The 72089-nt window shown below is 32.9% G+C and overlaps 3 protein-coding genes and 1 long non-coding RNA gene across 14 annotated transcripts in view; 3 read left to right on the top strand and 1 right to left on the bottom strand.

The window, feature by feature from the left end:
- The first annotated feature begins 3364 nt into the window (after nt 1-3364).
- On the top strand, nt 3365-4294 carry LOC103574916 (piggyBac transposable element-derived protein 4-like). The gene has a single exon (XM_008554479.1). The coding sequence runs from the start codon at nt 3365-3367 to the stop codon at nt 4292-4294; it is 930 nt and encodes a 309-aa protein (XP_008552701.1).
- An 18648-nt stretch (nt 4295-22942) lies between these two features.
- On the top strand, nt 22943-23662 carry LOC106693839 (uncharacterized). The gene is made up of 3 exons (XR_001345271.2): nt 22943-23377; nt 23449-23521; nt 23597-23662. It is a non-coding gene; the product is annotated as an uncharacterized LOC106693839 (long non-coding RNA).
- Nucleotides 23663-28821: 5159 nt separating this feature from the next.
- On the top strand, nt 28822-30180 carry LOC128668799 (uncharacterized). Its single transcript, XM_053742488.1, has one exon. It carries the CDS (start codon nt 28822-28824, stop codon nt 30178-30180), a length of 1359 nt encoding a protein of 452 aa, XP_053598463.1.
- A 30780-nt stretch (nt 30181-60960) lies between these two features.
- LOC103577291 (syntaxin-binding protein 5) overlaps nt 60961-72089 on the bottom strand; it is a 245942-nt gene continuing 234813 nt past the window's right edge. For all 11 annotated transcript variants that reach the window (XM_053742555.1, XM_053742554.1, XM_053742559.1 and 8 more), the window contains one exon: nt 60961-61419. In XM_053742555.1, coding sequence (XP_053598530.1) covers nt 61157-61419 — 263 coding nt within the window. In that variant the 3' untranslated portion in view covers nt 60961-61156. The remainder of the gene's footprint in view (nt 61420-72089) is intronic.

Genomic DNA, 72089 nt, shown 5'->3' with positions numbered 1-72089 from the left:
CTAATGCAGACATCACTAAGCTGTATGCTAATTTAAAAATTTTATTAGTTTCATTAACAAGAAGGATTTTTGAACTATCGCATTATATACCATGGTTCAAAATAAGATCGATAGCGCCTGATGATGACCGCGAGATGCTTCACTCTACGGAGATTGCTGCTATAAAGCTAGCTTTATCATAAACTTTTTCTGAGTTCAGTAGCTCGTTATTGCCTACTAAAGCTTGAGATTTTGGATTGTTGTATCAAAAATTGAAAACTCTAATAGTGAAAAATTTTTCAAAGTGTCATGTTTATAAAAGTAATAATGAGGATAACGATCATGCTAATCTTGTAGAATCAATTGATTTACTAGAGTTTGTTGATGAATGAATAATTAAACATAATTTTATGCTAGATGTTCAAGTCTAAAATGAAATATTCAAATGTAATGAAGCATACGAACAAAAAATGAATAATTAAGCATAATTTCATGTTAGATGTCTGTCTGAAACAAAATATTTACATGTGATAAAGCATACGAACTTATAATAAAGCATACCAAGGTATTTGCGATGTTTACACATGAAAATAATGATTAAATGGTTGTGATAGCCTAATAAATGTAGATTTTAAGAAAAAAATTATTCAAGTGTGATGATTAATCATACAATAATTTGTTTTATACTCTGATTAAACAAAACGATTTGTGACGATTAAAACTGTTTTAATCATTTTAAATTGTCATAAATCGTCAATTGATGTTTAAAAGCGATTAAATTTTTCGAATGAAGATTAAAGACGATTCATGACGATTTAAAATTTTAATCGTCGTTAATCGTTTTTAATCATAAAACAATAAATCGTCCTTTAATGATTTGGGACGATTAAATCTAGAAATTCATGACGATTATGACGTTTAACGACGATTAATGATGATTTAATTTTTAATCGTTTTTAATCGTCACAAATCATTTTGTTTAATCAGGGTAGTTGATTCAATGTAAGAAAATACGTTGATGTATTTTATATTTATAAATAATCGTTTATAATAAAACTATCTTTGTTTTTTTAATTATTAGCAATATTTTTGTTATTATATCATCTATAGTTTCATTTTTTATACAGTATAAAAAAACATTTAAAAATCTGATCTTTTTATTATCCTCCGCGATTGGGTTACTTTTGGGCTACTTCAACGCCGCTCACCAGCGGGTTTTAGATAAATTTTTCTGGCAACAATGCCAGCGACTCATTTCCAGCTGTATGTCTTGGCGGACTTTGTTATTTAGTGAAACTTGTGTTGATTATTTGGTTTGTAGTTCTTTGCCAAATTTAAACATAAAGAACTCTTAATTAAAGTTATAATAATAATAAATATTTTTTTAATAAAATAATTTAAATTATATGAACATTACTTTTTGAAAAATTTCATATTTTTGAGAATTTAGTTCTCACTAATCAAGACTTCCCATCCGGCATCAATGTCAAAAAGATGACATAATGTTATCAAAAAAATATTACCTTTAAGAGCTCAGAAAAATGTTATCGTTTTGATAACTTTATTTTGAGGTCATTTAAATGAAATCTGAAAGTTAGCAAAATGATAACTATTTACGGATGTCTCTAGAACATCAAAAAAATAACTTTCTTATGAGACTTTTGTAACCTCAACTTTCGTCAGCTGATGTCATTATAACCTATAAGTACCAATGATTATAAACATTATTTATCGATTCTGCTCTAAAGTAATTACATATAATTAGTTATTATAAATACAATAGCAAAATGTCGAAAAAAAAAAAAAATTAAAAAAATTTATGTAAAGGTAAAAAAAATAAACGAATACGTTGTTTTTTAAATAAATTACATAATTTTGAAAATTCATCTAGTGATGAAAGTGAAACAGTAGAAAATAATTCATGCTTTGTAAGTAATATAGATTTTGTGATGGATTGGATGATGTTCACAATGAACGAAATATTAATACAGACAATAATATTGATGGCGAAAAACTTAATAAAAATGAAATAAATTATTACAGTTCTGACAGTGAAACTAGTGGCAATTCTGATTCACGTATATTATCGATCTGTAATCAAATAAAAAAGAATGCTTTGGTAGCTATCAATGAAACAAAATTATCATCGAAACTAGCTCGGTGGGTGACTGATTTCAATATATCATGTGAAGCAGCGAATAAACTCCTAAAAATATTAAAAACATCGGATCAAGAAGAAATCAGTAATCTACCTCTTGATTCTCAGACCTTACTTGGTACACCAGAAACACCGATAGTAACTCATGAAGTTCCTCCTGGTCAATATTTTCATTACGGGTTAAAAAATGTCTTGACTGATCAATTGAGAATTATTGATAATTATACTCTACCGTACTTGATTGTCATTAATATTAATATTGATGGGCTGCCGATTGCTAAAAGTTCGACGAGTTAACTTTATCCCATTCTTGCGCAAATTCATCCGAAAGTTTCTCAGCCATTTTTAATTGGGATATATCATGGATATGAAAAACCCATAAGTGTTGACATTATGATCTCCGTAAACTGATTTCTTTAAGATCTCTAAAAAATGCTATCTTTCTGACGTCTAACCGATGAGCTCTTAAAGATATCCTCAGGTTGCGCGTAAGAGGCTTTTATGATATCTTTCTGTTATCTTCGGGATATCTATTTCGGATGTCAGGTCAGAAAAATGTTATCTTAAAGAGCTCTGTATGTCATTTTTCTGCCGGACGGGTTTATGGTTATTTCAGTGAGGTATGTATACCTAAAAATATTTGACAATAATAAATTAAAATAATTAATGCAAAAAATTACTATAAGAATAATTAATAAAACATTTTTTTATTTTATAAAGTGTTTGCTTTCATTGTAATTAATTTTTTTATAAATTACATGTTAGGCAAAATGATATCAAAACAAAATCTCAAGAGGTGTGACGAGAATCAACGAGATGAAAAATTATTAAATTTAAATGATCATAACGATAGTAATTATTCAGATACTGAGATACAGTATCAGTGAGAATCAGCAACGACACAGACTTCTTCTGATGACCATTCAAATGTCGTTGGTACGGATATAAATAATAATGGTGATAATCATTACTTACGAAGATCCACTACAAAAAAATTAACGATTCAGCGTCATAAGTCAGATAGAACAAAGATTATCGAACAAATGTCAAAACAAACGTCAACTGAATCTGATGATGATTTGTCATCTGCTGCAAATGCTGATTTTACTTCCACGACTAAGATTAAAAACCACCGATAAAAACAGTTTAACAAAAAATCAGATAAAGCTAGAAGTAATTTGACCAATGATGATAGCGATCACGATAATAATAGTAATGCTAATGATAATGGTGGTAAAAATAATAAAAAATGAAGTACTAAAGCAACTAACTGTTCAAATTAAAAAAAAAATTGTGAAGAAGGAATCAAATGAAGTTCAAATGGAAACAGACGACTACTATCTTGGGAAAAATAAAACAACTAAATGGACTAAACAATCACCTCCTACGTCAAAAGTTTCTAATAAAAATAAAATTACTGATTTTATTGTAGTGAAGGATTACTCAAACAACGCGAGAACACCTTTACAATGCTTCGTAATATTTATTTTAGAAGATACTTTATCTTCTATTGTTATTTTTACAAATGAGAAGCTCATTGAAATTCAGAGAAATCACTTTAGACCTAGAGACTATAGTCCAACAACTATTGATGAAATTCGAGCTCTATTGGAGCTATTATTTTTAGCTGGAACCATGAAAACGTCACATGTAAATTTGAGAAATCTACGTTCGACTGATGGTATGGCGCCTAAGTATTTTCGATCAGTAATGCCTTATTGTCGTTTCGCTTTATTGCTAAGAGTACTCCGATTTGATGACATTGATACCCGGGCTACTCGTTCTAAGGAAGATAAATTTGCCTTAATCCGAGATGTATGGGAAACTTTTAACGAGCAATGTTTAAAAGCTTACTCACCTGGAGAAAACTTAACAGTTGATGACATGATGTCATATTTTGAAGGTCGCTGCAGTTTTAGACAGTACATCCCAAATAACCCAGACAGATATGGTTTCAAAAATTTTGCTCTAGTGGATGCTTCATGCTTTTATACTGTAAAGATGGAGAAGTATCTGGGAAAGCAGCAAAGTAAAAAGTTTCAACTTGACAATAAGCCTTCAAGTGTTTCGAAAAGAATTGCTGAGCCTATTTTGTATACTGGTCGTAACTTAACTACGGACTATTGGTTCTCATCTATTCCCTTGATTACTGAATAAGCGACAGAATATAAAACTACAACTGTTGAAACAATTCGAAAGAATAAGCCTGAAATACCACCTTTATTTGTTGATAACAAAGCTAAAAGGCCCGTTGCAAGTACTTTGTTTAGATTATCGAATGGAAATATTTTATTATCTTACGTACCAAAAAAATCGGTCTATCGGTTGACCCTGCGGGCCAGCCCCAAAACTTCCCGCAGTTTTTGAGCTTCTTGAGCTCGAAAACATTATTGTGGATACATTTTCGAGCTCTTCGAGCTCGAAAATACTGTTGTATGCTATTGTTTTAGGAAAAAACCGTTTTTTAGCATTTTTTTCTCCCACGATGTCTTACGAACGAATTAACCGATTATGATGGTTAAGGTAGCAATCGACACGTTTCATTAAATTCTTGTGCTAATTAGATTTTGGAATTGATCAATCGAGCCATTTCTGAAAAATTTGAAAAAAACTGAAAAAAAAAAATTTTTTTTTATTTTTTTTCCATATCTTAGAGTCTATTTGATCGATCGATTTGAAATTTTCAGAAAAGTTGACGGCCAACAAACTCTTTTGATTGTTACCTCAAACATGTTAATTGGACGGTTCATTAAAAGATATTAAAAGTTTACATTCACACACACACGCACACACACCCATACACACACACATACACGCACACACACATACACGCACACACACATACAAGCACACACACATACAGACACTCGGGCATCCTTTTGAAACTAGTCAGAATAGCTTCCTGGGACCTCAAAACGTCGACATCTGATGAAAACTCGATTTTCGAAAATTGGGGTGAAAACAATAACTTCCCGAATTTTAAAAAATTAATAATTTCTTTAGCGGGAAGTTAAAAATATAAAAAACAAAAGTAAATGATTATTTAACGTTTTCTTTTTTTCAAACAAAATATTTCTCTTACATAAAAAAACGAAACAATACTTGTATTTATTTGCTACTATCCCTTATTAAAAGAAACAATTTGAAACTATTCGAAAAAAAAAATTTTAAATAGTTTTTAATGCTTTTGAATACGTTGAATACTTTTGAATCACCATTCTTATGGAAGTTTAACATTACGAATCGTTTCTTTTAATCAGGGATGCTTATAATAAAATGTTTAGTGTTGTCTACGACGGCGTTTCCGTTTGTTCGATGGATTGTTAACTCCCCCGATGTTTATTTGTATGCTTGTTAGGTTACCCGGAATTCCATTATTAATATTCCACTCAGTAGACCGATGGTACCCGCTGTATGGCGTACGTAGGCTGGTATGTACCATAACCATCATAAGCCTGCGGTCAGTAAAATTCTGTCGACCTAGTTATACTAGCTTCATCTTGGAATTCTATCGCGTCGATTTGATTTAGGTATCCATCGGTAGATAGCGTGTTATTATAGTTTTGCGTAATGATGGGTATAGACTGTTGTTCCACCTCATAATGAGGCCTGTTTTGTTCAGGTGCCGTTGTTTGTTCCGCTTGCATTGCTTGGTCTTCTGGTATGGACCAGCTTTCTCGATCGTCTTCAAATCTTTCGTTATAAGGTATGTTGAGTTCTAATACTGTCCCTGATGTTGTTGGCCTTTTTCTTCAAAGGTTTGTGTGCTGCAATCTTTTGTTGTTGTTCGGGTGGCCTTATCTCTTTGTTGACACTGAGTCTGTGTGTACGCGTCTTTCATCTTCGGTCGAGCAGGTGGGGGTGGCGTTTGATCCTAGCGATCGTGAGTTTTAGGATCTTATAGCTTGAATTCCAATACTTCATACGTTTTTTACTTGTTCTTTCCCGGTTGTTGCCCTGATTCCAGTATCACCTTTTCCTGCAGCTACTTCCACGATGATCGCGTCAACGTGTTGGCTCATCTGTGGGTTCGCTTTAAGATTTTTGTTTTTGTTTATTTTCACCGACTTAGGTATTTGTTTTTTCACAACCTCAGGTTTTTTTCCCACAACTTCGCCCTGATTGAACAAAATGATTTGTGACGATTTAAAATGATTAAAAATTTAATCATAATTAATCGTCATAATCATCATGGTTTTTCACATTTAATCGTTTCTAATCATCAAAAGACGATTTATTATTTTAATCGTCACGAATCGTCTTTAATCTTTATGCGAGACTAGTAATTGTAATATTATTTTACGATTAAAGACGATTCATGACGATCAAAAATTTCAAATCGTCTTTAATCGTAAAATAATATTGCATTTTCTGGTTCCGCATGAAAATTAAAGACGATTAATAATGATTTGAAATTTTTTGTTCTGCATGAAGATCAAAAACGATTAAAAGTTTAATCGTTTTTAATCCTCTTGAATCATCAAGTGACGATTCATGATGATTTAAAACGATTAAAACAGTTTTAATCGTTGCAATTCGTTTTGTGTAATCAGGGCGGGTTTTAGTTTTTTTCTCAACCTACGGTTTCTGTTTCACAACCTCAGGTTTTTGTTTCACATCCTCAGGTTTTTGTTTCTCTACCACCTGCGGTTTCTGCTTCACGTCCTCAGGTTTTAGTTTTATTTTCGGCGTTTTCTTTGGTCTCTCCTTCTTTGTTTTTACAGTTTTAGGTTGATCCTTTATCACAATGATTCGCACTCATCCTATATCTGTTGTTATGTTGGGTCAAACTTTCCACTTTCTTACTGGTCGTGGCGTCGAGTATTTTTCAGGCAATGGATCTGTTGTCCCTGCACTAGTATATTCTTTAATGTCCATCGTGGCCTCTGGTTTTGTCTAATATAAAAACCAGTTTTATTTTGATTAATTATCTTAATCACTTTCTCGTCACTAACAATGATTGGTAGGATTTTCTATGAACTTGAAGACGAAGAGCTGGTCTTTGACGACGAGCTTGATGATGACGAACTCGATGATGATGACGAACTCGATGATGATGACGAACTTGATGAAGAATTTGAAGGTGATGATGACGACGAACTACTAGATGGTTTGGTTGGTGGCACAGAACTTGAAGTTATCTCACTGTTTTGTATACTATTAACTGTTTGTCCATCCATGTTAACTCTTTTAGATGTGACTGTCGACCGACGCTATTCGGTTGTTCCAGCCTCACGGGACTTGATTTCCTCTTCGCCTGCGTGCCACTCCTGGTTGACCCTTCTTTTCTCATTTTCCTCCCTCTGTTTTATTTCGTTAATGTTGTAAGGCGCCATCTTCCGGAATAATGTCAAATCTTTTACAACACTCGATGGATATCGCCATCTTCACTCTGCACTATCACAACTGCTTTAGCTATAAGTCAATAACTGTAAAATTACCGGTGTATTTGGCTACTAATTTTGCTGAGAACTGAGCTTCTGCTGACAATAGTGGATATTCTATTTTTGCCACTATGTCTCCTATTTCAGGTGTTCAGTCTTGTCGTTGTAGGTTATAATAGTGGCTTTATTTTGAAAAAGCTTTAGCCAAATTTATTCTTACAATCTTATGTGCTTCTTTTAGTAACGCGACTCGTTTCACTATGTCATCCGGCGTTTCGATTGTGGATACGCCTCCAATTCTAGCTCTGGTCGATTTTGGTGCATTGAGTTCTCTCCCACAATTCAAGTAAGCTGGTGCGAACTTTATACTCTCGTGCTTGGACGTATTATATGCGAAAGCTATCTCATGAATTTTATTAGTCCATGACTGTTGAAAATTATCTATAAATTGGCTAATCATTGTTTTTACTACCCTGTGGGTTCTCTCTACCGGATTACATTGTGGTGAGTATAGCGGTGTCCATATGTGTGTAATGTTCCATAGTTGGTTTCATCGTATTGCATTCTAGGTCAGTAATACGATCTAGATATACGGGCAATAATTTTGGCAATTCTCAAATGTCCCGCTGTTACGTCGTTGTGATTTTCTTTTATGATTTCTTTCCGAAATTTTTATGGTACACATAACTTCCACGCATCTTGTCTTTCGTTGTAATTCAATGTGTGATGTTTGTGTCCATACAAATTTTTATTAATTACTTTAAATTCTGGGTAAGCTTTCGGTTTTTCTTGTACTCCAATTTTTAGACGTTGGTACCATGGGTCAGCTTGATCTTTGTCTATTTCAAAAATCGTTTCTTGTAGAACCTCATTTTCATCTTTTTCGGCTGGTTGGGGAGATCTTGACAGAGCGTCGGCTATCTTATTAAGTACTCTTTTCCTGTAGCGTACCTCGTAATCGAACTGTTGTAGGAATAGTGCCCATCTAGCCAATCTCCCCGATGGATTATCTATACTTTTCAACCACTTTAGTGACTGATGGTCTGTTATAACTGTAAATTTGTATTCTTCTAAATAGGATCGCATTTTTTGGATGCCCAATATTACAGCCAGGCATTCTTTTTCTGTCGTGGAGTAATTTTTTTCATGTTTGTTAAGAGTGCGGCTTGCATAAGTAATGATGAATTCTTCGTTACCACTACTTTGAATTAATACTGCTCCTTAACCGTGATCACTAGCGTCTGTTTGTAGTACGGTTGGTATATCATAATTTAGAGGTGCCAGGATGGGTGTTGTTGTTAAAACTGATTTCAGCTTATTGAAAGCTTCCTCATGTTCCGTGATCCAATGCCATTTAACTTCTTTTGGTAATCGCTGTCACCTTTTCCGAATCTGTCTGGATACCTTTCTCATTGACGTGTCCTAAATACCGGATTTCAATATAGAAAAACGTGCTTTTTTCTTTATTAATTTTCAGTTTCGCACTTTCGAGACGTTTTAAGACTTCCTTTATACTATCAAAATATTCTTCTCGTGTCTTACCGAGTATGACGATGTCGTCCTGATAAGCACTAGCTTTCCCTTTCATGTCCGGGCCGATAATTTGATCCAGGTTGCGTTGAAATGTGGCCGGGGCTGAATACAGACCGAATGGCATTACTTTAAACTGAAACAAACCTCTGTTTGGGACCGTAACGGCTGTAATTAACCTTGCTTTTTTGTTCCAACGGTATCTGCCAGTACCCGTCTTTTAAATTTATCATTGTAAAGTACTTAGAATTTTTTATACGGTCGTGTTGCCTGTACATGCGGTAATGGGTATGCGTCTTTTTCAGTAACTTTTGTTACGTCCAGCTCAGATGCTGAACTTTTTATATTAAATTTTATTTTCTTATTAAAATTACGTGGCGATCAAATTTTATTTTTCTTTAATAATTCTAGAGCGATAAGAAATAATTTAGTTGTAAAAAAAAAGTTTTAGAATTAGTAAATTCGTTTGCTCTGACGCACGAAAAAATATTAAAACAAACAACCAAATGCATTTTTAATGACCTCTCGGGTCACAATAGAGAAAAGGCCCAAAGGCCAGCTGCAAATACTTTTTAGAAAACAATTAACGGCTTATCTACGGAAACGTACGTAAAATATTTAGAAGGAATGTTAACAGCGACTCATTTTTCAATAAATAGAATAAACGAAGTACATAATCTTATAAGCTCTTACATTTGTAAGTGCACTTTTGTAGATAATATTTCGGTGTCCACGTAAACGTAAAATAGATATCCAAAGAAATGATTTTAATGACACGTTGTCCAGAATATTAAAAAGAATAATGTTAAATGAAATAAATTTTAAATAGAAGCCTTTTTAGCGAAAATATTCACATAAATAACACTAAAATAAATTTTACCTAAAGGAAATTCAAATAAATAATTTTTAAATGAAGAAATTTAACTAAGAAGAGTATCTAAATAAATAATATTAAGATAAATAATTCTTATTTATTAAACAAATAAACTAATAACATTACATAAGTAAATTTATGAGAATGAGTATGTCACGGTTGATACGTTCAACTCGTATCCTTACAAGTCGTGAAATATAAAAGAATTTTTTTTTATATATATATTATTTTTTTTCTTGGGAGGAAAGAGTACATGAGAAAACTGTTTTTTCCTCAAGAACTATGACGACATAGTCAGAAACAGTAAGACACAGGCGGCAACACAAAACGATGCGTTCCGAATAGACCTTCAGTTTTTTTATATATCATAATAGAGTGACCATCAGTAGTGTAGATCGCATAACGGTCCACCCAATACGTGAGAACCCAAAAACCTCATGCACTTAGACCTTTTTTTTTATGACGCCGACTTACTGACGCCAGACGTCGTACCGGACAAAAATACCTACTTGAGCGTTGTCAACGCTTTGCAATTAAGTCGTATTGTACTAATGGACCACGCGTATTATATATTTCTCTTTCTGGAAATTTCATCATTTTTTTTACTTAATGTACTTTTAAAATTTATGTATCCGTTCCCATTTAACTAATTTAAGCATAGAAGCGGTAGTCTTCTTTGATTTTTCATCTTAAAATTATAGACCACCCAACTCATGCACACCTGCATGTGATTCTTGGAAATTAGAGAAAGCTAATGGAAACCTCCAAATTTATGGTTTCCTACACGGGCATGCTCGGCGACAGAGTGGCGCCAGGTCATCAGCCTACTTAATAGTCAAAATCTGTTTCCCAGGGATCACACGTGTGCATGGGCCTAGAACTTTCGGGCGAGTCCGCGTCCTCTCATATGGGAAACTGGTTACCACCACTTTTCATGTGTGAGGATCATATAAAAAGACCATGGACTTTAGCTCATCAGTTCTTTTGGGAATCAAACTCTAAACCTTACTGAACTCCGGACACTTGACGGTGTTCGTGGCTAGAGGATTGATATCTCGATTGAGCATTCGGTTAACGGTAGCTGGGCGTACGAACCGGACCTTGATCGTCGTAAGCACTCGAATGATCGGTATATCATTTTCTACTAGTCTCAGGAGAATAATTGACGTGATATTAATTTCACCATTCGGTCAACGGTAGCTGGGCATACGAATCGGACCTTGATCATTGTAAGTCGTGAACTAATATCGATCGGAAGCACCGGTAGCATTGATTATTTTCATCTTATTAATTCATTTTTATTATTTTTATATTGAAATATACCACGAGAAACGTGAAAAATCAAAGAATATTTTACCGCGTTAAATGCGAAGATTTTGAATAATATTTTGCCGCGAAAAAGTGAAGAATTTGAATAATATTTTGAAATACTTTTACCGCGAAGATACGCGAAGATTTTATAAATTTATATTTTACATTACCGCGAAGACGCGAAGAATTTGAATACATTGAAATTATTTTACCGCGAGAAGCGCGAAGACCTTCATTTTAATTTAACCTACAGAGATTTAAAACGCATAAACAATGAAATTTATACAATAAAGTATACTAAATAAATAAAAAATTCGATAAATTAGAATCACATTAATTGACCGCGAGAACGCGTTGTGAATAAGTGTCCTGTGTAACTGCTGCCAGCCCTGATACCTCACCAAAACCTGTTTAGGGTAAGTTTTTAAACATTATAACCATTGTTTGGTATTTTTATTTTTATATACTCTGAAATATTTGTAACCCATATGCATGAAACATTTACTTTTATATTTACTATTCTAAATATTGCCATTTGTAACCCTTTTGTATTTTGAGAATATTGAGTCATTTAATAAATAAATACTCGTTAACATAAAACATTTGAAAACATTATTTAACAGACAATTTTACATTAACAATGAGATACTAGCTTCACGAGGCTTTTCGGCAACCCTCTTCCTTTATCCCTTTATTTTTCTACCTGTCTAGCCGCTCAGACCGATAGTTCACAGTAGGGGGTACACAATCTTACGTTTACCGCTTGACGTTTGATTGTGAAATTAGATCAGTCACATAACAAATTGGAAGTCGTTTTGGGTTTTATCAATATTGTCTTCAACAATACTGTGTGGGCGCGAATTAAATATAAAATAGAATAAACTGAGCATTTGGTCACGTGAGCCCAGGTCATAGGATCGGTCCTTGATCAATGTAAGTACCCTTTTATTCGCTACATTTTATACGAATATCGTACCTATGCCCATTACGATCTGCAATCGTGACAAGTACATTAATCGGTGGGACGCCAATCAATGATGAAATTTATTAAATGAATAAGTAATTTTGGCAATAAACAAAATCATTACAAATAAATTAATTAAATTTATATAAATAAAATTCATGTGATTAGATATAATATTTTATATAAATGAAATAAGTAAAATTTATACAACTCAAATAATAATCACGTACTAAAATTAATAATTTTTAAATAGTAAATATTATATTAGTAATTTTTTAATATCATAAATAAATTAAAAATTATTGTCACAAATGAAATATTGTACATGTGGGTGTATGTGTGGTCGCGCACGCACATAGGCCCGCATTCAGGCGTGCCCTTACCATTTTCCCGAAGAAAATTCATAGGGAAAGGGAAAGGACCCAAAGGAACTGTACTCCGATGGGACACAGTTTCCCCCCAAACAATAGACACAATAGGACAAAGTAAAACACATAAAAAGGGCCGCAAATCTAAAATAGTGAGTTCTTTTTGAGTAGCAGTTTCTCAGTCACAGAGTTTCAGTCTCAGTTCTCAGTCCTGGGTCAGTAAGGATGAGAAAATTTAAGTACAAGTGTCCTCATACTTATACACTGGTTCCGTACTAGTTATTTTATTTGCAAGTGTTCTCACACTTTATTTTCTATTTAATCGTACAAGTGTTCTCACACTTTGTTGTTTTATTTAATCGTACAAGTGTCTTCACACCTATTTTTATTAATTATATCGCTAGCGTTTAGTGAATATTGTTTCACTTAATGAATAATTAAATTAGAAATATCAAGTTTACGTCAAAACAAATTGTAACCGCGAATAGTACAGCACAGTAAACTCAGTGTAATCCAGAAAAATATTCCAATCTCCACAACTTCAGGTACTGTAATCTTTAAGTTTATGTATGCCAAAATATAGAAACATTTCCAACACACGAAAATATTTTAAAAGAATGTATTGTATTCAAAATTCTGTAGTCCTCTCTAGTATTTGAAATCAATTTAATCGTAACCATCTTATTGTAAATTAGAGTCGGCGGACTAGCCAGCTAATACTTTTAATATCAAGTATATTGTATTCACATCATCGAAATTTTCAGTTATATAATATATAGTACTTTAATTTGTATATTCAAGATCTTTCATTTCATAACAAACCTTCCAGATAATTACTCAGTGTGATCCCGGTCTATTGGTCGAAAGACTAAGGCCGAAAATAACAATAATAATAACTTGTCCAACATCACAGTACAAGCTACTAGTTGGACATAACACGTTATTTACCTTCCTGAAGTCGATACAGAATCTATATTTATTGTTTTTCTTTTTTACAAGGACCACTTGCGATGTCCAAGGGCTTACTGATAGTTCTATGATATCTTCTTTTAGCATCCTGTCCACTTCTTTGTTGAATACGTCTTGCATTGCCGGATTTTTAGGAAAGTATCTGGTTTTTTCTGGCTCGTTTGTCTTTAGTTTGATCATATGTGGTCTTAAATTTGATAGTCCGACTATTTTGTTCATGGAGCTGCTGCTCTTCGATTTTTTCTGTCACATATTTTATCAGGTAGCAGGCGTTTTGATCCCCAGACAAAATATCCTCGACAAAATACCCCCAGAGAAAATATCCCCAAGACAAAATATCCTCGGACAAAATACCTCCAGACAAAATATCTCGATGACAAAATATTGCCAAGACAAAGTGAGCTTTTGATAAAATATCTTCTTGATCATTAATTAATTTTTTACGCTGCTAGTAATTTGCACATAGATATTCTAAAAAAACTCATAAATATATATATGTATTTTCCATACACTCGTGTAGAATGGATTTATTTTCTAATAAACATACACAAAATCCATGAAAAAAAGACAACACGATAACAAGCGTATGTGTTGGTCTATTTTCGAATAAATCAGAAAAAATTCATGATATAAGGGCACATTACGATAACAAGCATGTGTCGGTCTATTTTCGAATAAGTTCAAAAGTATAAATGTTGGTGACCATAATAATAAAAAAATATTTTTATAATGTTGAAGTTATGTGATATAATAAAAATATCATGATATTATGTACTTGTAATAAGTTGTTGATTCGATTTTCATTATGTAAACTGCCCATGCAGGAGCTGCCAGAGTTGAACGACGGGCTCCTACTTGGCTAAACACGTGGGAATCTAGCTTTCGTAAACGTGTATTGGCCCATTATAACGTATACCTACTGAATTTTCGCGACGGAGACGCGAAATCTCTCAATATAGCGTATGAGGTCGCCCACGCGTGATAATAATAATAATAATAATAATAAATAATAGTAGACGATATTATATCGAGACCAAATTAAAGTAAAATAAAAATTGTAAGTAATTATTAAATTATAAACAATAAATATTAGTCGTGCCTAGACCAGCTCCTCGGGCTGGGTTAGTGCACGCAGGCGCCAGACCGTTTATTTAAAACGGACAAAATTTTATTCAGGGGGAAAATCTACAAGGGAAAACCCGAGCAAGTGACTTGTAACCAAGCGGACAAACAATCGAGAGAAATAACACAAACAGTGAAAAAGAAAAATAGTCAATATATAATAAATAATTACATACAAATAACAAATAAGATCGGAAAGATGAAATAAAGCAGTAGGAAAAGATCCAGGGAAAATAAATATTAAATTTTCCCCGACAGCTGTTGGTTTCCGAGTTTTAATTTTTATAAAAATATAAAAGTTAATAATATTTTACACAATAATTAATTTGGTTAAGTCAACAACAATAATCATACCTGGTAATTGTCAAAAAAATAATACCGCAATATTACAATAAATTATATAAACTAAATAGCCCAAAAACAAAATAAATATAATTTAATTGATGATACAAATTATTAATATCAAATAAAGAAACAATTATTTCACTTGAATGTATCTAATTAATAATTAATAACAATCTTTTTATCTTATTTTTATCTCTCAACACGTTTGAGAGAGAGAAAGATACGGAATTTTTCCTCACTCACACTCAAAATAATAAATTCCTCGGTATTAAACCAATTTATAATTTTTAAAATAAAAAGTTAAATTATAATTTCAGAATAAAAATTTCATTAATACTTTTTGACCGCTGGGGTACGCATAAAGAACTAAATCAAAATTAAAAAAATTGGCTCAAGATTGGGCACTCATACTGGCCGTTACAATGACTACCCGGGCTTGGACGAAGACTGGGTAACCTAGTCTTGGCCGTTACAATGATAACCCGGGCTTGGGCCAAGACTGGGTTCCCCTGTCTTGGCCATCCAATGGCAATCCAGGTTTGGGACAGACTGGGTTCTCTTGTCTAGGCCACCCAATGGCAAGCTAGACTTGGGCCAAGACTGGGTAATCTAGCCTTGGGCGTTTAATAAGTAGGTTTGGTAACCAAGCATGGGCCAGGGCTGGCAACCAGGCTTGGCCCGAGATTATCATTCCAGACTTTTACCAGAACTGGACCAACACTGACTTACAAGCCTGGCCCAAGGTTCTACAAAGTTGGGCCAAGTCTTGGCCAACCTGGGCCTGTAGTACTTTCCTCTCGGGGTACCTGAGAATATTTAATTATTTAATATTATTTTAATCAGAATATGAATTGAAAAACTATTGATTATTGCATAGTGATATTTTGTCATCGAGATATTTTGTCTTGGGGATATTTTGTCTGGATATCAAAACGCATGGAACCATTTCATCATCTCTTTAATCTTCTCTTCTTCATCTATCTTCTGTTGGGTTTCTGTAACTTCTGTTTGATCTTCCTTGTTGGCTATCGTGTATATCTCTGCTGTTGTCTCCACCTCCCATGGTGGCTGTAATTTTATATTGAACCGCAGCCGTGTTAACAAATCCATTCCAATGATTATGGGTTTGGAAATGGTGGGCATAATACTGAATTGGCACTTCTTTCTAATGTCGAAGACCTCTATGGGTATAACTGCATAACCGCTGATTGGCAGATTACTGCCGTCGGCTTGCGTTGCTGTGTTTTTGCATGGCTGGCATTCAACGTATGTTGTTTTCATTTATCCAGTCCCATGTATCTTGACTTATGCACGATCTCGTTCCTCCAGTATCGATCAGTGCTTGAATGTTCTTTTACCAATCTTTATATTTGTTTAAAGTCTATCATCGTTTCCTTGGTAACACTTTTGAATAAATTCTAATGACTGTTGGGGGTGTTGGCAGTCATTTGATGATTGGTCTGTTTGGTTTGCGGGTTTTCTGTTCAATCGGATGCCTTCTGTGGTTGTCTCTTGCTCCAATATGTTTGGGATGGGTTGGTTCCTCTGTAATTTCCTGCTGGGAATAATCGATTTCTCAAGAACGGATTGTTCTGTTGATCAGTTTGCTGTTGCTCTTGATGTTGAACCGTCTGCTGTGATTGGGGCCGGATAAAGTAGGTTCTCTCACCGGCCCTTGTCCCTTTTCCGTGACTTGCAAGAGTGCATTCTTGAGTGAACATATCTGGTTTCCCACATCGTCTGCAAAATTTTTACCATGGGTTCGGGCATTGCAGTTTATAATGACCCTTTTTTCCGCATGTCCAGCATGATTCTCCGTATACATAATTTAAATTAATGGCTGCTACGTCTTCCTTTTTGCGTTCCCTTGGTTTATTTGTGTATTCGACTATTGGTGGTTTTAATGCCGTTATTTTGTTGGTTCTTTCATTTTCGATTACTGTTGTAATATAGTCCCGTGCTTTTTCTTTTAGACCTTGTATCCTATTTCTGATTTCCTCTTCCCATCGTAGTCTGATATCCACCGGAAGATAGAAGCTTTCTAATTGTTCAGTGAACTCTTCCCAGTTCTGCCAGTTAGCTTTATTGTTACGGTACCATGATAATGCTTTTCCTGTCAACAGTATTTGTGAACATTCAGCAATTGATCTTTGGGCAGCTGGTAGCTTGTACTCAGTTCCTCAATGCATTCTAGGAACGTCCAGAGGTCTGTCTCACCATCGAATCAGATGAACCATTTTCTGACCTAATCCTTAATGTTTTTATCTTGTTCATTATTTTCCGTTGAAACAGGGGGTCTTATGTGAGAAGTTTGTTGTCATCTTCTTTGTTCTTGTAATAAGATTTGTTCCAACAAATCTATACGTTCTCTTAGTTCTGTAGTATCATTATTCACTTCCTGTTGTCCTTGATCTATGTTAGTTTGTCGTTGCTGGGTCTTAGTTCGGCGTGATTTCGTCTTTCATTTTCCTCTCTTACTCTTTGTATTTTGGTTATTCTTATTTTGTCATTAATACGTTGTTGTTCTAATAGTCTAGCTCATTCTTCAAATTCTGCCAGTCGCCTTCTGTCCTGTTCACATTGTTGCTCCAATTGTTTTGTTTTCTCTTGTTCCATTAATAACATCGCTCTGAGCTCTTCGTATGTTGGTGTCATAGCTGAGTGAGTTCCCTACGATCTGTCACGTGGTGTAAAAGTGCGAGTTAACACAATCAATTATGAGTCGTCCAAATGACTTACTCGACCCTGGTCCCCTGATATGGATGGTAACACTCGTGAATCCATAAAAAGTCTTAATGGAGCCTGTGTAGAAGCCCTGAATGGACTGTTCTGCCTACTGGACTGGCTTGATGGTGCTTTACTACTATTCATATTGTTTTCTGCACCTTCGTTACTGAGCGCTATTCTGAGTAGCCGTCTTAAGTCATCCTTTGTAGCCTTTGGTTCATGATGAATATTTCTTTTAGTCAATTCTTCAGCTAGTTTTGCTTTGTTCAGCTGATACAACCAGGAAATACCTTGCTTGGACTGCTTATCCATTTTAAGCCGTTTTCATGTACATGTGTTACTTATTACTTCTATAAAACTTATAATGTTCAAGTCCCTGTTCGAGCACCAAATTAATATTTCTAACGTGTAGCATGCAGTAATTATTTAAAAAAATAATTATCTGTCCCTCGACTGCTCGTTTTTAGCTCGCCGGATCTAGGGATCAGATATTAGGATAAGGGAGGTGTCACGTACAAAATTAATTAAACTTATTTGAGGAAATCGAACAATTATCAAGCTTTATTGATTCAACTTAAAACTAATACAATGAGATAACTTATACTTATTATAATTAGTAATAGCGAAGATAGTTCTTGCCATCCACTTCGCTATCTACAGCGTTCTACGCACCCGTAGTTCCAACCAACGACACTACTCCGGTTTACAATCCCGAGCAGTATTATGATGAACCGATACTATGCTCCAGTTGTGGCTCAACCCCGTTACAGACCTTACACATGAGGAACCACAACGAACGTTGGCAGGGTCTCCAGTCGGCAATCCCTTTTACAATTTACGATGGCGATAAGCCTGAAGAGTCATCAAGATCTCAGATGACCCGTCAAGTCCGGCGTCTGCCGCTCGACTGATCTAATCAACCGTACCTGCACTCTTCCCGCTCCGGGTGTGCACTTTTGCCCTCTAGCAGTGCTCAGCGTACTAAATCGTCTGAAAAAGTTCTGCGCAACCGCAGTTTTAGGTGGAGGTTCTTATAAAAAAGATTCAACTCGTTCAAGCTCACTGTTGTGCATTAAGGAAATATTCTTAAAGCAGCAGTAGATTAACTAAAAAACCATAAAAAACCTATTTTTTGTAGGTTTTTCAAATTGATATTAAGAATGAAAAAAAATTTTTTTTCCTAAATCGAAAATAGAGCGCGAGGGATTCATCTAAGTTTTTAAAGCTGCCTTCAAAATTACTGTGCGACCACTAGTTGCTGAGATATTAATAATCAAAGACGAAAAGATATTTTTTCATTTGAAGACTGATACCTCAGCAGCAAATTGTCGTACGAAGAAATAAAAAAAAGCAAATTGTAGCTGAATAAATTTCCTAAGCGAGCTATTAATTGATTTTTCTGAAAAAAAATTTTCCTAGCTCCGTAGACCAAAAAAAAAAAAAACCAAAAAATTTAGACAAATTTTGTCTCAAGCTATTTCTTATGATTTCGCGAAAACTGTAGCTCTCAAAATTATTTTACTTAAATATCTTCATGCTAGAGATTTCAAGCTTCAATTTGCTTCTTTCATTTTTTTGATACGATTATTTTTCACGAAAATACAGCCTTCCAAGAATCACTTGTTACGTTCAGACTATTTTCGTTTGTTTATACATTATTTCATCTTATTTTATTTTATTTTTTTTTGAATCTTACATTTCATGTTTTACTTAACATTTTATAAAACATTAGGAAATTTGTCCGAACACCTAATCTATATTTTAATATTATATTGGGTGAAAAGGAATTTTAATCCTCACCTAGGGTCAGAGTGGCTGCTGGCGTAATTTCTTATCGTCAGCACACTCTAAATAAGACCTAAAGTAAATAATACATATCTATAATGAGTTTTTGAAGGTTTTCCAAATTGAAAAAATATTTAAAAACAAATTATGGTGTTTGGACAAGTGAGTAGTTAAACGAACAAGCAGAAAGGTTTCCATTAAGATAGTGAAACCATTTAAAAGAGAAAGCGACACAAACAAAAAATTATAATAGAATAAAATTTAAAATCTAAATAATAAATATTCAAATGAAAATTTATCAAGCAACTAAAATGAGTAAAAACATAAAAATAGTAGAAATATAAAATGACCATAGGCAATAAGATTAATCAATTAATTAATTAAGAGGAAATTAATTCACAACATGATATATTCTATAAAATTATATAATTTGTAAGTGGTATAACTTATATTGTTTATAAAATGATGCAGTTTATGAACGATACGATTTACACGATTCTTAAAAAAGTGTAATTTATAATTAATACTACTTTTAACAAAATGCCGTTTATAGAATGAGATAAATTATAAATGGTAAAATGGTATAGTTTAGAAAACATAATGCAGATTCAAGATGATCTTTTATAAATAATATAGTTTATAAGATCCACAGAATGATATAGCTTATGAACATAATGTAGTTTATAAAATTACCATTTATAAATAATATAGTTTATAAGATTTACAAAATTATATAGTTTAACAATAATATGAGAATATAAAAATATAATTTATCCAATAAGGCTAAAGGGCGAGTTGTGGAAGACCCATGTAGAGGGGGTCTGAAGCAACTACGTTAGTGGGAAAAACAATGTGGAAGGGATAGTGCGGCCCTAAAACGATGGATTTCCGAAAGAAAATGGAAAAGTTGGATAGACACGGCAGAGCGTAGGCGTCGAATTTCCCCTAAACTTACAGAATTGGGTCCTCCCGAAAAAAACCGCTATATCTGGGCAGATTTTACATGTACTCGCTTTCTTGTGTCCTGACAAGCCTAGAGTAAAGTTCATCAGTAGAAAAGAATAAGTGTCGAGCATTGTAAAAACGCGAGTGAGAATAGCAGAGCAAATAAAGTACTAAATAAGTAAACCAGCGTACTACATAAAAAACCAGGTACGATTTTTAATTTAATACCATTAACTACCTTTTTCTTTGGAATACAAATTAGAGTAGGCTGAGTAGCCACCTAATGATCTATTCTTATAATCATTTTCTTTTATTATAAATTAGAAGGGGATAGCTAGCCACCTCATAATTTATTTCTATAAAATTTTATTGTAAGTTAGAGTCGGCCAGTAGCCACCTAATATTCTCTATAAAATTGAACGACCAAAAATATTTCATGCACATTTAAGTAAGAACTAAATTCAAATCAATTGATAATACGTTAAAGTGTTACTATACATTGTCTCCGAAATACTTCAAATTGTTTTTCAAAAGTGATTCAAATAATTTCGCTATACTTAGTAAATTATTTCAAAAATCATTGCACGCCAGTTAAATTAAAATTTAATTTGATTATATAGAATTGCAATTTAGAATCTTGACTTCCGTTTATTGTCTAATTTTTAATCAGTTAGCCATTATTTTCGGATTATAGTAATAAGATATATGAATTTTATGATTATTACGGATTAGGATTCATTTCCGACATTGTTATAAGAAACACAATCTCCAAACCTCAAAATTTTGTAATTAGGTTGACAATATAGTTAAGACTTAACACTTTAACATCGTTTTATTAATTTAAAATTAAACCTATCTTCCTTAATATAAGATCTCTGGGGTTCCCGGTCTATAGGCTTCGGCTTGGGCCAAATATCCACAAAACATTCATTTATGTCAATTTCGGACACAACACACTCAAAATTTATAAAATTTTTTTGTTTCTTTGATTTTTTGAAGAAGTGTATTATTGAACATGATATTTTTTGTATCATGCATGATCTCGTAGTTTAAAAATTTTTTTCAAGAATCAAATGAAAGTTTTGAATATTACAGTAACGGCATTTAACAGATGTAACGGAATTGGAGAAATCTTATCTACTATCGGTATCGAAAATCACGGAACAATTAACCATCGCTCTGAAATGATACAGACACACACCATATTATAGTGGTGTTTTATAGAAAAAAAATGACATGCAATAAAAAAAGGGACCAGCGAAATAAACTTGTCCCAACCTCCCTATTCCAGTAATCTTGTATCGGTTGTGCCTCTTGCTTAAAACCACTACGGCGTGATTGGCTCTCGCAAGACCACGGAACTTCAGTGTCCATGCCGCGGTTTATTCAACAATTTCGGAGCAAATAAATAATATTGAAAATAATAATAATAATAACGATAACAATAACAATAATAATAATAATAACAATAACAATAATAATAATAACAATAACAATAATAATAACAATAACAATAATTATCCCCAATTATTGCTGATATTCTTATGGATAGATTAATTTTCATTAGCTTAAAAAACATAAATTTCGAAATATTTTTCATTAAAAAATATGTAGATGACTTATTGTTATGTTTGTCGAAAGATTATATTGATACACTCGTGAAAACATTTAATAATTACCATAAAAGGATACAATTTACAATAGAACGAGAAAATAAAGACAATAAAATTAGTTATTTAGACACAGTAATAATTAGAAATAATGAAAATTTAGAAATAAACTGGTACCAAAAACCAACATGGTCAGAAAGATATTTAAACTATTATTCATATCATCCAATTCCACAAAAAATAGGCATCATATATCACCTAATAGATAAAGTTTTTTATATTGGTGATGAAAAATACAAACAAGAAAATTTAAAATTAATTAAAAACGCTTTAATAGATAATAATTATCCAATAGAATTCATTAATAAATATTGCAACAATAGATGGAAAAAATGAGTAGATAAAAAAAACAATAGAATCAACAATAGAAATATTACAAGTAATCTAGATATTTCTAAAACAATCAGTTTTCCGCATGATGATAACTTGAATAATTTTATGAGAAACTTATTTAAAAAATATAATATTCCAGTCACATTTAAAATTGAAAATAGTTTAAAAAAATTCTATAACAGTGGAAAGGATCCTATAAATCATTTTGAAAAATCAGATTGCATATATAAAGTGAATTGTATGAATTGTGAAAAATGTTATGTTGGCCAAACTAAAAGGTGGCTTAAAACAAGAATTAATGAACATAAAAACAATATTAAACTTAGCCCAAGCAAACATAACATGCTAACAATTCATAGAATTAATAAAGACCATAACTTCAATTATGATCAAGTCAAAATCTTAGATATAGAAACTAATTACAGAAAAAGATTAATCTTGGAATCAATATATATAGAAAAAGACAAAAACACTGTTAACAAGAGAAAAGATACAGAAAAATTAAATGAATCATATAACAACCTCATTAAACAAAAATAGAAATAGATATAACATAAATAGATCAATTTAAAATAGTCAACATAACACCAACAATAGTCATAAAACCGATAAAAATAAAATTACAATTATCTACAATTCGAAAACTATATTACCGACAATAGTATAATTAGAAAATATCACAACAATGATAAACGCGAAATAGGAAAACTTCATTACCGGTAATGATAAAATAACCAATAATGTCATATTTAAAAAAAACAACTATTAACAGTTACAACAGTATAATTTAAAACGTCACATAACAATTTAAAAACAATAGTTAAAAATTACATAAAAAAATTAATTACTGGACATAAAAAATGAAAAAGAAAAAGAAAAAAATCATGATCATAACAATATCACAGACAATAAGGTAATAAATAAAATAATAAAATAACCACTATAAAACACGTGCTTTTCTAAAATAATATGTATTGGTTCCAGATTTAAACTTTATAAAATTGTTATAAATTAAAATTACATTTCATATACTATAAAATTTTCCACATTCAATATTGTAAGTTTTAATTTAAACTCACATATATTATTTAATTTTCAAATATAAATTGTAAAAAATATGTATAATTAACAGTGAGTCTGAGGATGCTAGCACGGAGGGGCTAGCGAAATATCACAACAATAAAATAATTGAATTGGATTGGTTTGCCATTGAATCTTTAATAACCTTAATAAGAAACACCAATCAAAGAATATATAAATGCAACATCAATTATATATAATAAAATAAAAAACTAATGAATAACAATAATATTAACAATAACAATAACAATCACAATAATAATAATGATAATAATAATAACAATAATAATAATAATAATAATAATAATAATAATAATAATAATAATAATAATAATAATAATAATAATAATAATAATAATAATAATAATAATAATAATAATAATAATAATAATAATAATAATAATAATAATAATAATAATAAAGAGAAATATATTGATAAAATAAAATAAAAAAAAATAAAAATAAAGTTACAAAACATAATATAATTAAAAAAATTAATAAAAATAGTAATGCAATTTAAAATAATTTACTTACGAATATAGTAATAGTAATAAAAATAAAAATAGTTTTTTTTTTATTTTCATTACTAAGATTATGTTCATTATTAAATTATTTTTAATTGCATTACTATTATTGTTACTTTTTAGTAGTTTTCATAGAAATCTAACTATTGTATTAATCCTAATGATGAAATATTCGAAAAACTTCACTACCTCTCAGCTCAGCTCGACAAACTGAGTCAGAAAATACATTTGGTTCACAAGTTTATGTATGTATTCATTAGACTGTGCCAAATGAAATCAATACTTTTTACATTGATACATACGAAAATTAGGTTGTGTCATACAAAAAAAATCTGAGCGTCGGTTGACCCTGCGGGCCAGCCCCAAAACTTCCCGCTGTTTTCGACCTCAAAGAGCTCGAAAACATTAGTGTAGATATATTTTCGAGCTCCTCGAGCTCGAAAATGCTATCACATGCAATTGTTTTTTTACGATCTTTTCAAGCTCTAACAAGTTACCTGTTATGCTGAAGTTTGAAAATTTAAGAATCGAAAATCACCAATGAAGCGGTTTTTTAAATTTAGTTCCTGATTATGTTCAGTAAAATAAGTATATTGAGGCAGAAATCAATGTCAGGGATCAAAATTAAGATTTAAATAAGTTTTGACTCATGTAAGAAACAATAAAATATGAAATATCCAAAAAAATATTAAAAACTACGTTTTATCGATTTTTTTGTTGCTAATACGATTTAAACTGAAAACCAAGTTCGATGACATTATATGATCAAAAGAAACCATAAAAAAGATGAGTTGGTATGATATCAGGTACATTTTAGTACATTATATTATGATTTATCCGGAAAAAATAACATAAAATGTTATTTTTTTAACTTTTCAACGCCGATATCTTTTGAACTAATCAATCGATTTTGATAGTTGACGTGGCAATCGGCGCGTTTTATTGAATTCTAGAGCTGATTAGATTTTGAAGTCGATCGTATGAGTCGTTTCTGAGAAATCGATAAAAAACTAAAACAAAAATTTTTTTTTTTTTAGTAATTCGCAAATATTTTCGAGTCTATTCGATCAAATAATCTGAAATTTTCAGGAAAGTTGACGGCCAACAAGCTCTTTCGATTGCTACCTCAACCATCCAAATCGATTTATTAGTTAAAAAGTTACAAAGAGTTTACACACACACACACACACACACACACACACACACACACACACACACACACACACACACACACTCTGACATCATTCTGAAAATAGTCAGAATAGCTTCCTAGAACCTCAAAACGTCGACATCTGATGAAAACTCGATTTTCGAAAATCGGGGTGAAAACAATAACTTCCCGAAATTTTTGAAAATCGTCGATTTTCTTAGCGGGAAGTTAAAAAAATCGTGTTAAAATTTCAGCTCAATATGTCCATTTTTCGGTTAACGCTCGCATAAATAAGAATTTTCCGGAAAAAAATTTTTTTGTCCCAACTTAAGGTTCTATAACTTATTAAATGTAACTGAAAACTATTTTTTTAAATCATAAAGGTTCCCAGAAAAATTTAATTTAATGGGTTTCATACATAGTAACATCGTTTTATAAGCTTTTTATAATAATTAGAAATGTAAATTCTTAAAACAAATTAGGTTCAAATGACTGCAGTAAAAAATTGGTTGATTTTTTTTATTTAATCAAAAATTACTTTTGTAGAGAATTTCATTCCCTACAAAATGGCACCTTGGACATTTTATAATCAGTTATATTAATTTATTTATATTCAATCATTTATATATCACATAATCATTTATATTTAATCACCTACGATTTTGGGAACCTTGTTCAAACTTAAAAGTTGGGCGCCAGATGATGTTATAATCACCAACAAACAATTACCGAAAATACATCGGCTCAGGGTGGCGGATCGGGGAAAGGTCAGCCACTTAAGATTACAATAAAATAATTGATCAAAATTAAACACACATAATCAGTCGTATATCAAACAGAAAATCAATTGATCGTTATAACAAAAAAAATTGGTTACAAAATAAAATATAATTTGCCGTGATCGGCTTGACTCGATGTAAACAAACAACAAATTGCTCGTAGAAATCGTACTTGTTCAACACACACAGTCAGTGCGTTACTCAAAAATAATAATAGTCTTTGACGAAAATGAAAAAAAAGTTATTTTACTGTCCGGAAACATACATATAGCGTAAGTATTAACGGAATACTTGACTAGTGACGTCATAGTTTTCTTACACGGCGAGGCTACAAGACTGCCGATGCGAATGAGAAACAGATAATCCGTAATTCTCAGAATTGCTCGAATGAAATAAAATAAAATATAAAATAATATTTTATTTCGGTAACGCGTGAATTTTACCATCACACAATTATTGCGCGTAATTATTTATTAAATTAATTATCATTTCCACAAAACGCGTTCCACTTGTTCATTAAACAAAATCAGTCGGTCGTACACTTTACTTAGTTCTCGTGCCGAGGCTTCGGCTTGTTCACTTATTCACTAAAACTCGGAGTTTTGCTCACAAAATAGTCGGATTATTATACACGTAATAATTATTACTCGCGATGTAATTGTTCTCCCGTAAATCAAAATTGTTCTTTTTCGGCGTAAATCGAATTGATCAAAACGTGGCCATTCAGTTCGAAGTCTATCTTGGATCTCTTGTTTCAATTCATGCGGTCGATCGATGGCTCGACTAAAGTCGAAGTTTTTTATTCTAGATGTCACTAGCATTTGCTCATCCGGTAACTATTGATTATTTCCAATAAATTCAAACTACGAGTCGATGTCGAACTTTTCATCATGTTAAAATATATATATATATAAATCAAAATGCTTCAAAAATATTTTTTGAATAAGAAAATTTCTTTTTTTCCAAAATTCAAGGGTAACAGACCTCGGCTATTTTTTTTTTAGGGGGCTCTAAGGAGCACTCAAAAATTTTTCTACGTGTCTCAAGAACCTGCACTAAATTTCTCATCAGCTCTCGGACTAATTGTATCGTACGCAAGAATATTAAAGATACCTTGAACACATGCAATAAAACAGTGTCTGACACATTTTTTGCACCAGTAACTTACAGTAGGTACTTACGCATGGTTTGCTTAAGATCTGTTCAAGGCCGAAGGTCATTTTTGAGTCTTGAACTGATTTTGAGCAAGCCATGTGCAACTATTTTCAACCATAGTCTTCCTCTAGAATTGAGTTATAATCTGGCATGAATTTCTTGTGTAACGCTTGCACTAGGCTTGTAATTTAAATCTGGTCACAAACATCTGCAACAAGACATCTACGTAGAATAAGACACTAGTACCTATCGATCTTGAGAGCAGACATGCTCAAGAATGAAAAAAGGTTGTTATATGGGTGGAGAAAAAGATTTATCATGAATACTAGTTATTTATTTTATTACTTATAAACTATATTTAATATGTTATAACTCATATAGTTAGAACTTATGTAGTTAAAAAATATAGTTAGAAAATATAAAAAAACAATAATCTGTATTCAGGAAAAATTTAATAATAAATACAAGACATTTTTTAAAATTATCCCAATTATAAAATACAAACTAATGAAATATAATTGTGTAAGCTATTTCAAATGAATTTAAAATAAATTCAGAGTAATTCAAGACCAAGACAAAATCTTGACAAGAAAAGACGAGACGATATAATGAATTGACTGTGTTCAGTCACGAGCTTGATTAATTTGAATCAAGCTTCGTGGATTTCTGCGCGGTTCGGGAATTGCCGAGCTCGCTACTGACTGAAGGTCAGAATAGTGCCGGGTCACTCGCTATTTGGGCCCGGCACATACAATTTCTAACTCAGGATCGTGGCAAGACGTCCTGAGAACCCGCTACAAGCTGACCAATCACAAAATTCGTTTTATATTGGTCAGCCTATGAGAGAGCTCGCTATCAACTGATACCTGTTGGCGCGCTTTTAAGCCAATAGGAAAATTCGTTATATGCAGCAAGGCTGCCACGTCGACACCAAGCTCCTCGACGACTCAACGACGCTACCAATATTCATTCTACAACGTGCTTCGCTACTTGCAACCTCGTGCTTGAACCGCTTCAGTAATTAATAACTTGTGATATTAAACTAAGCCGCTACGCTAAATTATCTTCAATATTTAGACAGTTTATCAAGGCTGCTATTTATTGAGAATAAATAAATTGTTCTTTTGCCAATAATTAATTGTTAATTAATTATCGTTGATTTAACCGCTACTGACCACGTGTCAATTTTATACGTGAATTATATCTTTGAGTTTGAATTCGCTATCGCGTATAAATTTTCTAGTTGCATTCGCTCTTGATTATAAGTCTCATAATTTTTAAGTGTAAATAAGTGTAAATAAATCTAGAATTTATTTTGTGATAAAATCTGAGTAATTTTTAATTGTTTAAGTAACCTCGCCTAAACCAGATCTAATTAGTTTATTCGCTCATTTTACATTTTGGTCCTTCGAGCCGGATCTGGCGAAATTAAAACAATTAAAAATTATTTAAAATTAAAAATCTGAAAAAAATTGTGAGAAAAAAAAGTGTAGTGTCAGTTTGTGTCGTGAAAATCGCTAAGTGCCGTGGGCATTGCTGAGCACTGCTAGAGTGCTGCCCAGGGTGATCTATTTTACACACCGGTGTAAAAAGACTTTTTAGGAAAAAAGATCGAAAACTTAGCGTCGGTTTTACGTACCGCGTCCATTTTGTGCCACGTATCTTCAAGATGGCTGCCGAAGCTCAAGTCGCTCTGCAAATGCAACGCATCGACACGATGCTCAATATGTCCAACCGCTTGACTGACGCTGTACTCGCTACCCAAGGTGCCGCCGCCATTGACGCAGAACTCGCTATCCTGACGGAATTGTGGAACCGGTTCAATACAACTCACGAGAGGCTATATGAATATGTACCTGATATCATTACCAACCAATATCATACAGGTAATTCTTATGAAACTGCTAACGTTGCTTACACCTCTCTTAGAGTGAGACTCAGCGCTGCTAGGTCCGCTCCAGAATCGGTTCATGAACTTCCTGCCGCTAATCATGATCAGACCGCTTACTTTGGAGGCGCGCATAAGGCTAACCTGCCGCAAATTAAACTGCCCACCTTCCAGGGTTCCTATGACGAATGGGATTCGTTTAAAGACCTATTCACCTCGCTGGTGATAAACGAAGATTCGCTGACCGGATCTCAAAAAATGCATTACCTGAAGACGCAGGTAAAAGGTGAAGCTGCTGCTCTACTCGCTAACCTACAGGTCACGGATGAAGCTTTCCAACCTTGGAATTTGCTGAACACTCGCTACACTAATCCACGCAGATTACTCGATATGCATATCGATGATTTGCTGGATCGTCAACCGGTGAGTTCACACTCCGCTGCTGACCTGGATGCGCTGCTACTCGCTAATAAAAAATCGCTGGACGCCATCGCTGCACTGGGAATTCCAATTGGTGAGTTAGACCCCTTTTTAATTCGCTTGACTGTTCGCTGTTTACCTTCAGATTTGAGAGTAGAATGGATGGCTTCGCTTGGGTTATCCAATGAGTTTCCCACTTACCAACAGCTGCACGACATGCTCAAGGCCAAGGTTCGTGCGTGGGAAAACTCAGAGATTGGCGCCAAAATAACCTCTACACAATCTAAGAGTGCTAGTGAAAAACCACCATCACCTAAGTCTTACGCTAAGTCAGCCTCTACAGCCAAGCAAGTTAAGTTTGGAAACAGTCGATCCGCTACCTCATCAACGCCATCTACATCTACTGGTTCCGCTAGTTACGTCGCTTTCACTCCCAAGGACCGTACGAGTGAACCGGGCATGTGCCCAATCTGCAAGGAGAAACATTTCGTTCTCTTTTGCCCCAGCTACCAGAAGGCGTCGCCACTGAACAGAAGAACTATTGTTCAGCATTACCGCTTATGCTTCAACTGTTTGGGACGCCACCGCTACGCTGATTGCAGAACTAAACAAAAGTGCCGCCATTGTGATCAGCCACATCACACGTCAACGCACCTTGACGATGGTGCTGCCGCTAAACTAGTACAGGACGCTCCTGTAGCTGACCCAGGTAACAAATAGTTCCAATTTTGGTAACTTTTGTGTTGAATTCGCTAACTTAGTCTGCTTTCAGCTCATTCGCTCAATGTTTTACTCGCTACCGCTATTGTTAAGTTGAATTCGCTAACAGGAAGTACATGTACTGCCTTTGTACTTATTGATCAAGAATCGGAGTTATCCTCTGTGACGCATTCGCTAATCAAGAAGTTGGATATTCAACTCAGTAAAGCAGCTGTACCATTACGTGGGATTGGTAATGTGTCAGCTGGACATTCGCTTGGGTCATGCAAGATGACGCTGCATTCGCTACACAACAACGCTTCTATTACTATCCAAGCCCATGTGCTTGCTCTCTTGACGGTAAACTTACCGTCATTTACGCTAACTAAGAAGAAGAAGAAATGGCCGCATCTAACTGGGCTACAACTCGCTGATCCAGACTTCTTGACATCACGACCTATTGACATCATCCTGGGTGCAGCACCAGCTGCACATATAATCAACGCTAAAATACGAAAGGGAAGTGACAATGACCCAATCGCTCAGTCAACATCGCTTGGCTGGATCATATATGGATCTGTGGACACCGCTTCATCAAAATTGACCGCTTATGGTCATCATGTCGCTGTTGATGATCAACTACAAGACTTGTTAAGCAAGTTTTGGTACCAAGAAGAGATACAGACAGAATTCGCTATACGCTATACTGAAGAAGAAGAAGAGTGTGAACAACACTTTGTCAATACACACTACAGACAGTCTGATGGTCGACATGTCGTTCGCTTGCTACGTTTCGCAAACGATTGGAAGCTGATCCAGTCTACAAGAAGTTGTACTTCAACTTCCTGAAGGAGTGTGAAGACTTGGGACACATGAAACGTATGAAATTACAGGATCTACCACCGAACAGCTACCTGTTGCCTCATCATGGGGTTCTGAAAGAGCAGAGCACTACCACCAAGCTCAGGGTGGTATTCAATGGGTCCTGGAAAACAACATCTGGCGTATCTGTCAACGAGATACTTCATGTGGGCCCGAAGATTCAAGTTGACATCAGTGATGTACTTATTCGCATCCGCTGCCATCGCTATCTATTCGCTACTGACGTAACAAAAATGTTTCGTCGGATCGCAGTTGACAAGGAAGATCATCATCTACAGTGCATACTCTGGTTTGACGAAGATGACATCCCAATAGTATTTGCACTCGCTACTGTTACTTATGGAACAACATCGGCTCCATATCTCGCTGGAAGAGCACTTTTACAACTCGCTGAAGACGAAGGAAATAAATTTCCGAAGGCTGTCGAACCGCTAACTAACACACGCTACGTTGATGACATCTATGGAGGTGCAGATGAACTCGCTGAGGCAATCCAAGTTGCTCTCGACACAAAAAATGTGTGTGCCACAGGATGTTTTCCGCTTGCCAAGTGGGCAAGTAATTCAACTGAATTACTCTCTCAAGTCGCTCCAGTTGAAACCCAAGAAGATACACCAAGAGAGCTTGGGGATACTACAGTAAAAGTGCTCGGGCTAACCTGGAATTTAACACAGGATTAATTCCAGTAAGGCTATTTGCTTCCAGAAGCATCACCAACTACTAAACGCACAATTCTATCTGAAATTGCTCGCTTGTTTGACCCACTGGGGTTTTTGGCACCGATCATCGTGAGAGCCAAGATGTTCATGCAGAAGCTCTGGTTGCAGAACTTTGACTGGGATGCTACGCTATCACCGTCGCTTCTTCAAGAGTGGAATTTGTTTTGAGATGAACTACATCAGATCTCGAAGATTCAGATACCTCGCTGGAATCATGTGAAAAATGGTGTATCAATAGAATTACATGGATTTTCTGACGCTTCACAACTCGCTATGGCTGCTGTAGTTTATCTAAAAGTTACTGACGCTACTGGAAGCTCCAATATTTCGCTAGTGTGTGCCAAAACACAAGTTGCACCACTGAAGCCTATAACTATACCAAGAATGGAGCTCAATGCCGCTGTCTTACTCGCTCAACTGGTACTCTACGTAAAGAAGGTTTTGAAACTTGAAAACGTTCCAGTGTTCATGTGGACAGACTCCGCTGTATCCTTAACGTGGATACGAAACAACCCAGCTAGATGGAAAGTCTACATTCGCAACAGAGTTACCAAGATTCAAGAATCGCTACCAAGTGTCAACTGGGATTTTGTTCCTGGGAAACTTAACCCAGCTGACTGCGCTTCAAGAGGTTTAACAGCAGCTAAACTAGAACAGCATTCGCTATGGTGGACGGGACCAAAGTGGCTCAGTCAATCAAAAGATAACTGGCCATCGTTTGATATCCCTACGCAGACGGTATCACATCTTGAAGAACGTCCAGGTCTGGTTTTTACCATCTTCAAGGCAGATTCACACTGGACACACCACTCTCTACAGTTGACCTGGAACTCGCTAAGACTTTGCTGATCAAGTATACGCAAAGTCAGTACTATTCGCAAGAGCTGAAGCTATTGAAAGATGGTGATTCTCTACAGCGAAATCATCATCTCGCTAAATTGATACCCTACGTCGACTACAACGGAGTACTCAGAGTCGGCGGTCGCTTGAAGAATTCGCTGCTGGATGATGAACAGAAAAATCCAGCCATTTTACTAAGGTTATCACGCTTAAGTACGCTATTAATAGATCATTCGCATCAGAGAACATCCCATGGGGGAACTCAATTGACTCTCGCTGATCTACGGAGATCTGTCTGGATAGAAGGTGGTCGAGTTCCAGTCAGATCACACATTATTCGCTGCGTCGTGTGCACGAGACATAGAGGTGTTCGTGCACAACAATTAATGGGACAATTGCCATCCGCTCGTGTAAGACCATCTAAAGCATTCTTACACACTGGAATAGACTACTCTGGGCCATTAACACTGAAGACCTTCCAAGGTCGAGGTGCCAAAACCTATAAAGGGTGGATCGCTGTGTTTGTATGTCTCGTTACATCCGCTATACATATTGAAATTGTCACCGATTACTCTACTGACGCTTTCGTCGCAGCTTTTAGAAGATTCACTAGTCGAAGAGGCGCCTGCAGTATCCTATACTCGGACTGTGGTACAAATTTTGTAGGAGCAGACGCCACGCTTAAGAAAGAATTCGCAGCAGGATCGAGGCAGCTAAAAGAACTTCAGTATTTACTCGCTACAGATGGCACAGACTGGAAGTTCAACCCCCCAAGCGCTCCTCACTTTGGTGGCAAGTGGGAAGCAGCCGTAAAGTCAATCAAGTTCCATCTCATACGAACCATTGGTGAATCGCTATTGACTTACGACAAACTCGCTACAGTCTTAACACAGATTGAGGCTGTGTTAAATTCAAGACCGATCGCTCCACTATCTGAAGATCCTGCAGATTTAACCGCTCTAACTCCTGGACATTTTCTCATCGGTGAACCGCTAATCGCTGTACCTGGGCCCTCGCTACTGGAAAATAATTCAGCTACGTTGTCACGCTGGCAACAACTACAACAAATGTTCCAGAGATTTTGGAGTAGATGGTCATCAGAGTACCTGCAACGTCATCAATCTATTTCAAATTGGCATAATCCGCAAAACAACATCAAAGTGGGTTCATTAGTCTTGTTGACTGATGAAAGATTCCCACCATCGAAATGGCCACTTGCTCGAGTACTCGCATTACATCCAGGCAGAGGTGACCTGACTCGAGTAGTCACGCTGAAGACCGCTACCACGGAACTTGTGCGACCAATCGCTAAGCGGTGTGTACTACCAGTTCACTCTCCAGAGGACAATCCAGTCGACACCGTCGCCAGCGCTGGGGAGAATGTTCAGTCACGAGCTTGATTAATTTGAATGAAGCTTCGTGCATTTCTGCGCGGTTCGGGAGTTGCCGAGCTCGCTACTGACTGAAGGTCAGAATAGTGCCGGGTCACTCGCTATTTGGGCCCGGCACATACAATTTTTAACTCAGGATCGTGGCAAGACGTCCTGAGAACCCGCTACAAGCTGACCAATCACAAAATTCGTTTTATATTGGTCAGCCTATGAGAGAGCTCGCTATCAACTGATACCTGTTGGCGCGCTTTTAAGCCAATAGGAAAATTCGTTATATGCAGCAAGGCTGCCACGTCGACACCAAGCTCCTCGACGACTCAACGACGCTACCAATATTCATTCTACAACGTGCTTCGCTACTTGCAACCTCGTGCTTGAACCGCTTCTGTAATTAATAACTTGTGATATTAAACTAAGCCGCTACGCTAAATTATCTTCAATATTTAGACAGTTTATCAAGGCTGCTATTTATTGAGAATAAATAAATTGTTCTTTTGCCAATAATTAATTGTTAATTAATTATCGTTGATTTAACCGCTACTGACCACGTGTCAATTTTATACGTGAATTATATCTTTGAGTTTGAATTCGCTATCGCGTATAAATTTTCTAGTTGCATTCGCTCTTGATTATATTCTCATAATTTTTAAGTGTAAATAAGTGTAAATAAATCTAGAATTTATTTTGTGATAAAATCTGAGTAATTTTTAATTGTTTAAGTAACCTCGCCTAAACCAGATCTAATTAGTTTATTTGCTCATTTTACAGACTGATTTTCGAGATCAATACGAGACTTACATTTTGAGTTTGAGATGAAAATGAATAGGAAAGTGTCAAGATCGAGCCAAGATCGCTTCAATCTTGTCTTGTCTTGGCTCGAGTGCAGCCCTACATTGAACATTTCCAGCATCTTTTTTGACGGTTTAAAATTAACGCAACTGGAATATTCACGTTTCAATAAATATCTCACTATCATTAAGCTGTGCCTCATATCAATGGATAATGTATTTCTTTACTTATCTTCAAGTATTGCATATATTGAAAATGCATATTCGACGGTAGCATTCGATATTGGCGTTGTCAATAAAGCTAGCGCGGATTTGCTTATATTACCAAATCTTTTATTGCCTGCTAAATCACAGTCTGTCGATACTTCTGCCTAAAATCCAACTGTGTCATGAACTTGCTGCCATTGTATATTAGTTAGAACATCCCATTCAGTATCATTTCAATATCATTTTTAGATCCATATAGCGTCGTCCTTGTAAATTGTGACGGTAAAGATGTAAGCTTTGGTTTTTGTTGAGATGTAGCAATAGAGGGAACTAAAAGTGACATATGTTGAGTACAGAGATGTTAGTTGGCAGTCTTTTTTGCATTACATCATACAAGGTACATAAAAATAATTTACATTTACTTCGAAAATTATTTAGCCTTTGACCAGAAATATTTTTAGCGGTAGATTCGAAATCACGACCTAAATAAATAGCTGATAAAGGCATCAAATATAATTTAAAGTCAAAACTCGTGAGCTCATCTTCTCGAGCTTTTTCCAAGCAAGCAGGAACAACACTCCGTTGTAAGAAGCCTTTAAACGATAAGAATAAATTATCTAATAATTTCAAAGACTCAAGATTCTCGGTTTGAAATAAAATATCAGCATTAATTATGATCGTCAGCATAACATGTAGAAACGTTAAATAAGCCTTGAAAGGTAAATGATTCATAATTCCAGGTAAATTTTTTGATGTTAAACATTTATCATCACTTTTTGCGATATAAAAAAGAAGCTTTAATTCATTCCATTGGTGCAATATAGTATCAATAGGATTGTATCGAGCGAGCCAACGGGTTCCATTTAAACCGATTTTCTTAGGGTTTCTATTTCCATTATTCATCGTTTCATATAAATCTCTATATTCATCTAATTTTTCCGGACTATATGAGAACCAATTATGAGCCTCTCTCACTAAGTATTCTAGATCTTTAGGCAGTACGTCTGTTACTTTTTCAGCGCATAAATATAATGAGTGGTATACACACTTCATTAACATTGAATCTGGTGAGTCTTTTCGAAGAAGACTTACAACAGACTGATCACATCCAACCATAACACTGGCACCATCGACACCTATACCGATTAAATTTTCAATTAAAAGTTTATATGCTTTCAACTGTGATGTTAGCGCTGAATATACCATTGGCAGAAGCATTAGAAATTTTTGCAAAGCGATAGAATGTTGTGACTATCACCTTTTTTCGATGAGAATTATATCTAATTATAATGCATAGAACCTTCTCATTGATCTTTATTATTGATTCTTTAATGGACGTTTTTTAATCATTGACCGGGAATTTTGCTGCTATATTTCGAGCTCAAAAGTTCTGATGCTTTGCACTATGGGCATGATTAAGCAAACCTTTTTTGTGCGCAGTCAAAATAATTCGACAGAATTCGCAGAATGCATTCGTTTTATCCGGAAGATCAGATCCCAAGTCAAAATTAAAAAGGTGATTCGAGTCTCAAAATCCTACATGAGTGTAAGGAGGTCCAAATCATCTTTTAGGATATGAAGATTCATGCATTAAAGAGTTGATTGGAACCTAAACGTGGTAGTCTTTGCCCACTTTTACTAAGTTTAGGTTCAAATCATCTTTTTTAAAAGGTAAAATAAACCTCCAGAGTCTAAATTTACAGATCGAGAAAGACTCTCATCAGATCGCGTACAATTGGTAAAGAAACATCAGGAAAAAGGGGGCCACTAATTAAAAATGGCCACCATGATCGAAAGAAATTTGAAATTTAAAAATTCCAAAAATAATCTCTTAGTGATAAATGTTTTGTTGTGCGTTAAAAAATAATAGAATTTAAAATATTCATAATAATAGCTAAAGTTATACAAGTAGGCGTTTGAATAGAATAGTACTATCATTCGAAATTCGAATTAAATAATTAGGGCCTTTGACTTATTAGTATATGATTAATTAATTATTTTATGTGAACAATAAATACGAATGATGTACTGGATAACAGAAACTGCGAAAGAAATTGAAGAAAACTGCTGAAAAATAATAATCTGCTGCTGCCGGGATTCGAAACCGAAACCTAACGAATATGAAGAACAACCACTGCTGCACTGCTACTCGGACGCTCACGATCAATTGAAAATATTTTTACGTATTTAGAACGCAGATATTATTATAACAATAATAGCATGATAAAGAATTGAGTTCATTCGAAGTTACAGATTAAAAGTATGGTAGGCCTTGGAGGGTTAAAACATCTTTTTAAAAAGGTGATTAAGTCCTCCATGCGCTCCGTTTAGGGTATTGAGGACTTGAATAGCATTTTAAAATATATGATAGGCCATGAAGGGTTAAAATACCATTTTAAAAAGGTGATTTACTTCTCCATACACTATCTTTAGGACATCGAGGACTTAAATAACATATTACATTCAGCGGCAGGTTTAACATCAAAAGAACTGAGGCTTTGGAGGCTCAAACTACTGTTTTAATTCCGACTCAGATGATGTCCAGTCCAAAAGAAAGAATAAGATTCTTGTAATACCATTGAATTATTTTGTACAAGTATTTTGCAGTATTTAGCTACTATGTATTTTTTTAATTCAATTAAATGCAATGAATTCATACTATTTTATTCCATTATTTATTTGTAGTCATAAATTATGAATGAATACATATTTAGTTAGAAAAATTTTTCCACGGTCCGTGGGCTCTTCGAAAAAGAAAAAATTCAGAAATTTTTTATCTCGCAGTATTTCTCATGTTTGCGCAATCACCGGAGCTCTTACAAAATTTTGATAAAAATGCACTGAAATTAGAGATTTCTAACTATGAAATGCTTTTTTTTAAATCTCGATACGATTATTTTCCATAAAGTTACAGCCTTCCAAAAGTCACTAAAAAATTTATGAAATTCTTCTGTTCCTTTAATTTTTTGCGTTAGTGTAGTTACAACAAATACTTTCAATAACCAACCTTTTAATTTAGGATCTGCGTCCCACGATTTGCAGTACTATTGGCAACATTTTTTTTCTCGTGAACCAACAGGAGATTCCATAATGTACAATTATTTTATTGTAAATGAATTCGAGTAGAATATGTTACATTGTCACTAATGAAGTCGAGATTTACCCGCCAAGTTATCAAACAGTTATTGTTTACGCTTCATTCATCTACCTGCACTTACGTAGTGAGAAAACTGACAAAAGTAATTGATTGTGCACTAATTGCAGCGCATATCTTTAGCGGTCAAATCACAAAACAATAAGTTTCAATAGTGGATGCTGAAATAAATTGGTCTTTACGAACAGAAAAATTAAAATAAGCAGAAAAATTCAACGAATAGTAGATTTCGAAAATCCCTAAATGAAGTCCCTAAAAAATTTAAGACCCTGAAATGATCGCTAAATTCGATAAATAATCCTAACTTTAGGGACAAATTACCTAAGTTGTTATCACTGCCGTGAGGTCACAGTAATCTCACAATGGTTCCACGCGGTAGCCCCACAGTAGTTTACAGCGATCTCCACGGTGCGTTTACAATAGCTTTTCGATAGCTTGACAGTTTTTTAACTGTGAATTCACCGTATTTCCATAGTGTGTCGATAAATTTTACAGCGAAAAAAAAAATTAACGCTGACTCGGAGGCTCAATCCCACAGTGTTTGTATCCAACGTCTGATGTTTTTTTTATATTATTTATTTATTCATATAGTTTTTATACACATATATACCTTTGCTTAAACATATATACCTTACTTTAGTTTTAACATATATTGTAGTTCCTTCTAAATAGCAGATTCACCTACAGATATGAAGTTAGTTATATTAAATTAATTATTTTCTTTTAATTTGTACGTTTGTGATCATGTATTCGCATGCGATTTTTAAAGAACATTATATTATTTTATAGGAAAATAAGTATAAAAAAACTTATCTATGAAAATTGACAGAAGTTATCATACAAGACACTTATCAGTCTTATCTGTTTGTTAATATGTACTTACAATTAATTTAATAGCAATACCTATTACTTTATAGCATCAAATATTATTAGTGCTTAATAAGGCAATTTATATTTTATTTCAAATGGCAAATTGTAAGATCTAATGCTAGTTATATTTTTAGTTAAGTTATTGACATTAAGTTGAGTTTCATAAAATGTATTAGATAATTTATCTATATAATCTTTGATGTATGCTATACTAGTGTTATTGTATAAGTCCGTAATTTTTGCGTACCTGTCTACTGATAGAATTAGTCTTAGGCATTTATTTTAATATCTTTATATCACTTTGATATTTGTTGGAGCCGCACCACACCACACAGGAGCAGCATATAATAGTATTGACCTCAGTATCATTTTATACATTAATGATTTGTTCTATATCGATAGCGGTGATCCTTTAGCCATGAGTGGGTATAACTTTCGTTGAACCGAGTAAGCTTTTATTACAGCGTGCTTGATGTGATTTCTGATTGTTAGTGTACTATCTAGATGCATACCAAGGTACTTAACACTATTGACTGGTGCCACTGGATATCCATAAACTCTGATAGGTTGAATTATTTTATTCTGGGTACGTTTTTTGGAGAAAACTATGAGTTCTGTTTTTTTGCGCGTTTAGGTTTATTTTCCATCGTTTGTAGTATGGTTCCAGAATGTTCATGTGGATTTGAATTCGCTTAGCAGCGACATTAGCATTGAATGAGTGTGTGTACACAGCTGTGTCATCTGAAAATAGAGCAAGGCTTGTTTTTGCAAAAGTAGGTAGATCGTTTAGATATATATTGAATAGTTTAGGCCCAACAACTGATCCTTGTGGTACATCTGCTTTTATTGCCCTTGTAGTAGATTTCACAGAATTGACGTTCACTTGGAGATGTCTGTTCTGGAGATAAGAGTGCAGGAACTTAATTAATCCTGGATGGTATTTGTATTGTATTATTTTGTTTCCGAAGCTCAGGCGCCTTAGATCGGATCTACTATGATTTAGGATACCTCTCCGCAGATTCGGGCTGTGAGGAAAGTGTGCCCGCCTTCAACGACCGGGAGGAAGTCCTCGAATTGAAACCACGTTCGAAAGACGAAAAATTCGAGTAAAGAAAGAAGTTCTATGTATCTTTCAAATAAATATTTTTCTACCCTTATTTCACGTTTGAATTTTCTTAAGAGACCCAGTCAACACCTTGACATACTCGGACGATGAGAACCTACAATTTCCAACCTGGGTGACAGTCTGGCAGAGGGGAGTGTATCAGGGAGAATTTGAATTTTCCGCATTAAATTTTTTACTCTCTTCTATGAGAGTCGTTGATAAAAACTATTACTACTCCAGGGTTATCCGGGGTAGAGTGCGACTGTCGTCCCGAGCGGAAATCGTAGGGGCTTGTTTGTCAGTCCCACTTAGTCGTAAGTAAGAGTGACCAAATTTTATAGAACTTGCCGAATTCGAGCGAGTGGGTGCACAATGATAAGCGTCGGGTGAACTGAGGTCGAGACACACAACCGGACAGATCGGATGACCAGTCGGACGCTCAACCAACACAGGTAATTAATTAATTCAGACTTGGATTTTTATTTTTAGAACCAAACGATAATCAATTATAATTATTAGACACCAGGTCATTAGCCGGTATCCGTGTAACAAATAATTAATTATTTGGAAAAGCAGGTGAACGAGAAATTACGAGCGAAGGAGGATAAGCTGGAGACAGACCAAACGGAACGAGAACGAGACGAGGAACCTGACGAGTCAAGCGAGACGGCAACGACAGAATCTGAAGGAACAGAACAAGGAAACTTACCAGGAATAAAATTCAGGTATTCAATTAAATTAATTTTCTAGGCCGAGGTCAGAATTTTAATTTAATCAAAGTACTTAGTCGTTCATCGGGGTAATCCGTGTCTAGGCATTAGTAAAGTAATTTATCGTAGATTTATTAAATTAAAATTAAGCCAGACGTTTGTCTAACGGTTAGACTCCAGGTCCATTAGTCGGATCCCGGGCGTCGTTCATAATTCCAGACCATTACCAGAATCATTGCGTCGTAAAAATTTCTAGGCTAATTGTGTACAACACAAGCCCGAAATTTCATGGTCTAGTCCACGTTAAAGTAAAATTATTTATTAATTAAAATATATCTTTAAATTAATTGAATTCAGAAAATTAAAATTACATCAATAAATAACTGAGAATTAATTTAATAACGGTTGATAAAATTGTCCGAGGTATATTAATTATTTAATAATTTAAGTTAATTAATAAAATTACCGTAAATGAAATAATAATAAATAAAAAGGAAGACCGAAAAGAAAGAAGTCGAGTAACAGAGAGTAAAGATGGCGGAACTTTGAGTGAAGGGAGAATCGAGAAATGCAGTCATGTTGAGTACTGATGAAAACTCGAAGTATTAATTATTGCGTTCACAGATTCTCGTTAAAAGTAAATTCAGTTGAATTGGTATTAAGAAGAAGTAAAATAAAATAAATTAATTAATAATAATTATTTTTCTAAACTTTTAATTAATTTATTTATTGAAAAGCGTGGCGGGGCCATTTTAAATTCAGTGTGTGTGAATACCAGTACAGGGGACTCGAGTGAGTGTGTGCGTGTACTGATCAAATAGATCAGATTTAAAATTAAAGTATTGTAATAATTGATTAATTTGTGAGGTAAACGATTTTAAATAAAATTATGAGATTAAAATAAGTCAAAAGGTAATTCGCAAAAGTAAGTTGAGTGCGCGTGAGTGTGATATGCCAAAGGTAGTTGGCTAATTACATTTAAGAAATTTGGTCGTCAAAGGTAATTGACAGAGGTTTATAAGGTATAAAGGTCTAAAAGTTTCTAAGGAATAAGATTTATAAGTTATAAGATCATAAGGTTATAAGATTTATAAGATATAAGGTTTTATTTGAAGGTGGCTCACAGGTCATGGCCAAATATTATCGAACGGGTTCATGGCCAGTTGCAACTATTAACTCTCAATTGAGTCCTGTTACGTATCTAGTTGATACTGTGTGTCGACTTGAAAAAGACATGTTAATCAAATGAGAGCTTTTAGTGAAAACTATGTAGGTAGAGAAACAGAGAACGAACGGGTTATGCTAGGTGTGACACGTGAGTCTACGGATGTAACTATGTTGTATTAAAATACGGCACCGATTGAAAAGAATGATAACTGTAATGATGTATGTAAAACGTCTGTTGTGGTGAATGACCTATCAACGCATGAATGCCAGAATTTAACGTACGTTAAATGCATGCAGTCTATACGATGTTGATAGACTCTGCTACTCAACCATTGTTTAGTCTGTCCCACATATAACTTATGACAACTGCACGGTATTCAATATACCGACTCCGACATCATCCCTTTATCCAACTTGTCTTTCAGTTCAGAGTGTAACATTCCAATAGTCCTCAAATTATAACCCGCTGGTCTCCGTGCTATGGAAGCACCTCAAGATGTTCTGAGTCATACCACTAATGTATGGAAGTCTGAAAACCTGGTAGCACGTCCTCTACCTGTATTTTTATTATCATTAAATTTGTTGATACACATTCCAACAAATGCAAAAGGAAAACCGTTACTCTTTAAAATGTCTCTAACCTTGGTCATATTTTCTTGATGATGTCTCATTGCTCAAGTTGACAGCTCTATGAAGAAGACCCAGAGCTACCGACATTTTTTGGTTCACCAGATGACTCGACACGAAATTCAGTAACCTACCTGAGCTCGTTGGTTTAGTATACCAGTTCGTGGTCAAGGTCCCATCACATTCTCTGGAAACCATCACATCAAGAAATGGCAAGCTCCCATCTATTTCAACCTCCATTGTAAACTGGATTTTGTCCTCAATAGCATTGAAGTTCCCAAGCAGACTCTGCTCCTCTTCTCAAGGAATAGCCATGAAAGTGTCATCTACGTAAAGTTTCAAGCACGCAACCTCAAATGCATATTGCATGACAATATTATAGCCAGAGCTGGACTCGCTGGACCTCCCATGCTCGTATCATCAATTTGTAAATAGAAATCACAGTATTTTGTAAATTATTGTTGAGGTACATGTTTTCAGAGTGCCTAAAGAAGGCTTAATAAAAGCTGAAACGTCGCAAATAAATATGAGTTTTACTTAACTTATCCTGATCCTATTCCTCTGAGGTTTTTTGAATATTAAATTGGAAACATCATCATAATAAATATGATGTTTTAACATCAGCAGTTGAAAATAAATTCGCAAATTTAGACGCTGTAAGCCTCGCTTGTGATGTCTGAACGGAAACTACAAATACCCAAAGCTATATGGGAGTCGGTTCTCATTATATTTATAATAATGCCCTTCAATTGACAATCATGGCGATTAAAGATTTGCACGAAAGTTATGATGCTGAGTATTTAGGAAAAATATTAGAAGATATGTGTGATGAATGGAAGACTTCAAATATTGTGGCTATTATTTCAGATAATGCTGCTAATATTACTAAAGCAATCAGGGAAAAGTTTACTCAATCCGGACACTTGACATGCATGGCTCATACTTTAAATTTGATTGTAACTCGCTGGAGAAAACAGATCATTTAATTTCAGCATTGAATAATGTCAAAGAAATTGTGGCATATATAACAGCTGTACTGTTAAAATCAAGTAAAACACCGATCATGTTATATGGTCGTAGTATTGAGTCTCTGCAAGAAGTGTCAAAAACACTGCAACCATTTGAAAGTGTTACTCGAGACATATGCGGTGAAAAATATAAGACGTGTAGAAAAATAATTCCAATTGTATATAATCTCCTTGATGATTCAAATTGTCATTCTGACGTAGCTGAAAATTTGAAATTGAGTTTAATTAGTTGTATTAAAAAGCGATTAAAAGATGTTGAATCAAATCAAATAATTGCTATGGCAATGATATTAGATCCACGCTTCAAAAAGTCATGTTGTAGAAGCGCTTTGACTTCTTTGACAGCAATTGCGAATATAAATAAGAAATAAGAGGAATTAAAAAAAATACTGAGTGTGAAAGAGCTATTAATAAAAATAATGATAAAAAACGAAGGAATTTGGGAACACCATGAGAAGCGAAAAGTAGAATCAAAAAAATATGCAGAATAGAATGATTTGGATTAGAAGTTTGAGCTGAAGCAGGATTTAAAAGAATCCAAAATTCCTCTTAATGAAGATCAATTACAATACTGGAACAATCGTAAAAATTTCTGACTGTCTCTCTATCAAGTTGTTGAAAAACATTTAACTATTCTCGCAACATCTGTACCTTCAAAGAGATTGTTTTCAATAGTTAGTAATATCATGACAAAGCAACGAAATAGAATAATACCTGAATAATTCCAGAAAATATTATTTTTAAATTGGTAAAGCACTGATGAATAGGTTTAAAGTGTTATGTCTGGATTTAATTAATCAATAAATAATTAATTATTGGTAATAGTCGAATGGACCACAAGTGGGAGGCACCGGACAAACAGGGTGATTTTTCCTAGAGGGTTAGCTCTAGGTTTTATTTTTATTGTGAGAATTCGAACAATAAACCCCGCAGAGGCCTCTCTGTGTATTCAATACAGAATTTGGATTTTTACGTCAGAGAAATTGGTAACTTCACCTACCTTTCGTCATTCGCTGCTTACTTGCAAGTTGTTCTTTGTGATCTTCGGACAGCAAACTCCCGTGAACGGCTTCTGTTGATCCCTGACCGAAAGATGATAGGTCTAGGAAGAAGGGATGTGGTTCTTAAGATTAGAAATAATCTAATATGCAGGTTTTCCAATGATAGTTGTTTATTGAAGTATTTCCCTATGGACACGCTGTACTCAGTTCACAAGATGTTAATTTGTTCTTAGCACTAAGGTTCTTTTCATTAACTTAAATCTCTAGGATTTACACTTAACTATTAAACTTAAGTTATAGGTTTTACACTTTGAATTTCTTGAGTCTTATCTCACTTGAGTTCGGTTTAAATCTCCAACTCCAGCAATTGACTCGGACGAGAATCGCTATTTATACGCTTAATAATTATTATAAAAATCATCCACGCCTTCTCGTGTTTTACGCGAGCGGTACTTCCCGCGTGCTGATTTTTGGAAGAGAAAATAATTTTGAAAAGATGATTTTGAATAGAAATTTAACGGTAACGAGCAACTTGCCACGACTCCTCGAGTGCAATATCGAGACGATCTTCTCGTGGGATTTTATAGTAACTTGACTATTTAGATTTTATTAATGAATATGAACTAATCGGTTTAAGAGAAATAGAAAATAGAAAAAGAGGGTTGCCTGAACGTAATACGGTTTAAAACTCACGCGGACCAGCAAGAAAGATTCATTAACTTCTCAAACGTCTTAGACTGCCGCACCTTGGTGTTCGTTGTTTTTATTACCTCCGTTCACGGTTCTGGAGGGAATAGCTTAGGATATATAATTGGATGAATTTCGAATACAGTCAAGTGTGATTCTCTGATTGGGATGTTACGTTCTGGCTCTAATTAAATTTAAATAAAAATTTTAGGAAATTTTTTTTTTTGAAGTCTCGAATTATTCATTCGCCACGGTGGGCGAATAAACGGTTCGACACTTCTTAGAATTATAAATAAATAATAAATTAGTATATTGTTACTTTGTTGGCGATATTATTTTATTCATCGCCAACAATGTAACGGAAATCTCTTGCGATAAGAGAATCGCCGTGGCTTGCGGATAGTCTAAACAGATGACGACACATGAGACCCGGACCACGACGATTCTCTCATAGGAAGCCTGAAATGCAACGTTAACCTGTTGTTATTATATTTTGATAATGTATAATACCAAGGAGCAACAGAATCAAGTCAGTCGATCACAAGATCTAGTAGAGCCGAGAACTCTACACAAACCTGCTGGCTTGATCCTGTCACTCGGACTTTGAGGCAAAATATATATCCGTATTTTATCAAAATATGCTCTCCTTATTTAACTTTGGGCGCTGCTACCGGCAGCCCAATACTCTCACCTGCTCTGGGCAGCCTAAGCACTTCCTTTCCGAATCCAAAATTCATGCTTCGAGGCCGATGAACCAGGTCAGGATGTGCAGTGCAGCTCGGTCGCGGGATTAGAGGTGTCATCGCGGACCTCGCCAAAGGTCGTCCGAGAATTAAGTCTGAGAAAGTTCTTGCCGAGTTTTCGAGCTCATGTATTGTTGAGCTTTGAAGCTCGTGTAGTGTTGAGCTTTCGAGCTCGTGTGGTGTTGAGCCTTCGAGCTCTTGTGTTATGTGATCGGCCAATTGGAATCGCTTTCCCTTACGGGGAAACCGGGCTTTCAAAGCTTGTCTTGGTCACACTCAGAAGAGGCATCAAGGGATTATTTGAACCGAGTTATGGGGCTAATCATCACCATGGTAAGTGACTAAACTTTTTGTATAAAATGAAGGAAGGTCAACAACTGACGCACCTGGAGTCTATCGATACCCTAATGACGTCAACCTGGTCAATTAAAAAATATTCTGTCTGATAAATATATAAGCCAGAATGTAACAGAGAAAACGTTGATAACGTGTAACGAGGTGTTGGCCGAAGTTGCTGTCCTTAAAATTGTTATCGCTGCACTTTACAGCGAGCGCAGCAAAGAGGCCCCTTTAATATGTTCGGCAAGCCGGATATAATGAAAGTAATATTTGCTTGTTGTTTAAATGAACAATTTTTGAAATTATTAACAGATCGAAAATGTTTATTATTGAAATTGCTACGAGAATTTAATTATTCTAAATCTTTAATGGTAATTTAAATGTATTATAAAAAAATTTATATAATCCAAACATATAATAAATATTATTAATAAAATAACAAGTAAATATACAACTTTATAAATCTTGAATCGACAGTTAATTTATAGTTATTTGTATAAAATATATTAATAGTTTTAGCATATATGTATACACAAGACATTAATAATTTTAGCATCCTAAGCGGCACAAAAAAAGTGTTGAATTCAACTTAACAATTAGTTACATTATAACATATTGTTACCTCAAATTCAACAAAAAGACAAAAAATTTTTTTTTATGCTGCTTAGACTCAGAGTTAACTAGGAGGTGTTTTTTTTTTGCTATATCTTATAGAATATTTGAGATATGAAAACAAAATATGACATCGTTACAGTACATTTTCTTACACTAAACAATTTATTTTGAATAAATTTCCTCACGAAATCAGCCCTTCGGAAGTTAAACTGATTTAAAGAATAAAATTGTAATTAACAACTGTTTGCTCCACTTTATAACAAAATGTACTATATTTTTGTGATCCCCAGCTCAAAGTACATAGGAAACGATTGAGAACAGCTGGGCCAACAAAGTTCATACGGACTCTCTTTTTCAGCCGAAGGACTATGTAAGGGTATGCCCTGGCTTCCTCGTACCAGGAAGTTCGGACAATCCTCCTTCAGATACTCGGGTAAATGTTGAGCCCTAGGTTCTGAATGCCTGATGAAGCCGAGTACGCGGCTCGATTTAGGATAGGGAAAATTGGTTTAAAATAATCAGGAAATAAATTTAAATATAAATTCAATAATTTTATTATAATTAATTATTTCTTTATTTAATATAAATAATTAAAGCTAGCCTTTTTTATAAATATAATTGATAATTTTAACCAAATAAATTGTAAGAATCCTACTGCGCATGTACTTCACTCTTTCCTCATGTTCTCGTTACCATGAATTCAAATACCCACGACTCTAAATCTTAACTTTATTTTTATTTTATTATTATAAATTAAATTTCCAAGAATAATGATTAACAGATTCAAATTCAATTTAGAAATTTGCCAATGACGAGGAAAGTCCTGACAATAAGTCATTTTAAATAAATAAAATTTTCTGCATGCACAGCGATTAAATAAATTAAATTAAAATAAATTAAATATAAATAAATAGATTTTATAAAAGACGATAAAATTAGCTTTGGAAATTACCCAACGTGTTTGAAAAATTGAATAATTTTATGTTTTACCAAAACCATTATGCTGAGAAACTTGCGTCGACTTGCCCCAAGCGTTTTGCCATGATTAGGATCCTCCTGAACTCGTAGCTGGACTTCCGGGATAACGAACAGCGATGATAATTTATAACTTTCTGTGGCGTCTGCCTGACAAGACTGAGTTGAACTTTTGAGAGACTGCTCAGTTCGGTTGGCCGGTTGTAATTAATTTTTGGAGAAAATGAGTCTGACGACCAGGTGCGCTGAGCCTCTACCCCCACCGTTGCGCGAAGTAATTAAAATTTAGTCGTCGCAAGGGCTGGTGCGTAAAATAATGAGGCGCGAAATTTAATTTGACTGACCTGGCAGTCGAATATCAAGCCACCCCATCACAACTATTAGATTACTTTATTTTTAAATGTTACATAATAAATATAAAATAACTCGCTGATTTAGTGAGTTATTATATAGTTATTTAAATACATTAGAACATATAATTTTTAATGAATGATTTTATTTATTTATCACGAAATGTTGAGCTATTATTAGAGCGTTAAAGAATTTTTTTCTTTGATCAACAATCATTTTAATATGCCCCCAACGCTTCAAAGCAGCTTAAGATTTTGTCAGGAATAGATAAAATTATAATATGTTTTAAATTCAAAATTAACATATCTTTATATCATCACAATCGTGTGTATGTCTTTTATATCTTTTGAATGGATTAAACGAAGTAGATGATATTCGTGACAATGAAAAATCTCAATAGTTGTCAAACATCTGAAAATTTCAGACTATTTAATCAAACAGACATTAGAATAGTGAAGATTTACAAAAGAAAAATAAAACTTTTTTGTAAATTTTTTTTTATTTTAAGAAAATGACTTATTTGAATGACTTAAAAAACTAATTAGCTTTAGTAGTAAATAATGCATACTGATTGCAACTACAACCATCTCAATCGGTTCGTTCGTTCGACAGTTATTGTTAGAAGAAATAAAAAAGTGCGGTTTTTTATAAATGTATGTGAAATAAATGAACTGATAAATTCTGAAGTCTAATCAGCTGTAGAACCCTATGGGGGGGGGGGGGATATATATATAAAATACTTCGTTTACCTCAATAAATATCGAAATTGGTTACATAACTATAAAGTTTTAAATGCATCCACTTATTTTGGCCCCGACTGCGCAATCCCTATAGATCCCCAATGAGGGAACCTGCATGATCCCGAATGAACAATCCCTATCAAAAAAAAGTATCAAATTGCGAAAAAAGTGAGATTTTAAGTAGATTTGAATGCAATGTAATGTATTAGGAGAGTTACTTAGAGAAATGATACATACAGGAAAAAATTTTTTACAAAGAAATAATTTTTTTCTGTGCATGATTTGGTTAGTGTAAAACTCCCGGTGCCAGCCTCAAACCTGTATCCTTACCATTTGAAGCATTTTAAGCTGTCCATTGTGCTGACTCAAGTATGCGATTGTGTTAGCGTAAATGGCGTATTTATTATGATATCATAGAATTACTGATGGAGAAATAAAATATCCGTGAAGCAGTGATAGATGTACTCTTTTTATCGATATATTATTGTTCAGTACTTTGCTTAATTTTACCCTGTAAACAAAATATTCGAAGGAATTTCGGCCCTTCAACTGGAACGAAGACGATTTCGGGCTGCTGCACTAAACGAAGTTGCCACTGTCCGGCTCCGCCGAGCAGAAAAATAGTATACACACCTTGACCAGTAAAAAAAAAGCCTTAGATCATATGTTTGTCGGCCTCGATTTCGCCTCAGCCAACAATTACATATGATGTGAGAATTTTCTTATTTTACTGGTTTAGGTATGTAATATACTTTTGAAATTTGGAGCACCAAGTGCTTAAAATGTTGAAGCTCCAGTGAAACTGTCTAGTTGACTGAAAAGAATTGTTTTAATTCTGCCCGAGTCGAAATCTAAGGCATACTTTGAACCTAGATAAGCATTTAAAATCTACATTAAACTTTTTAGAACATAATCATTGTAGAGCTCCGAATAAATCAACTTAGATTTACAAAGTCTTGAATTGAACCAACCCGAGTCAAAATTTAATCGTAAGTCGAACGAAATGAACACTGAAATCGCCATTTACATATTCAATGTTAAAAAAGATGGACGAAATCAATTTCTTTCAGCTTTCCCGTGAGGGGTTTTAGTGGGTTGAACGATAAAAATACTTCCGTTTTTGCATAATCGGGCTTAGAGACTTAAACTTTGGCACAAATATTCCCAACAATTTTAGAAATCCCCCACCATCGCTATTTTTTTCGAAAACTAAATCCGAGAGAGGTTTCAGTGGGGTCAAAGATTAAAATACTCACGTTTTTGCTTTATCCGGCTACCGACTTGAACTTCAGAACACATATTCCAAACAATAATTCGATCTTCGTGTCCATACTCAATAATAACTATTACATTCGTAGGAAATAGGGCTAGGAAATAAAGTGAACGTTTCGTCATTTATTTATGACTTCCTCCGCAACTAAGAACAAAATCCAAGAACTTCTTTAAGTACATGACAATTGTAGTAGCACCATATATTAGGTTAGATTGTATACCTTATTATTATAATTCAATTCTCTATTACATAGAAACTATATAATAGAGAACCACCCAATGACACAGAAAATTGGTGTGGTTAAAGGATTGTTACATCGTGTACTATCTCTAAGTCATCAGAATTTTCATGCGGACAATCTGAAAAAAGTGGAAATTCTTCTTAAGAATAACTATTATCCAACTGGTTCAGTACATAACTTAGTTAACAATTTCAAATTAAAAACAACAGCTACATATAAGGAGAATTTAATCATAAAAAAATTTGTGAAAATTCCATTCATTGTTCCATTATCATGAAAGTTAGACAAAAAATAGACAAAAAAATGATTGTAAAAATATTAATATTATTAAGGAAAACAAAACAGCTTTAAATTCTCACCATTTTGATCCTGGACATAATTTAAAATTTGAAGATATTACAATAGTTGACAGAGAGCGAAATTGAATGAAGAGAAATATTAGTGAAATGTATTTTATAAAAATTAATGACACGGTAAATTTCAGAACAGACGTAAATAACCTCAGCTTAATTTATAATCAGATTTTAACAATTAAGTAATTTTAAAACTTGGTAATTTTAGTTTATTGATAATTGAGTTGAACTTTTAAAGTTTACGTTAGATAAATTAGTATTAAAATAATTACGTATCTCTTACGAATTAAAATTAATATTTTATACTTAAGTTAGTTCAAACATGTCAGTATAGATGGCATGTCAGAAAGTTCTTAATAATAATAATAATTAATTATATTCGAAAACGTCGTGGCATAGACTAAACCGTAATATTCAAAGTTTTGAGTTTTAATTAATAACAACTAATTTAAAATCAAACTTTTATAATAATAATGAGTCTGATTATGGTATTGTTGTTAAGATATAAAGTTTTTCTCCATAGTTTCTATGTAATAGAGAATTGAATTATAATAATAAGGTATACAATCTAACCTAATATATGGTGCTACTACAATTGTCATGTACTTAAAAAAGTTCTTGGAGTTTGTTCTTAGTTGCTGAGGAAGTCATAAATAAATGACGAAACGTTCACTTTATTTCCTAGCTCTATTTCCTACGAATGTAATAGTTATTATTGAGTATGGACACGAAGATCGAATTATTGTTTGGAATATGTGTGCCAAAGTTCAAGTCTGTAGGCCGGATAATGCAAAAACGCGAGTATTTTAATCGTTGACCCTACTGAAACTCCCCTGGGAGTAAGAAAAAAATACCGTTGGCGGGAAATTCATAAGACTGTTGGGAATATTTGAGCTCAAGTTCGTCTGTAGGCCGGATAATGTAAAAACGCGAGTATTTTAATCGATGACCCTACTTTAACCCCCCTCAAAGTTAGTTTTCGAAATAATTCCGATGGCGGGAAATTCGTAATATTGTTGGGAATCTGTGTTCTGAAGTTCAAGTCGGTAGCCGGATAAAGTAAAAACGTGAGTATTTTAATCTTTGACCCCACTGAAACCTCTCTCGGATTTAGTTTTCGAAAAAAATAGCGATGATGGGGGATTTCTAAAATTGTTGGGAATATTTGTGCCAAAGTTTAAGTCTGTAAGCCCGATTATGCAAAAACGGAAGTATTTTTATCGTTCAACCCACTAAAACCCCTCACGGGAAAGCTGAAAGAAATTGATTTTGTCAATAAGCAGCTGAAGAGGCATCAAATGATTTCCTTTCGACAAAATCAAAGAGTACATATTTAATCTAATTTCCACATAAAAATCGATGATTTGCACCTTATCGTCAAATAGCATTTAAGACTTTACTTCGATGATACAATAATTCATAATTCACAAAAATTGAATATGTGTTGAATGAAGAGTAGCACAGATTATATCGGTTACTACTATTCGTCAAGGTCATCAAGGATGAACACTAAGCAACAATTGCTAATGTTCGTACTATGCACTTATGAACGTGCTAAAAACCTTGTACGTCTAATGACTATTCTAGCCTACTAACTATACTATGCACTATAAGAGGTATGTTTGCTTACAATATTTTAATTATTTAAAAATTTTGCAAGCGTTCATTATTTTATTATTGATTCATTTCATACATTTCTTCATTATCAACTCTGTGATTAACTATAACAATTGTAATGTCAAAAAACTACACATACTTGTTTGTTTACTTATTCGTTTATTTATTTATTTTTTTTTTGAATCCTTGTAGATATATATATATATATATATATATATATATATGTGTATGTGTATGTATATATTAGGGTGTTTTAAGATAAACATTTCTTTTTTTTTTTAAAGTCTTATGGTCGTAAAAGTTAGTCTTAGGTATTAGAAAAATCCTCCGAAGAGAGTAGCTTGGAAGCTCAATCCTGCTAAAAGATCAACCAATATTAATTTTCTCATTTAAATTACGTGTAAACAAATTTTTTTTTTGTATTTTGTATATAAAAGTATTTAAAAAAATTTTTTTCGAAAATCAAAGTACGTGGTCTTGTAGCAAATTAAATTCTCTACAACAAAAGCCCTTAAGTGTGTTCTTCGTACATCTAACAGAAAAAAAATTATGAAGCTTGAAACAATAGTGAATTGAAAAGCTTAACGTAAAAATAATTTCCGGATTTTATTACGTGTACATGTTTATATGGTGAATCTATATGCTATGTATAATCAGTAAAGTGTTTTAGAAAGATTTCTGAAATCTTACTTATTTTTCGTATTAATTTCGGAAGAAAAATATTTTTTTAAGAATTAAAATTTTTTTTTCTTTCTGTATTTTTAAATTAAAAAAATAGTTCTGCTTTGAAAGTAAGGAAAATTTTTTTCATGTGTTCAAAAAAAAAAAATTGACAGATCACATTAGTTCAGATGAAAAAACCTAAATTTTTATCAAAAAACTGTTTAATATAATGGAAACATGAAGTTATACTATTTAATATAATTTAAAGCTTCATAACTTTTTTTCTGTTAGTTCTCCGGAGAAAACAATCAGGAGCTTTTTTGTAGAGAATTTAATTTCCTAGAAGAATGTGTGCTTAGATTTTCGAAAAAAAAATTTTTTTAATACTTTTATTTTTAAAAAACAAAAAAAATTCTTTACATGCAATTTGAATGGGAAAATAAGTTTTCGTTAAGCTCTTAGTAGAATTAAGTTTTCGAGCTGCTCTCTTAGGAGGATTTTTTTAATACCTAAGACTAACTTTTGAGATCATAAGAAAAAATTTTTTTTTTCTGAAACACCCTAATATATATATATATATATATATATATATATATTAAGGTATCCAAAAAAAAAAAAAAAAACGAATATTTTTTTTTATGTACATAATGCGTTAGCACTTATTTGTAGAGAATTTGATTTCCTACAATGTTGTACTAGGTGGAATTTAAAAAGAATTGTTTTCATAGTCTGAATAACGAAAAACTAAAATGAAAAATTTTTACGTGTATTTTAAACGGGAAAGGGGACCTCCCCTTGTGATAATTCAATTTTAAAGATATCTGGCTGAAATTCGGTGATGATTTTTTTTTATAATATAAAGTAACTTTTGAGCCCATAGGACTTTAAAAAAAAAAATTTGTTTTTTTTGGGACACCCTAATATATATATATATATATATATATATATATATATATATATATATATGTATATATATATATATATATATATATATATATGTATATATATATATATATATATGTATATCTTTATTTTTTTATTTATATTTATATATAATATTACATAAATTTTTATAGCTTTGGGCAATTTAATTATTTTTCTCGTCAGCTGCTTCAGTCCTGTTTATTGTAATGATAGTATCGGTTATTAGTAATGATTAAATTTTTATCGATTACTTTAAAATCGTAAATGACAACAATAATTAAATTTATATAATGAAAATTTATGCGAAAAATGAATGATGTAAAAACTGCTACATATATTAATTATTGTAGTTTTTTCAAATATTATGAGATTACACAAAATAAACTGTAATTATTATGTACGATCAATAATGATTGTTGAAATAATCTATATATTCATCATTTTTCTATATTAATTATTTTTAATTTATTGATTATCTCCACAGTGACGTCCGAATGAATCAACTATGAGCAAAGAAATTAGTAATTATGATAACAATTATAATAATAAGTAACAAAAATAATAGGAAAAAAAATTACTCATATATATCTATAACATAAATAAACATAATATTTCACATCTCAACCTCTTTTACATTTTTGTTAATGTTTTTAGACAAATACTTATAGATGTTTTTTTTTTTTTTTTTTTTATTTATTTTAAAATTGTTTTTATTCAGTGATTTTTTTTTTTTGTGTTTGAAATTGTTTGCATAAGACTATATACATAATTACATTTATAAGTATGTATAATAATAACAATGATCATAACTATCAATATTAATACCAATATATTATTCCAAAATTCGAACAATATGGATATTATCCCAATAAAGAATAACACAATTAATTTTGTTGTTATATAAGACAACGTTGAAATGAAACATATAACTTATCATTAATTATGTTACTACTATTGTTGTATCATAATATTTTCGACTCCTGAAATATATTTGTTGAAATTAAATTTTAATGATTATTTAAATAAATTTTCGTCTAAAATAGAATATTATGCATATGAAAAAAGAGTAAAACTACCCTGTTGAAAAATTTTTTATTTAATTTTATAGAAACAATAAAATTCCTATTTATCTGGATGAAAATTGAATAAAAATCAATCGAAAATTTGATGTTTTAATAAAATTGAACTTGAACTTTTCAACAGGGATATCAGCAACGAGTATTCTTTGGAGTTGGGAGCTGCAAACGAGTGGTTAATGAACAAGTGTTAGATTCTCGTTCTTTCCGTGTAGTTTTGTATTGATGTCAAGAGAATAAAGTCATTATTGCATAAAGAGAGCGCTAGGGTACATCGATGTATTCGATCGAATATTCAATATGAAACTTAAACAAAAATATGTCTCCTTCATTCAGGGGCGAGTTTAGTGGCAATCACTATCAGTTTCATGGGAATATAATACGAATTATAATAGCAATTTTTATAAAGTCTTCTATAATAAGAGCCACTGCTTATTCTATGCAACAAGTACTATATTTTTTGTAAAATTTTTCAATAATAGTTTAATTTAAAAGGAATAATAAATTAAGATTAAGTTGAAATGTTTTGTATAATTTAGTTTTACGAAAAACGTGGTTTTCATAAGAAAAAAATATGAAGAACGGTTAACCCTGCAGGTTAGCTATGAAACTTTCCACTGTTTGTGAGCTCAAGAAACTCAAAAACATTATTGTCAATAGACGTTCGAGCTTTTTGAGATCGACAATACCTTGCAGTGCATTAGTATTTTCGAGCGTCAAAAAAATTAATTTTCGTATTAATTCCAGAGAATTCGAAAAATTGAATGTATTCAATAAAGATCGTTTTTTAAAGTTTTGCTTACGGTTTTGCTTCACAAATTCAACGTTTCTGGATAGAAATTGATAGAAATGGTAAAGATAGAGAGTTACATGAGCTTCAAATTCAACCAGTGACTTAATATTTAAAACATACCGGGAAAATATCAGAATCAGGGATAAGAAAATCTCATTTTTATGTTCTACACTCGAGTCAAAATTGATAAAGCGGTTTGAGTTTCCAAATCCTACTCGAGAGCAAGAAGGCTCGAATTATCTTTCCAGAACATGAAGATCCGTACATTAAAAAAATGATTTGAACCTAAACTTGGGAACTTCGTCCCCTTTTACAAAGTTTAAGTTCAAATTATCTTTTTAAAAAGATAAAATTAGCCTGCAGAGCCTAAATTCGTAGAGTAAGAAAGATTTTCATCAGATCGCGGACCGTTGGTAAAGGAAAAGAAGGCCATTAATTAAAAATGGCCATCATAATCTGAAAAAAATAAAATTCCACAAATAATTTTTTAGTAATAAATGTTTTATCGTTGGTTAAAAAAAAATAAATCTTAAATTATTAATAATAATAATTAAACATATGTGAGTAGTGTTCGAATAGAATAGTACCCTTCATACGCTACTTTTAGGACATCGAGGAGTTAAATAACATAATACATTCAGCGGCAAGTCCAACATCAAAAGAATTGAGGCTTTTGAGGCTTAAACTATTTTTTTTAATTTTGACTCTTGCAGTGTTTAATACAGCAGATATTTTTTTTTATGCTCAAAGAGCTACATCACGTAATTCTGTTATTATGATCAAGCTCGAAGAAAGCGAGAAGTTTAAGGGATGACTTACAAGATCAACCGTCGTTCATATTTTTTTATTTTTACTAGAAACACTAGAAATCCGAAATTTTCAAGAACTTCATACTTCAATAATTTTCATATATCGTAGCAATACGTTTCAAATATCTGGCATGAGTAAATCTATCATATTTAATTTTATGAATGACTTGGTGTTTATGCAAAAACCAAAAAATTGTAAAAGATTAATCAGGTCGAATAAAATCTTATTTGTCTGATGATACGATTAAATTTAATCAGAACTAATTATTCAAGTGTGATTGGGTCTGACTAATGTGATCATTATATCTGATAAAATATGCTGCTAGATTTATTCAGCTGTACCTGTATGTATTCGCACATAAAATTAAATTAGTGGTAATATAATTAAATCTAAAATTATCTTATTTGATCTAATTATGTTCAACCACCTACAATTATAACAACAATAGTAGTAAATAAAAGAATTTATACTTACAGAATTGATTATTAATGGAACCATATAAAATTCATTTATATATTTTTTCCTTCATTTTATTAAGTTCCTGGTGATTAAAATGCCGTTAAACATTAATTTATCTCAACGAACAATGACTTTCAGATTTTATATTTGCCAAATATTTTCTTTTTGTCCGTTGAAATTTCATTTAAAATTCTATCATTAAAAACTTCCTTTTTGTTAAAGTTTATCATCGCTACGATATTTTATGCATATATATATATATATATATATATATATATATATCAGAGTGGTCAAAAAAAAAATTTTTTTTCCTATCATCTCAAAAGTTTCTCTAAGGTATAAAAAATATCACGCCAAAGGCCAACTTGATATTTCAATTTTACGAGAAACTCAATCGTTTTTTGTTTTTCCATATAAATAGCGTCTGAAAATTTTTTTTTTCGTGTTCTTTAGTTCAAAACTAAAAAAAAAATTTTGATCTTATTTTGATGTACATATTTTTATAAGAAATTTAATTCTCTACAAAAAAGCTCTAAAATGGTTTTATCGTAATTCTGACGGGCAAAAAGTTATCGGACTTAGAATAATCACAACTAAGTGAATTCTAAGGATAGTTGTATCGCAATGGTTTGCAGTAATTGACATTACTTATAGATCATTTATTAAATTTTTATCATTCTGAAATAAATTTCAGCGTTCTGAAGTAATTTTTTAGTGATTGCAAGATTTATTTTTAAATTTATTAAACTATTTACAGTATAATAAACACATTTTTTTTTTAAATTATAAACGGTGAATTATGAATAATTTTTCAGAGCGAGCTAGTATTTACGTATGTATATCTAATTTCATTTTTTGCATATAGAAAAAAATAGATTATGTAATCAAATCTATCGTAATACAAAGTAATTATTAAAGTCATATCTGATGAAATTTTTTTTCGTTGCGGGTATTCAAAGCCCATTAACTTTTTATCTGTTAAATTATGATAAAACAATTTTGGAGTTTTTTTTTTGTAGAGAATTACATTTTCTATAAGAATATGTGCATCTCAATAGGAAAAAAAGTTTTTTCGTACTTTTAACTGAAATATACAAAAAAAAAAATTTCTTCACATGCTATTTATACGGAAAAACGAACGATGATTGAGCACCTGGTAGAATTGAAACATCACGCTGGCCTTTGACGAGAATTTTTTTTATACCTTAAAGAAATTTTTGAGATGATAGGACTTGAAAAAAAAAAAAATTTTTTTTTTTTGAATCACTCTAATATATGTATATTATGGCGTGCCATTTCAGGGCAACTTTTTTTTTTCAACACACTAACAGCTTCTATACTTGCAGGAGGGTAAAATAAGATACGTGTTAAAATTAGAGCCCTTAACATTAATATTAATAGGTGTCTCATCGCGATTTTCTATTTCCCATTTAAATAACATGGAAAAAAATACGATCTTTTTTGTAGACAATATTACTTCCCACAAGTTATTAACTCTGGAAATCGATCAGAACACTAATTTTATAAGAGCTTGACATTAAATCGAATATAACCAGAAAGTTATGCGAAATTTGAAAAAACTTTATCAAAGATAACTTGTGGGGAGTAATATTGTCTACAAAAAAGATCCTATGACATTTTGTGATAAGGTAGAAGTACCGTTTTTGGCCACTTTAGGACCAGTTTTGGTCACTTAGAAATTTTAAATAAAATAATTTTTAAAATACACAATAGCATAATTAATTTTTTAAATGTGTCTGAAGATACTTTTATCACACTATTACAATTAAATTTTTCTTTCATACGTTTTCATTATTTGAAATTAAGTATTAAATGTCCAAAAATGGAGCAGTGGCCACAAATGGTACTTCTACCCGAAGTCTAATAGTTTCGCCGGAAAAGTAAAGAAATCTTGAAAATTACTATGAATTTGAGTTTAAGCTCCAATAACTTTTGAACAGATGGATGTATCAAAAAATGACAAGAGACTTCGTTTATAGAGCATTTAATTCCCTACAAAGTTATGTCCTGAACTTATCTGTACAATGAGCCATTGCTGTGGTATAAAATTCCAAACTTGCAATTTTTTTTTCCATGCTATTTAAATGGGAAATAGAAAATCGTGATGAGACACCTATTAATATTAATTTTAAGGGCTCTAATTTTAACAGGTATCTTATTTTACCCTCCTGCAAGTATAGAAGCTGTTAATGTCTTGAAAAAAAAAAATTGGTCCTAAAATGGCATACTCTAATATATATGTATGTTATACTAATTAAAAAAAATCGACTATTTTGTTTTCATCGAGGACACACTCACAAGTTTCTGTAGGATGAAAGAAGGCGCCAGTTAAAATTTGAGCTCTTAACATTAATATTAAGTGCCCCCTGATTGCGATTTTCTGTTTCCCATTTAGATAACATAGGAAAAAAAAAAATAAGTTTGGAATTTTAAATCTCTGTAATGACGTATTGTACAAATAAGCCCAGGATATATTTTTGTAGGAAATTTAACGCTCTAGAAAAAAAGACATAATTTTTGGAAAAATTCATCTGTTGAAAATGTTTAATCTTAAAGTCAAATCTATCGTAAATTACAAGATCTTTTTATTTATCCGGCGAAACTATCAGACATCACAAAATGTCATAGGAGTGTTTTTTTAGAAAATTTTCATGTCCTACAAATTATCTCTAATAAAGTTTTTTAAAACTCCGCATTGTCGGCTCAAATTTTAATTGGCGTATTCTTTTATCCTACTAAAACTTTTGAGTGCCCTCGATAAAAATGAAATAATCGATTTTTTTAAATCATTTTAATATATATATATACATTTATATATTAGCTGTGGAAAACAAAAAAATAATTCTTTTTTTCTATACCTAGGGGCACATGTTATAATTTATAAAAGAAATAAAATTTTTGATACAAAATTTTTTTTTCTTATCTCAATATATTGCGGTGTTCCAATAAATAGAAAAATTGAAAATTATTTTCTGCCCAAAAAAACAACAGAAATATCGCCATTAATTAATGAAAAAAAATCTTATTTATTACTTATTATTGCACTTAGTGTACTTATAAGAAAAAAGACAATGAAAAAGGAAAATAAAGCTTAGTAGAAAATTTTCAATAGAACTAATAAAATAACTTCAAACATTTATTCATTTAATATTATATTGAGGTGACTTCGACGTAAATTTTGCTGTATTTCACAAAAATTATTTCAATCAATTGTATACCAAAACTGTCAATTAAATTCCGCAAATTCTGAATTTTTTCAATAAATCGGGCACCTCGAGATATTGGGATAAATTTTTTTTTTTTCAAAAAAATTTTTTATTTCAATTTCGCAGTGTTCCCTAGGAGCAATGAAAAAATTTTTTTTCGTTTTTCACTCCACTCTAATTCATATACACATAAATATTCATGCATAAAGTATTTGTTTCATGTCACTTTTTACTATTCATAAAATTTTTTTTATTTTATTGATTTTTTTAATGCATTTGTTTTATGTATTCTTTCTTTTAGTAATTTTTTTTTTCTTTTTTTTTTCTTTCTTTAATAAGAATAAGGATTAACAACAATTAATAACTATATATATATATATATATATATATATATTGTAATTTAATAATTTTATTGAATACATTTTTTATTACCTACTATTTTTTTTCTATTTAATTATTTTTTACTTCGGTTTTGTTTGATATATTGTGTGCGTAGTAAATTGTCATTGAACTATAGTATTTCATTCCAAAAGATCTTTTTCTCTTATTGATTTAAATATTATATTACTATTTCTTATAATTTGTTTCTTTAAAATTTAATAACAAGTATTATGTTTCAGACTCATAGCTGATACCATTTTTTATCTTTGTATTTGTGCATAAGTCCATGAGCTGAAGTAGCGAAATTTTCCGATTCGTTCATCATACGCGCAGTCCTTTCTTCTAGCTGTGATAATTTGTCGCCACGTTCCATGACCATTTGATGTGCCATGGCAACTTCACCAGTCGCCGTTGAAACTCGTTCGCGTAGTGCTTCAGGATTAGCATTAGGTCCTGGTATGTGCTTAGCTATTGTACGTGATGCACGTCCACTTGATTCGCCAACTTTAATGAGATTTAAACTTTTAATAATTGTCTTAGAGATAATGATAGTTTTAAAATTAGAAGTGAGAGTTAAAAACAATAATTATTAGCAAACCAATTGATAAGTTCAGTCAGCTTTGTAACGGACTCGATTCTTAGATCAGTCACTAAGCTGCGACTTTTTTTTTTATAACGAACGATGGAAATCTATAATTAGACTTTTTTTGAGTTGTTAATTACTTAAATTTATAAAATTATTATCGTAATGGATTAAATGCGAGTAATCGTTATTGTGTAGGCTGTCACTATGATTCAATAATCATCACTAGCCCTTTCATTGTCGACTCTGTTAATTGCATTTATTACTATCATGAGACAAGTTGATAGCCTTAAGTTTAGTAGTCAACATCTCGTGGACTCTATGTTAAATAACAATGTCTTTGGACTATTGTCATGGGTAGTATTAGAGGTGAGTAATAATACTCTAGCAAATTCGAATCATGTCAACGCGGTGAGTAACTCCGACTTATCGTGAATCACCGTAATTATTCCTGAATTACCGCCATTAATAGTAAAATCACGGTGAGCTTACACAATAATTCACTGCAAATCGACGAGATTTACAGTGAAATCACTGTGTTACGGCGATTCGAGGTAAAATTACGGTAATTTACTGTGAATCACGGTAAATCCGAACCGCTAGGATTCAGTAGTCTTGAATACGCTACTGTGGGCTTATGAGCACAAATGATGCTTAAAACACACTGAAACAAAATAATTGCAAATATACCAACCAGAAACACGACTACAATATGCCGACAAATTTATGATTATTAACTCTTATCGCGTTATATACTAGAAAAATATGAATACTATTTTTACCTTGATGTAAGTATGAGTCATATACATGCATACTAGGGTGTATCATTTCACAGCAACATTTTTTTTTTTAAGTGCATGGGAAAAAAAATCATAGTTCAACACAAAAAAAAATTTTCGCGCAAGAAAAAAAATTCAATGTCGATTACAGACCAAGCTCATTAAAAAAATCGATTTCCCGTTTAAATAACACGGGAAAATTTTATTTTCAACTTTGAGTATTTTTAACTCGTTAACTTATCAATAGATCGAATAGACTAACACATAATTTTGTAGGAAATTGTACGCGCTACAAAAAAGGTCTCTTATCATTTTTTGATAAATCTATTTGTTCAAAAATTATTGGAGTTAGAAGTTAAGCTCTAATAAATTTCGAGATCTTTTTACTTTTCCGGTGAAATTATCAGACTTATCACAAAATGTCATAGGATCTTTTTTATTGGAAACTTTATTGCCTGCAAATTATTTTTAGTAATGTTTTTTCAAATACCGCATTGTTTTAAAGTTATTTTTATTTTAATTTCAAGCTCTGAAAAAAGTCGTGTTCTGATCGATTTAAAGAGCTCAAAATTGAAATGAAAATAACTAGAAAACAATACGGAGTTTGAAACAATTTTATTCATTGGAATTTGTAGAGAATAACATTTTCAATAAAAAATATCTTATTACATTTTGTGGTAAGTCTGATAGTTTTACCAAAAGTAAAAAGATCTCGAAATTTACTAGAGCTTAACTTCGAACTCCAATAACTTTTGAACAGATAGAATTATCAAAAAATGATAAGAGACCTTTTTTGTAGCGCGTACAATTTCCTACAAAAATATGTGTTAGTCTATTCGATCTATTGATTAGTTAACGGGTTAAAAATACTCAAAGTTGAAAATAAAATGTTCCCGTGTTATTTAAACGGGAAATCGATTTTTTCAATGAGCTAGGTCTGTAATCGACATTGAATTTTTTTTCTTGCGCGAAAATTTTTTTTTGTGTTGGACTATGATTTTTTTTCCCATGCAATTAAAAAAAAAAATGTTGCTCTGAAATGACACACCCTAATGCATACCCTGTTAAGAAAATCTTATATACTCTAATAGATTCTCATAAATTTCCATAGAGATTTTATAAAAATGAATGAGTTCTATGAGAAGTCGTATAGTTAAGTACACCCGGGAAAAACGACTCATATATGACCATATATGGCCATATATTGACAATTTACATATATGGCCATAAATAGATATATATAGCTAAATATGACCATATATAGTGTTATATTTAAAAAAAATATTGATAAAATAATGAAAAAAAAAGAAATCTCATGACAGTCAGATGTCTTATGTATTCTAATAATCTCTGAAGTAGGTCATCATTTTTTTTTTTTTTTTTTTTTCGATGAAAAACCGTGGCGTTGGCTGGGCTCGATCCTGGGTCCTTTAGATTCAAAGTCTGGCGCGTTAACCACTGCACCGAGTGATGAAATTGAAATACAGAGTCTTTTTTATTTATTTAGATGCAGGTGAATGACCCTACATGACCACATATGATTCGTTTTTTCTGAAATTCTTCAAAATTACTTTGAATTTCAAGAAACTTTTGAAACCACATACATTTATAAATTCTTCTTTATAAGAAAAAATAGATTTCCGAGAAAAAAAACTTAGATCTAGTTAAATGTCATCAGAACAACAGAGATCGGAATTGTCCATAATTGCGATCTGTATTGATCAAAGTAGATGAATTCAAATTAATTCAGACTTTTGAGGATCTCTTTGATCTACAATTTTTGAAAAAATTTTGTGTCAAAGGGCTGCGTAAGATTTCACCCGTAGACAGAATACCCGTGAACGGAATACCCCCTGGACAATTGACCCGTAGGACTCTATTGAAACGGTTTGTGTGATGATGTGGCACATGGACGGAGAAAAAAGTCTGCCGTGTATACACAGATGGCGTTTATTACCTGCGTGTAGTCGGTAACTTACCATCTTATAATAGTTTGAATAAAAAATTGAAAATATTTAATAATTAATTTTATTTAAAACCGTACGATGGACGCTGGCGTTATAGGTCCAACCCATTTTATAATTTTTTGGTTACTTCAGTATTGGGTTTGAGGCAGGATGTGTTGGAGGTGCCTCATTGATGATTCCACCAACATATCTGGGATGAAACCTAATACTGCTTGATGTCTATTAAACTTTAAGCTTGCTAAAGATTATAAGTTGGTGAATTGACGCGACGAATTACACATTCTAACACGCGATATCTAATAATTGATCAGTTGTTAGGTAAAGAATAAAGTGTACATGAGCAAGGTAAAAAACTTAAAACAGTTTATGGTTCATCATCTTACATTATTTACAACATCAAGTCTTGTTTTTTAAGTTTTAACTTTGAACGAGATTGTGGTAATATCTATGGTTGGGAGATTTTGTCGTGGGACCTTTTGTCCGAGGATGTTTTGTCGCGCGGATCAAATGTCGTGTTGCCATTTCAAAGAGCTTTGAAATTTCCATAAAAATAAAAATTTCGAGTTTTTTCAGTTTCAAAACTTTCCGTTTTTTGTCTTGATCTTCGTAGACAAAAAATGGAAAACCAATATTTTTGTAGGTCTTACTTATATGTAGGATTTAGATCACTGTAGATCAAACTAATTTGTCATTGTCGCTATAATTATTAATGTTTGTTTTATAATAAAAATAAAAAGTAAGATAAACTAAATTAGATTCTATGTTATTTTTCTTATAAAATAATTTAATTTTTATATTTAGTTAAATAATTATTAGGGCCAAAACATATGTCAGCATCTTTCAAACAATGTAATATAAAAACAAAAAACAAAATTATCATTCATTTAAAATTACTAATTTTTTATTGTAACTATTGTTACAATCTGGCCTTAATTACATTTAAATAAAAATTCTATAAATTTTTTTTTTTTTAAGTCTTGAATTATTTATTCGCCACGGTGGGTGCATAAACGGTTCAACACTTCTTAGATTCATAAATAAATAAATAAATTGTTACTTTGTTGGCGATATTATTTTTATTCACTGCCAACAATTTAACGAAAATCTCTTACGATAAGAGAATCACCGTGGCTTGCGGATAGTCTAAACAGATGACAATGCATAAGACCCGGGCCATGATGATTCTCTCATAGGAAACCTGAGATGCAACGTTAACACTTTGATGAATGTACTTAGTCGAAGAACAGCAAAATCAGTTAGTTGATCGTGAAATCTCAAATACCACAAAACTCTGTACTAGTTAACTGACTGACTCTCCTGTCTCCTGGTTCAGAGGAATAAAACCTAAAATTCAACCTGAATACAAATCTTTTGTCTAAAGAACCTTAAAGGAGCGAGCGCTTACTAGCTGTTCCACCCTTCCTATACTTAGAGTGCTATTCAGCAGTTCGGGCTTCGTCACCACCTATAATATTATTCTTTATGCTTCATGGCCGATGAAGCAGGAGGTCAGAATGTGCAGTATAGTTCGGTCGCGGGATTCAAGATGTCATCGCGGGCCTCACCAAAGGTCGTCCGAGAATTAAATGTGAGGAAGTTCTTGTTGAGCCGTCGAGCTCATGTGTTATTGAGCTTTCGAGCTCATGTATTGTTGAGTTACCGAGCTCTTGTGTTGTTGAGCCTTTGAGCTCTGGTAGTTTAATCGACCAATTGGAATTACTTTCCCTTACGATGGAACCGAGTCTTCGGAGCTCGTCTTGTTCGCACTCAGAAGAGGCATCAAGAGATTATTTGGGCCGAGTTATGGGGCCCATAATTTTTATCATGGTAAGTCTATATAAATTACTCCATAAAATAAAGGAAGGATATATAAAAATAGTTATAAATATTAATACGTTCAGCGATAGCTATAATAATTTATTACACTTAATTTAAATTATAAATAACTAATCAAATTTTTCCCTTATTATTATTCGTATTTGTGACACAATTGCTCTTCGAAATCTACCTTATCGATAGATAAATTGCTGCTTCAAAATTTGATACCACTGTATAGTTAGATATAAAGTGTACTTGACCCAATGAATGGGTGCTATAAACTTTGACGGGAATAATCCTCCTTGGTATACAACTACATCAGGAAAAATATTGGACTGGTATATTTTGATACTGAAATTAACAACCTTTTAGGATAAAAATAGTATATCCGAAATATCTTGTCGATTTCGGTTCCGATCTATCCTTCTCTTTATGTGGCTGGCTGAAATCAATTAGTACACCCATAGGTTACCGATTGCATGCCGCGAACGGCTCGATAATTCAAACTTATAATTTAAAGTCGTCAAAATTAAACCTTGGACTTCACCGTGATTTTTCATGGAATTTTATAATTCCTGACGTCACTAAGCCGATTATAGGTGCAGACTTCTTAAGTCATTATGACATCGCAGAAACAAATATCATAGTAGTCGATGGTAATTCTGTGCATATAGAATTACTAAGAGAATTACCAAGAGAATTCCAAAGCAAGATGCCTGGCTCCAGATAAGCTTAAAATTGCTGAAGCCGTGTTCCAAAAAACGATCGAGGAAGGTATTTGCAGACCACCCGACAGCGCCTGGGCTTCACCATTTAGCGCAGAAGAAGTTTGGAGAATAGAGTTTGTGCGATGAATATGGGCTCGTAATAAATGTGACCGAAATTCTACTTCGAACTACCAGAAATAATATTTCTTGGCCATCTAATTATTAACGATGGAATCATACTGTTACCGGAAAAGAGGCGATTGTCAATCTCGAGTATCCTATTACCGTAAAAGCTCTTTGTCAATTTCTCAGCACTGTGAATTTCTACAGAAAGTTCATGAAGAATGTTGCAGAAATTCTAGCACCGTTAAATAAAATTTTGGAAGGACCAAAAGTCAAAGGCCTTCATCTAGTCAACTGGACGACTGAAGTTCAAAAGTCTTTCAAGTCAGCTCTCGCGGATGCTACTTTGTTAGTACACACTAAAATCGATGCCGACTGGGCAATATTTACCGACACATCTGAAATAGGAATTGGAGATGTATTACAACAAGAAGTGGATAACAGCTGGCGACCACTAGAATTTTTCAGTCGAAAAGTGTCCCCGTCGATTCAAAAATTGTCGACGTATGACCACAAGTCAAAGACCATCTACGAGGCTGTTAAATACTTTCGGCACATCTTCGAAGGCCGACATGTTACGATCTACATTGCTCACAAGGCACTTAAACACGTATACTAACAGCGCACCGAAATAGCATCGCCTTAGCAATTTCGTCGGCTCGATTTTATCGGTCGGTTCACTACCGATATCCGACATGTGTAGGGCACCGACAATATTGTCACTCACACATTGTCACATGTCAAAGCAGTATCTACTGCTATCACGTCGCAAGTACTTGCCGACGCTCAACAAAACGACGATGAACTTAAGCAGTTGTTACGCCAAACAACTGCCTTGAATTTGAAGACAATTCAACTCGATAATGGACCTGCATTATATTGTGACACCGTGTCAGGTACAGTGCGTTTATATGTTCTAGGCCCTCTGAGGCGGAAAGTTTCGTTCGTTACACACGGCCACTCGCCCTGGAATCAAAGGTTGACTGAAAATTGATTTCAAACGATACGTCTAGTCGTCGATTAATGTAGAGGCCGTCGATTACTAGCAGAGCGATTCAAGGATATACACATTGACTTAGTGTCTTCAAAGACGTCAAGAGGTTTTAATCAATACTTGAGTATCATCGACCGATTTACGACGTTTCCTGATGATGTCCCGTTATCGAATGGAGCTGTAGAGACGATAGTACATGCAGTATCGCTGCACAGTATTTCACGCCACGGAGTACTGAAACGTATAACCTCGGGCCAAGGTCCGGAATTCGAATCTTCATTATTTCAAGTGTTATTAAAATTTCATGAAATAAAATACCTACATACTACGCCGAATCACCCACAAGCAAATGGTCTCGTCGATAGTTTACGTCGTCAGCTAAAATCAGCATTTTTGTGTTATTGAGAGTCATGGTATGACGCACTACCAGCCATTTTACTCGGCTTACGCACTGCTTGGAAAGATGGCACACAGACGACACCGGCTGAATTAGTATATGGTGAGCCTATCCGTTTACCTGGTGAGTCACTTACTCCCACTAACAAAACTACGCCTCATGACATTGTCAATACTCTAAAACGTCATTTTTACTCATTGGTACTGGCCGAAATGTCGCGTCATAGCAACCATTCTGTTTTCTGTTTTAGGAACCTTAGTATTTGCAGCCACGTATTAATACGCAACGACCATGTTGGATCATCATTCTCGCCACTGTATGAAGGCCCATATTGTATAATAAATCGACATGATAAATATATATAAGTACTTCATTGTCGATTTTGAAGGACGACAAATTGGCATTTCAGTGGACAGGTGGAATCCGGGTTGCAAGGCGAATTCAGTCGACAAGATGACAGCAAATTCCCGGCCGAACAATAGCACAGTAACCGAGACTCAAAAATGCCAAGTCTGCTTTAATATTTAAAAAATTCATGCAATTCACATATTTTTTTTTTAAATAAAAGTTTTTTTTACAAGTAAAAATTTACTATTTTATTATATTCATTCATTTGCTTATTTATTTATACATATCATTTGTAAGTACTCCATTATTTTAAATATCGTGTATTAAATTTAAAAAAAAACGAAGGGAATTCTGTAGCGTTGCTACCGGGCGAAGCGATCGATAAATTTCGTCAATCTACGTCGAACATCGATTTTTCCGCTGGACTGCGTACACGAATCTATGCATTTCCTATTGTATTCTTAATTTGACTGTGTTACATTCGTTCGTTAAATAAAATATTTATTTAACATAATTAGTTGGTTCAATCGATTTATTATATAATATTACCCCAATCACTGAATATATATACATACATACATAAAGTTTTTAACGAATGGTATTTTTGAACCCACTCAACCAACTATGATAGGTTATGACAAAATTTCTTGAAAAATCGACGATGAGGACAAATACAATAGCTAGATTTCAGAAAAATCTACCTGAAAATCGAGAAGTTTCATTATTAATATTCAAGGGTCGCTTAAAAACATCCAAACAGTCTAAGATCCGAACCTAAATCGACCTTCACTGAGCTGATAATAGAATAAACTTTATTTTACAATAAATTTAGTATATAAGAAAATATATTATAAATGGGTTTGCCAAAAAAATCCTGGACAGAATATTATAACGTAAACCTGGGTTGCATACCATTAATTTATAAAATAAATTTTACCCAGAGAAATAATATTTTAAGTACTGTTGTAAAAAAAGGAGCTACATACGCTATCCTTGTCTAATCTCCTAAGGAATTCACTCGACGCGTCTTAGTACATATGCACCCAAATGCTGTGACGGACGCCGAATATATTCAACTTATTATAACAATAACTCAGGTTCAATTATTTATGAAACAAATACCGCGTTCAACTCTACTGAAGGACCAGCGATAGCCGATGCAACAAATGATGACACAATTGACTTACCAGCGTTAATGATAATTTACTTCTGGAACTATTTAACCATAAACAATGCTCAAACTATACTTTTTACTTAATATAATAAGATACTAATTATCCAAATTAAACAAACTTTAACTATGTAATTATTTTACTACGGCATCTGGGCCAGAACAATTTACTCAAAAATAACCACAGACAACAACACGTCCTATCTTTACAATATCCCGGTCCTCTCTGATTATTTTTCGTTGATTTTTCCGAGGGAGGGGTATCACTACCGTGTTATCCCCTCTCATGACCTCGGACCCGAAATTTTCAATTCAAATAAAATATGTAAATTCATTAAACGACCTAAGTTATGTTATCATAATAAATTAAATAATATTTTCTATTTATAAACATAAGCATAATAATTATTAACCCTTTAAACAATAAAATAAAAATTATTTCAGTGCACCACGTGGCTGGAGAAAAATATTTTTTATCCCCACTATATCGACTTACTCTCCTTTCGGTCGATATTCTTATCTATAATATACACGCACGTGTGCTACTAACTGAAATGAAAATATCGATTAAGTACATAATATTCAGAATAATTATCAAAACATATATATAAACATAATAAACAATTATATCAATAAATTTATAATGAAATCATACTAAAATAATCTATCAAAATAATATAAATATTTAAATAATAATAAATTATAATAAATAAATGCGCTTGATTTGAGCTAGGAGGTGTTGTTAAATTCACGGCGAGATGGAAAAGCGCGTGCAGCGATTCACGTTTGAATCGCTACGTGTCAATATTTTTAATCATTTTTTGAAAAATGATTTTCCATTAGATGTTGCAACATCAAGATAATAACAAAATTTTTTCCAGACTTAAAGTATAAAACATATAGAATGTGCAGATATTGGTTTGTCTATTATTTACGTGGACGAACTGCTGGGTTGCCAGGTATAAACAGGTATAAAATAACGTGCACTATTTACTATATGGAGGGTAGTAGAAGTACCTCTACCCTCCATAGTTTACGTACCGAGCATGCGCACTTTCTTATATTGAGGGTCCCATCAGACACGACTGCAATTTTGGGTCCTTTATTACTACACAGTATACTTACCTCGGATCATTCTGTCACTCATTTCCATATGCGTTGAAATTTAAATCTTTAAAATTTGCAAACCTCTATTAGGACCAAATTTCTTGCAGACAACCATATATCAACGTGTTTGCAATAAAACAGCGCTTATGTTGATATAAAATTTTTTCCATTATCCAGTCAAGTGAAAGTAACTGGAATCGACATACCTGTTTATACCTGGCAACCCAGTAGTCTGTCCAGGTAAATAATGGTCTACCCAACGTCTGCACATTCTATATGGTTAATACTTTAAGGCAGGATAAAATTATCTTATTATCTTGATGTTGCAATATTGAATGAAAACTCATTTTTTAAAAAATAATTAAAAATATTTTGTCCAGTATTGCACGACTCATGATGCGAAGCATCAAAGAGCGCTTTACGATCGAAAAATTTTGTTCGCCTCATTTTGGCAGCTATTTTATTATTATAGCCTTGTTAGTTCACGGAATCAAGATATTTTGCATACTATTGTCGAGATAATTTAATGGATATTAATTCCAAACTTTTTAAAAATTGATTTACTGCAATAGAATCGGAAAAAAACCCCAAAATAGGTCAAAAAATTTTCCTGTCCGTCATGGATAAAACCCCGGAAACACTATAACTTGTGAAAAAATCCATTATTTGAGTTAAATTTGTTTTTAAAAAATTCTAATCGACGATTGTAGGTCACTGAATGCGAATGATTAATTAATTCAGTGTCGTTTAATTACAATTAATAAAAAACGAAAACTACAAGACTGTATATCTATATATATCCATGTAAAATTAACATGGATGGTGATATATCAATATCTATAGATATTATGTACATTTTATTTCACCAGGGACGCCTGTGCATCACTTTCCTAGTACAGCTGTTTTTTTTTTAAATTGAAAATTTTTTATTCTTTGTTTTGCACGACTCATGTGTTTTTTTTTGTTTCGTTTTTTTTTTAATTTAATTCTCTTTTTTTTTTATTTGTTTTTATTTATATATATATATATTTTTTTTATTATTAATCGAGATATTTTAAGAAAATTCTTTTATAATTATAAAAAATTACTAATGTAATTAAAAAAAAAAAAAAAAAAACAACAAATTTTAAATATTTTTAATTTATTCGTGCTTCCCGCCATTTTTTTGTTATTATGATAT

The sequence above is a fragment of the Microplitis demolitor genome, chromosome 10, assembly GCF_026212275.2.
Source record: "Microplitis demolitor isolate Queensland-Clemson2020A chromosome 10, iyMicDemo2.1a, whole genome shotgun sequence".
In the NCBI taxonomy this organism is placed as follows: domain Eukaryota; kingdom Metazoa; phylum Arthropoda; class Insecta; order Hymenoptera; family Braconidae; genus Microplitis; species Microplitis demolitor.
This window is presented reverse-complemented; position numbering and strand designations above follow the sequence as displayed.

Excerpts from the sequence above, each read along its gene's own strand:
- LOC103574916 (XM_008554479.1), top strand. The coding sequence starts at position 3,365 with ATGGTGGTAAAAATAATAAAAAATGAAGTACTAAAGCAACTAACTGTT.
- LOC128668799 (XM_053742488.1), top strand. The coding sequence starts at position 28,822 with ATGGCTGCCGAAGCTCAAGTCGCTCTGCAAATGCAACGCATCGACACG.